The following is a 72089-nucleotide window of genomic DNA, read 5'->3' on the forward strand; positions in this document are numbered from 1 at the left end:
TGTTTATAATTTATGAATATAGGTTTAGTGAAACTTTATATGTAAAAATGGACCACACATTTCTCCTAAAATGAGAAGTTTTTATTTAATTATGTTTTAAATACAATATCACATCTGCAATGTACTGTCACGACCATTTGACATGGATACTGCAAACATCTCACTCAAAACTTCAATCTTTTTAAGGTAGAATAGTAAATATGACCAAACCCAAAAATAAACATTGTAAAAGAAAACTTTGAGTATATGAAAGAAGGAAACTATTTTTTTAAAAAAAACTGAGTTAAAACAGTTAAATTGGAAATGTCAGAGGATGAATGTTTGACACCCATGAATTTAGTTCTCTTTTTTTATCTTTTTTATCAAATAGAAAAGAGAATACTCATGAATAAGTTCTTAACAGATATTTAAACCAGTAGTATTTATGGAGAACTTTATAAAAAGAAACTGATTTCATTTTTAAATTTAGTTTTAATTTATTCAGAATTATATACCATTCAAGGACTGAAATGAAGTAAATAATTTAAAAAATCCACTTGAAATAAAAAACAATAAATTTTAAAAGGTTATTGCTCATTTCCAATATTTAGTGGTTTGATACTTTTGAGTTTTGGATGACTAGTCAACTTGATGAAGTGTCATTACTTTCTTTCACGCTTTCTGGACAAATATCTAAACTGTAGCATTTTCTATGTTCTGCCATGATATCACTTTAATAGAATGGGGATAATTCAGAGGTATTGTAGAAGGATAATTGAAGATGATATATTTTATTTTCTGTATATATGAAGAGCAAGTGCATTAGTAAATGGAAAGACACTTATACTTGCAACTAAAATTTATTTAGATATTTTAACTTCTAAATAGAAATTGATTAACTTCTGAGTGTAAAGTAGTCCCTAGATTGTGATAGTAATTACTTATCTTAATTATTCTTTCCATGAATTTTTCAACAAATATTTGCTTATTATCCATAATATTTTGGTCAATACTTTACACTCTAAATGTAAAAAGTTGTGTTAGAGATGGTCTTTAACTTGAAGAAATGCCTTTCTTGGTGAAGGTGGAATCATTCTTTATGTGTACTGTGTTTGCCATCTTCTACTCATGGTCTGTTTCTTTCTTACTCTTAGTTGTCCCAATTTGGTAACAGAATATAAAACTAACTGGCAAAGAGAAATGAAGGCAAATTTTGCAGTGAAAAGTATAGTTAAATGCCTTTGAAGCCATTTACATTGATGAAATTACACTGGTCTTTCATTAATCAATCAATCACTCTTTTTTGGAATCTTGTATATCTCCTGAGGATAAAATATTTGCAACATTACTGAGTTAAAAGATAAAGAGTTGAAATTTGGGCATTTTGCCTACAGTGTACAAAGTAACAGTGGTCATGACCATGATTATTTTCCACATTCAAGGAAAGTTAATGCAAAACAAATGTTTACATTTTTACTGGGAAATTCTTGGCAGCTGATAAGAATGTATAAATGAGAAATGAGATACAAAATTGAATGCTTCAAAACATCAGGTCACTATAGTCAAAATAAAATTAAAAAAAGAAAAACAATTTTTTAACTCCCTTTGAGAAAATAGTCACCTTCTGTTACAGTGTTCCTGGTTCTAAACATGTATATTAATTATACCAGCTCAGTGAGTTTTATCACTCAGTGAATGTCTATTTTTCAAGACTGTGGCAAAAATAGGTAACATGCATACAGCTATATCTGTATACTATTCATGTGAGGGTATCAATGATGTCTTTATATATATTTGAACTCATTGTACTTGAATGAGTTAGATTATTTTCCACCAGTGAATTGCAAATAAGCCTTCCTGGTACACAATGAGTTTGTCAGTTGGCTGTTGTGCCACCATATTTGTAAAAAAAAATATGTATTAGGGCTCTCCAGAGAAACAGAATCAACAGGATATGTGTGTATATTGACTGTATGTATATATTTGTTGACACATATATATGTAAATATATAAAATTGGCTCACATGTTTGTAGAAGCTGGCAAGTCCAAAAGTTTCAGGGAAGATTAGCAGGCTAGAGATCCCAGGAAAAGCTTATCCTATGCCTTGGCCCCAAAGATAGAATTCCTACTTTTCTGGAAAGGTTAGTCTTGGTTTCATTAAGGTCTCCAGTTGATTGGATGAAGTCCTTCCATTTCATGGAGGATAATCTGCTTTACTTAAAGTTTACTGATGTAAATGTAAATCTCATCCAGAAAATATTTTCACAGTGGCCTTTAGACTGTATATCCGGGTGTGGTGGCCTACCTAGTAGGCATACAAAAGCGACCATCACAGTGCCTGGCTAATCTCCAAGCTCTTGGGTTTCTAGTGCAAAAAGAGGAAAGAAAACCATTTTGGTAAAGTAATTATATTTATTCAAGAAATTTTATTTTATTTTATTTTATTTTATTTTATTTTATTTTATTTTATTTACTCTTTTGAGAGAGAGAGTGCAAGCAAGGGAGGGGAAGAGAGAGGGGGACAGAGGATCTGAAACATGCTCTGTGGTGACAGCAGAGAGCCTGATGCAAGGGCTTGAACTCTGCCACCGTGAGATCATGACCTGAGCTGAAGTCGGATGCTTAGCCAACTGAGCCAATAAATTTTCTTCAGCATTGCCTTGTATACTTTTGCTAGGATAAAGGATGTTTGAGATACAGTTTTTATAGCTACAATATTTGTGGAGAAAAGAATTCGAGCAGTGAAAAGCAAAACACAGATATAAACAGTTTGTTTTTTCTTGATGGATTTATTACTAACCATTCAGCCTGTACTCATAATCCAGAAAGATGTTAGTTGAATTTCACATTTACAGAATTTGTTTCCCACACTACACTGAAAGATGTTGTGTAACCAGACTTAATGTACATGGTTTTGCTTGTTTATTCACACTGGAATTTGTAATGGGCCTAGCATGGTGTGACAAACAGTAAATAATTTTAATTTGTTTTAAGAACAAAGGTAGAAAGTAAAGCATAAGCAAATAGATGCAGCATCATTGAAGCCTGCATTCTTGTATTAGAACATCTACAATGTTGCAACACTATGCAAATTAGGGGCTGCTCTCTATCACTTTTGTTCTCACATTTTCAGGTTTTGCGTTCATTGCTGTAATATTTCTGTATAGAGTATGTCCTCTGATTAATTTTCTCCAAATGCTTGTCCTTCTATTCCATTTTTCCCAGATTAAAAAAAAAATAACCTTTTTCCTGATGCTTTTTAAAAAAAAAAAAAAAACCTACTACCTCAATTGATTCTAAAATGCACTTTATACAAATGGAAACAAATGGAGTAGTTAAGCAAAAATATGGGACCTTTCTTTAAGTATACGGTAGATATTTTAAGAGCTTTCAAATACTCAATTACTGCGTTGTTAACTGTGAATTGTGGGGAGAGAAAAAAGAAATGTGAACAAACATCTAGTCTGATGAAAGCTATTTCTATTCATTAAGAAATCCCCTGAAATGTTTTTCCCTACGACCAGTGTACTACTGACAGTACGGCTAACAAATTGTATATTCCTCACCATTTATTTCCATGAACTTAATTGACCATTTTAGGAAAGAAATGGCCCTTTATGATAACAACAAGATAAAAGCTGGTAATTGACTGAAATGCTTGAGTACAGCTAGCTAAAACCACTTTCGACTAATGGAAACCTGAATGAAAGGCATGAAAGTTTCAGCCAATTGCAGAGAAGGTCAGAAGATTTTTTTACCTTCTTTTTTTGAAACACATAAGAAAACGAAATGTTTTGATGATGCATCAACTTTAAAAAGGTATGAAAGAAAAGAGATCACATCAAAAATTGTTTTGTGGAGTGACTTATTATCCTACACCATGCATGATGTATTATGGAAAATTGATATTATTTTAAAAGCTTTTTTTCGGTATTATGCTGTCAGCACAAGGTTATTTCATCTGAATATGACCAAGAAGATTCATTAATATTTTCAGGAGTTGGCAACAAAAAAAAAAGGAAACAAATGTTTAATAATCTAAAAATATTACGGAAATTTTTAAAACAAATGGTTCATAAATTATTAAAGATGTTATATTTATTGACCAAAAGTAGTAGCCAAAATAATTATGTTTTAGAATTATTTATATAAATTAATTTTAAAATAACAAAATTACCATGCATATCATTCTATGTTTTAAATTTTTTTACATTCACCTATTTCTAAATTAAAACTAATAAAATCCCTCATTAAGTTTAATAGTTTACATCTTTTCTATCTAGTCATTTAACAAGGACCCTGTTTATTTGCATAAACTGAGAGAGTATGCAAATTATTAGTCCTGCCACAAAAATCACTAAAAGGTACACATTAATTTACACTGATGCTAATTATTTTAAATGGACATTCTTAATGAATCATAGGAAATTATATTGTGTTTTTTCCATTTTTTTATTTTATAAAAAAATTAAAGATATGTTGTGTTTTTCCCTCTCTCAAGAGAGTGAGAGAGAGCATGAGAGAGAGTGAGCAGGGCAAGAGGGCTAGAGAAGGGTAGAGAGAGAGAATCTTAAGCAGGCTCCATGCAGAGCCTGACACAGAGCTCGATCTTATGACCCCAGGATCATGACCTGAGCCAAAATCAAGAAGAGTGGGACACTAAACCTAACGAGCCACCCAGTTGCCCTAAGGGGATATGTTGCTTTATAAACAAAAAGGGGCTGAAAATGTACCTGCTTGTGAAGAAAATTCTAGAAAAAGGTAGTAATAAAAATGAAATATTAAATGCCTGTTGATTTTCCACAACCTTAGAATTGTAGATAAGACATTGCTTTTTGTAACTAATCAGATATCCTTTTCTAGACCCCAAGGATTTAGTCCATATCCCAAGAAATGCAGACAACTTTGAGTACTTTTTTTTTTTTTATCATCTTCTATGAACTTGTTGGCAAGTTAACACTGAGGAGTCTACATGCAGTAAAAACATGTGTTCCCCATTCTTTCCTAAAACAAGTAACTTGTCAGGAAACAGATTTTCGATTTTCGTGAACTTGTCCATTTTCATTTTCATTTTCATTTTAAGGTCTATGGGATCCCCTCATACCCCTAGTTAGAGATCACTTCACAGGATTTTATACTACCAATCGTACAGTTCTCCATAGTTTATCCTATTGTGGCTCTTGGACATAAGCCTGTTCTACAACTTAAATGACCTTTACTTTTTTGTGTTTCCACAGTAGGTGCAGGCTGTGCTTTCACTCTTCCTTCTTACTAACTAATGCACATGTACCCATAAATCCAGATGATCTGTTCTGGATTTTTGTTTGTTTGTTGTTTTTTTTTGTTTGTTTGTGTTTTTTTTGTTGTTTTTTTTTTTTTTTTTTTTTTTTTTACTGAATCTGTTTCATTTATTACACTAAAGTGAATGATTCTCCTTTTATACCACCAGGCCTCCTGAGTTCCATTTCAACTATCTACAGGAAAAACCCACAAATATGTATTTTCATTCACACAGGTAGTCTACAAAAAGAACATTTTTTTTTCCCTTCTAAGACAAGTCAATGATTGTTTTAATCATCCATGAAGTCAGATTTATCTTCAGTTCTTGAGCCCCAGTATGTTTTAGTCACCTAAAATAAATTCCATCAGTAAAATGACACCGCACTCCTTTCAGGTATTAATGTTATTTGACAAGTAGGAGTTTTACCTCGCACCTGCTACTTTTGTTTCCATGTCTTATGATGTGAGTAAACAACTTGAAAAAGATAAAACTTCTTTCAAATTACTATATGGAATTCTTAATACATTACTGATAATAAGTGTGAAATTGATAGGGCAAGTACTATGATGCCTTTAAATACATGGCTGTAAATACTAGAAAATTGATAAGGCAAGGAAAATAGTAAAATAATGAGATAGGAACAAGGGCTAGCTAGGTGGATGACAATACAAGAAAAAAGAAATTAATTTAAATAGCACTAAGAAGACTGAATTAGTAAAATTATTTAACTGAAATTCTCCTAGTACTTCAAAGGAAGTTAAATATCTATAATTTTTTTCCTTTAATTTTGACTAGAGTGACCTGATCTTCTGACATATTCAACTTTGTATCTGATTTCTCATTTACACACTCCCTATCAGCTGCCAAAATAATTTTAAAGTTTGATGAGATATGTAAAATCCCTGTGGCAAATTCCACAGGAAGATAATTTTGAGTATTCACTAGAAGAATTATGTATAGAGCTTGCCCAATTATGGTGACTCATAGGGTGAGGGAAGAGGAAGCTAAAGAAAAAGTTAAGCTAAATAATCTCAGAAATTTGGTGCTGTGTAAATCGATGGTTAACGCATTCTTGTTCTTTTGTAAAATTTGTAAAGTGATGTTTTATTGGACACCATCATTGTCCTCAGCAGTGCCTGTCTCAGAGATTAGGGATGTACAGAAAATATGCCAATCTTCCCATAGTAATCATTTATAATCCTCCACATTGAATGCTAGTACTTAAGGTAATGGCTTTATTTATATTTTGGTCAATTGCATAAATTGATACTTTACTTCATTACTTCAAGTTTCTAGAGAGAAAGGGTAGCTAACCTTAGAACTTCCTGATTTAAGTATGTACTCATGTTCAAAAGCTTTGGTTGGAAGAATTTTAATATGATCAAGTCTACATTTAAATTGAAGTCTCTCTCTGATGGAGTGTAGGTCCTGAAACCAAGGAATTCTTGGAAGTTTCTAAGTTAATGTTGACCATTGTCCAATTTTACAATGATTGTAGTAGTTTCCTAGGGCTGTCATAACAAAATACCACAGATTGGATGAGTTAACAGAAGTTAATTTGTTGACAGTTCTGGTGGTTGGAAAGCCAAGATCAAGGTGTTGGCAGATTGGGTTTCTTATGAAGTTTTCCTTTTGGATTGCAGATGCTGTCTCCATGTAGTGTTCTCACATGGTCTTTTCTATATGTGCATCCCTGCTGTCTCTGTGTGTGCCAAAATTTCCTCTTAGGACAGCAGTCAGATTAGATGAGAGCCCATCTTAAAAGCTTCATTTTTAAACAAAATCACTTCCTTAAAGGCCGTCTCTCCCAAGCAGTTATATTCTGAGGTACTGGTGGTGAGGGCTTTAACTGAATTTGAGAGATAGGGATAAAATTGAGTGAATAACACTTGACCCTCTGAACCCCCCAAATTCATGTCCTTCTCCCATGCAAATTTGATTCCATTCCAACAAGACAAAAGTCTTGACCAATTCCAGCATGGATTTTAAGGCCTAAACTTCATCTACATTAAAATATAGTTGAGACACAGAAGGTATGATTCCTCATCATTCCTCTCCAACTGTGAACCTGGAAAAACCAGATAAGTTATTTGCTTCAAGAATACAGTGGTAGTGCTGGCATAAGATAGACATTTCCATTCCAAAAGGAAAAAAAAAATTGTAAAGAAATAAAGAGTCACAGGAACCAAGCAAATCCAACACCTAGTGGGGTGAAATCATAGATGTGAAGGATGAAGAATAATCTTTTTTGTCCGAAGGCTGTCCTCTGAGCCACCAGAAGCCACCACTTCCAAACCCACAGGGCAGTAGCCTAGTCCTCTGAAAGAAAAGAGGCAGAACTAAAGAGGAGAAAGTCCAACAGCCTTCTTTCATTTGGTGTCATCTCTGTCTCCATTAACCCAAACTAGCACGGTTTCTACTGGTGCTGCTAAAACTCTATTTCTGTTTTCTGATAAGATGGCTGATTAAATCATGAATTCTCTATCAACTGAGTGTATAAGCACAACCTTGATGTTCTCTTCAGGACATGCTCCCTTATTTTTTGCACTATGCATTAGCTGAGAATTTTCCAAATCTTGAAGTTTAGTTTCTTTTTGCTTAACAATTCCTTAACTTCATAAGTCTCTTCTCAGTTTTTACTACAGGCAGTGAAGAGAAACCAGGCTTCAACACATTCTACATTCTTAGCTAAACATCCAACTGTATCTTTTACAAATTCTACTTTCAGTGAAACACTGGAACACAATTCAGTTCTTTGCCACTTTTTAACAGAGATCACCTTTCATCCAATGTCCAGAAACATAATCCTTCTTTCCATCTGAGACCTCTGCAGAAGCACCTTTCACAACAATGTTCTCTACTAACAGTCTTTGCAAACAATCTAGGTTTTTTTCTGAAATGTATCTTAAAACTCTCCCATCATCTACCCATTACCCAGTTCCAAAGCCTCTTCACATATTTTGGTATTTGTTTCAGCAGCACCCATGTTCCTGGTATGAAAATCTGTATTAAGGTTTTCCAGATAAATAGAACCAACAGGTTATGTACATGTGTATAAACATATGTTTATATACCCACACATATAAACATAAGTTTGTGTATGTATGTGTATATATATGCATATGTATATATACACATTTATATATGGAGGGAGAGACATTGAGGTTTATTTGACTTAGGTCATGAAAATGTGTAGGTTAAGTAAATCCAAAATCTGTAGGATAGGCTGGCAAGCTGGGGACTAGGGAAGAGTTGGAATTTGAGCCCAAAGACTGATGGCAGGCTTTCTTTTATTTCCACAGAAGGTCAGTCTTTGTTTTATTAAGGCCTTCAATTGTATGAGGCACCCACATTCATGTCATGAAGGGTAATCTGCCTTACCCATTTAAATGTTAATCTCCTCAAAAAAAAACGCCTTTATAGACCTCTATAATGATCTTTGAAGAAATATTTGTGCAACATGGCAGAGCCATATTAACATACAAAACTAATAATCACTATTAAACTTTTTTTTAGTTTGTAATACTTACTTGATAATACTTAGAATTTATTTGACCTTTAGCTTTAGATGTATATTGAATTGATGTCTTTGAACTTCCTTAATTATTACAAGCCTATATATAGAGCTATTAGAATTAGCTTCCAATACATGAGCAGAGCCATAGTCATAAACAGCACATCATGGAAATCATCTGAACTTGTCCCAACTTGATTAGTTAATAGTGTCTGCTTTCATTTCATTTTATTCCAGCCCAGGCTGTATCAAACCCAGCACAGAGAAATCATTAAGTAATTTTTATCACTTCATATTTTTATGATCTTTCTGAAATTTTGACTTAGGTAATTTGGTTGTGGTCCATCTGAATTATTAGGTGAACTGACCACACAATTCTGACCAATTCTGCTTTGTTCTCTTTTTATTCAATTTTACATTGATATATTTTGCATCTATAAGAAATTATGTAATTTAGGGTTTTTTTTCAGTCAATTGTTTACTAAATTGAAGTATATAATAGCACACAAGCAATAAGAGAGACCTCATTTTTTCCAGGTAATACTATATACCATTTACTGATTGGTATGCCAACAAGAAATTGTAGTATTTAGTTGTGTAAGACACTGACAAAAAAGCAATTCAAGTAGAACTGGCCTCACAAAGAACTATAAAATTATGCATGGACTGTATAGATAATGATATTTCACTTAATTTGATTTCATATATAATTCTTATTTACAAGGAAATAGGGTAACAGCACAATATCTTGGTGATTAGATTCTTAAAGTACTATACCAACAAGATCTGTATATGTCTGTGCTGCATATAAATAATAGGCCTGTACTTTATATTGTCTCATGATTTTATACTGTCAAAGGATGCTGATGTACCTCTAGATAAAACCTGTCAGAATAAGTGAGAATATGTAATCTAATCATTCTAGGTAAAAGTGAGGCCAGTGTCATCTAAACCTTTTTTTCTCTTGGCTTTTTTTTTTGTTTTTTTACCTCTAACAGACCTCACTTTTGCTTGACTTAGAAAATCATACATAAATGGAGGACTATTATAGGATTTTAAGTATAATGTTTGCAAACAGACAGTTGTGTCTAACATGATTGGAGAATGTTGCAAGATGTATCTACATCTATGGAAGTTCAACTAATCTGTTGAATTATCATTTATTATCTCTGAAACATAGTGTCTTCTGTTGCCTGAGATCGTTTGTGAACATATATTAACAAAGGAAAGCAAGCTAAAACCTTGAGAAATAATATTTGGCATGTTTTCTCTGATTTTCTGCATTGATAATAGCCCTACATCAGATACAATGAACATCAAAACATGCTATAGGTATATCCATGTAAGTTTCAATAGAAGAGACGTGTAATTTATTTTCCTGTTATACATATTAAATACTCCCATACAGTATTATAGAAAACAAGTCCTTAGGGGAGAAGATTTGAAATAAAATTTATGTTCATTGAAAAGCCACTTGTTTCAATGATTGTATATTATTTTCATGGCAGGATTATAGGAGATTGTTAACATGGAGTACATTTAATAGGTTTAAGAGGAAAAGGAAATAGCAAGGCATTTAGAGACCAAAGTTTCAAAGGGGAGAATGCTGCAGTATGTTATTTTTGTTTAGCAAAATGATACAGAAATTGTATGGCCCTATCTATACTTGGCTGTCATACTGTCCAGAGGTATAAAATAAGGCTAAAATATTTCTAAGTCTTATAGCCATTGTAGACATTTTAACAAAGAGAATATTGATACCTGTCAAAGTTCACAATTATGATCCTCCTGATTTGCCTGTTACATAATCAGAAAATTTACATTTTAAGATAAACAATTCATAAGTTTCTTGAGGACAGGAATTCGCTTATATGTATATGTATTAATTGCTCACAACATTTGGTAAGCTGCTAGACATGTGAAAATTAATCAATATATATCTGATTATGGATTAACATTTGAATAGATAATTCTAAATCAGCAGAGTTTCTGTTTTAAACAGAAATACACAAAGGAAAATCACAAGTTATATAAAAAGAAATCCAAGGATGATATTTAACATTTGAAAGGATTCCATTAAATAGGACATTCAATAGTACATTACTATGGGAAATTACTTAGCATATTTATTTATGTATAGTTTTATGTCCAATTTGCAATAATTATATCATCATGTCTAATGAGATGATGATTTTGGATTTTTCCCCCAAAAGTAAAAATCTATGTTTTGTTTCTGATGAGAACAGTAAAACAAAATTCTAGGGTAAAATGGCACTGTCAGCACTGGTCTTAAATTCTGCTTCCACCGCAACTGCACAGATAAAATATGAGAGAAGCACATTTTATAATAATTAAAAATGCATAACCACAATGATAAACAAAATAAAGATGGGATGAGCAGGAACACAGAGACCATCTGGGACTGAAACAAAGGAACTTTTGGGTTCCAAGATCTAAGAAGACTTAGGCCTTAGGGAGTTTGACTCCTATAGGCTAAAGAAGACTTAAGTTGACCCAAATGATAGATGACCATAGTATATGTCAGTCACTGTAACTAAGAGCTAGAGAATACCTGGAGGAAAAAAAACACCAGAAAAAGTGCACCCATTTATAAACTTCAGTACCTAAGGTAGTTGGAAATCAACAGAGAAGATTTACAGTAGGAGTAACCAAAGCTGATGACTGAATTTCCAATATACTAAATATCATCTTGTATAAGAAACTCCTGTCATCTACTAAGAACCAAAAAAATCTTTTTACATGGAAATAAAAAGAAACAAAAGAAAAAACTAATTCTGCATTTGGCTTTTGGACCCAGTATTATATTCATAGAAACTTGGTAGGAGAAGGAGAAAAACAACAAAAATGGAATGATAACAAAATCTGCCACCACAGAGTAGCATGTATTATCACTGACTGCCCTTTGCTCCACATAACCTTTTCTAGGAAGTCTATAATTAACAACCTTGAAAGATATAGACAGTATATATAGAGCAAAGGGAAAGAATGTGGAGTCTGATTCCCTAATCAGCTCAGGATGCTTTCCTGTATGGCTGCTCACCATTGCAAGAGGAGGCATCCATCTGGGCCCATCCATCATCGCCCCTCTACTCTTGGGATGCAAGAAGAACTGATGGAATTATGCTGGTAACTATGAAAATGGTGTGGCTTTGATTCGCAAGTCTCATGGACACTGACTGGACACATAAAATTATAGCAGGCTAATTTGTTAGATTGCAAATATAGACTTAAGCAACAAGATGGTGGTAAATTTCCTGGGGTTTTTTGCCTTACATATCCCAGACAGAGTGCTGGAGAAGCCTACAACCTAGAATTGTCAAAGTGTGCAGACAAAAAAAAAAAATGCCTCAACAAAAACATATTCTTTCCAAACAAAAACCATGAAAGGAGCAGCCTAGCAGGACAAAATATTTAGGCAATAACTACTCTAACCAAAAACCACAGAAAATACTGCGGTTCCGTTCCCATCCATGACAGCAAAGACTGAGTGGGAAGCCACAGACTTTCATGAAACGTACAACAAGGCACTCAGACTTCCTGCCAGGGTATTGCAGCATAATACTAAATCTGTCCGTATTTCAGTTAAAAATCACTCTCCAACTCAGAACCAGGGAGATGTCAAATGGAATGTAAAGACAATAAATAGACGCGAACATGGAAATGACAGAGGTTAAAATTATCTGACAAATATTTTAAAGCAGCCATCATAAAAATAAACTTAATATGTGGTTATAAACAAGCATTAAAAATGAAAAATAGCCTGAGCAGAGAAATGTCAGAAAAAAATTGTAAACAATAGCCAAACATAAATTTTGTAAATAAAATATAATAACCAAAACAAACAAACAAAAATAATAGATGGTCTCAACATGAAAGTGGAGAGGACTGAAGAAAGAATTGGTGAATTTGAAAATACAACAATGGAGCAACAGATAAAATAGTCAAAAATAAAAAAACCCAGACCCATTTCTACAGGAATATGTGCAAATAAAGCTAAAATAATAATTGTGTCACTGGAGTTATAGGAAGAACAGGACGGGGCTAAAAAAACTACTGAAATAAATAATGGCTGGAAACTTACCAAATTTTGCAGAAGATGCAAACCTATAAATTCAAGAACCTGAGCAAACCCAAATAGGAAAACTCAAATACTTATCAAGGCATATGTCATAAACTTCTAAAAATAAAGAAAAACAAATCTTGACAGTAGTAAGGGAGAAGAAGGTGTATTACCTACAGGTGAAAAAACAAAAAATAACAGATTTTTATCAGAAATCCTGCAGGCCAGAAGAAACAATCATGGCATTTTTTAAGGGGTGGAAGAAAGGAAATGTCAGCCTATATATAGTAAAAATATCTTTGGGAATTAAGGAAAAATTGAGACATTCTCAGATGAGAGAAAACTAAGATTATTTGTTGCCAGCAGACCTCTTCTAAAAGAAATGCTGAGGAGAGTGTTGTAAAGAACAAAGAAAACAGTAACAAAGTAACCATGGAACATGATGAAGGAAAAATAATGCAATAAGCAAAAATATGGGTAATAAAATTGGTTGTCTTTCTCCTCTCGATGCTCCTAATATATATGTGACAGTTAAAGTAAAAATTATAAAACACTTTGCGAAGGGGTTCTCAATTTATATAGCAGACATATATCTAAGATCATTTAAGTGGGGGAGGGTGAAGGGACACAAAGGGTGTAATATGTGTACACCTAAACTGCTATAATGATACCAGTAGATTGTGAATAAATTATGTATCTGATACCTAAAACAACTACTCAGTTACACACTCAGAAAACACTATGGAGATAAAAGTCACAGCATAGGAAATGTAGTCGTTGGTACTGCAATAGCTTGTGGGGTGACAGATGGTGGCTACACTTGTGAGCATAGCATAATGTATCAACATGTCAAATCAGTATGTTGTACACTTGAAACTAATGTAATGTGTGTCAACTGTACTTCAATTAAAAAATAACCCACTCTGGATGAACCCAAATGGAAGTCCAAAAAAATCATTTAACCCGTAGGAAGGCAGCAAAAATAAAGCAGAAAGAAACATAGAAAAAACAAAACAAAAATAAAACAGACTTAAACTCAAACCTATCCCTGTTACATTAAATGTACGTGGTCTCAATATACCAATTAAAAGACTGATAAAGGCAGAATAAATTTTTAAAAATCTCCCAAATATACGCTGTCTATAGGAAAATCACCTCAAATGTAATAATATAAACAGGATGAAAAAATAGATCATGAAAATATTAAATCAGAAGTGACTTTATCAGATAAAGTAGGCTTCAGAATAAATAATTGAATTAGAGAAGGACATTATTCAATGATAAAAAATTAAAGAAGGGCATCCTGTCTACTGGGGTGGGGCAGGACTGGGTTCTCCTGAGAGATGTGGACAGTACCACATCCCTGACCATCTCAGTGTCACCAAGAAGTGGTCCTAATCCACAGCCATCACCTTTCAGGTGGATGGACCACACGGCTTCCATCTCTTGACCCAATTCTGGAACTGAAAAATTATAATCTCTGGGGAAAAAAATGAGTCTTTGGGCCAAGGTCTTATTAATGAGCAGCAAACATGAGCCTAGTGGTTTTCATACAGAATATCTGGGGCTCCAAACTCTTTAATATTTCATAGTCTAATCTCTGTCCTGTTGTTTCCTTTTCCATTACCCTGATAGGAACATGCAAGAGATTTCATGTGTCACAGAGGATATAAAATACTTTTTGGATGAAAGCATCAAAAACTACAAATTATGGTTTGGAATCTGTGCTTCAGTATGAGATACTTGATGGGGGCTTTATCATGCAACATTAGTTTGCTTACCTTCTGTCAAGAGAATGATTGCCTAAATGTAAATGAAAAATGAGCTTTTTCATCTAAACAAACTCTTAAAATAGCATTTTCTTCTGGGATTGCTGCTGAAAATAGACATTAAAATGAAGTAAAAGGTATTCATCAACTGCTACATGAAGTTGTATTTTAAAAACCTCTTTCTGGGATGTAACACCTTACAGTCCACCAGTTAAAGATTTTTTTTTCAAATTACCTTTTTCAGAATATAATAGTCAAGCACTTTACATGTATTGCCAAATACAGCATTACTATATATGCATGTATAACCAAATACATGTAAATATCCTATCTATTTGATATGTGAGGAAACATTTAAGAAACGTGCCCAAAACCATACTCCCAGTAATGAGTGTAACTTGTATTTCAATTTCTGTATAATCTAGAAATCATAACTGCTATGCATATATTTAATAGAATATTTTCAAAACACATGGAAGAAAAAATTGAATCCCATTACCCAGAGATGAAATAACCATCTTAAATATTTTTTCTTTTCATCTTTTTGTATGTATATGCTTTTTGAACATACATTGAGACTGTATGAATACATAGTTTAGAGCTAAAAATTCTAACATTTAAAGATTGTGATGCATATTGCCAATGGCTTTCCAGAAAGATTGCAAAAACAGTAAGACCAATGTATGAGAGTGCCAATCTCATTTGCCAGCATTGAATGTTCTCTTCATTAATAAATGATTCATGATTCATATTTTAAAAAGAATAAACGAATAATAATTCGAATTCTAAATTATCTCTTCAGAAAACTCAGTAAGAAGAACACTACACAATTCATTTTGTTAAGAAAGCCTTACCTTAATGCCAAAACAGACATAAAAAAAAAATAAAGAGAACCACTGTTTTATTGTTCATGAATATAGATCAATATCTCTTATGCAAAGATCTTTAAGAACAAATAGCAGCCAACAATTATACATCATGATTGAGTGGGATTTGTTTCAGTGATGCAAGGCTGGGTACTTCTTCAAAAATGAATTAATGTATCCCACCATATTAAGAGGATAAAGAAAACTATCAATGCAGACAAAAGAATGAGAAAAAATAAAATTCACCACTTTGGTAAAACCATTCAGAAAAATAGGAACATGGGGCATCTCAATGTGGTAGATGGCAACTATAAAATATCTACAGCTTACCTTAAAAGATAAAATCCTTTCCTGCTAAGGTCAGTCCCACGAGTAGCTATTATTATCACTGTCATTCAATATAGTGATAGAAATTCTAGCAAGTGCAATAAAGCAAGAATCAGAAATAAAACACAGATTGTAAAGAAAGAAATAATAGTGTCCTTACTTGAGGATGGTAGATTAGTCCAATCAGAAATATCTCACAGAATTTATAAAAACAAACTATTACTAATGACAACTATTCTGAGTTGTAACTAATAAGTCCAATTTTATTATTGATAAACAAGTGGGCACAGGAATGAGAAATTAACTATCATTTACAATCCTAAAAAGTGAAATAATTAGATGCATACATACCAATACTTATACAGGACTTGTATACTGAAAACTCATAATGACAGTGTACACAAAAAATACAACGTATAGGACTTGTTATACTGAAAACACATAATGACAAAATAAGTCAAAATAGATCTAAATAAAGGGAGAGAGATACTGTCTATAGGTGAGAATACTCAACATAGTAATGATGTCATCTGTACCCAAATTCTTGTATATATTTAACAGAATTCTCATCAATACTTTAGCAAACTTTTTTGACCCATGGACAAAATTATTCTAAAATGTATATGGAAAGTCAAACTTGAACACTTGAGTAAGTTTTGAAAACGAATCGAGTTGGAGAAATCAGTCTACCCAGTGTAAAGGATTTTTATAAAGCCATGTTAATCAAGAATATATAGTGTTGGTGGAGTGATAGAAACATAAATCAGGGGTACAGAATACACAAATATCCACACAAATACTTTCAACTGATTTTTTGACAAAATTTAAAAGGCAATTTAGTGGAGACGAGAGACTTTTCAGTAAATGAGGTGGGAGTAATTGGACATCCATAGGCAAAAAAAAAAAAAAAAAAAAAAAAAAGCCTCAATCTAAGTCTCACATGTTATACAACAGTCAAATCAAAATAATTGTGTACTTCAATATAAAATATTGAACTCTAAATTTTTAGGAAAAAAAACTTTGGGGGATCTAGACCTAAGCAAAGAGTACTTAAAATTCACATGAGAAGCACAATCCATAGAAAGAAAAAAAATTAATAATTGGACTGCATCAAAATTAAGAACTTTTTTTTCTGTTAAAGAACATATTAAGTAGATGAAAATATAGTTTACAGACTTGGAGAAGATACATGCAAACTATATATCCAACAGAAGACCACTATCTTGAAGATGTGAAAAAAAAACAACCAGAAAACATTAAAAAAAACATGGAATCCAGTTAGAAACAGGCAGAAGACATGAATAAACATTGCACTGAAGGGGAGACACAGATGGGTAATAAGCACATGAAAGATTTTGAAATCTTTAGCCATTAGTAAATAGAAATTAAAACCACAACGAGATACACATCAGAAAAGCTATCTAAGATGTAGTAATAACACCAAATTCTGATGAACATTTGTAGGAACTGGTACTTAGGAATGAATGTAAGATGGTGAGCCACTTAGAAAGCACTTTGGAAGTTTCTGTAACTAAGGTACAACCAGAAATTTCACCCAGAGAAATGAAAATATATGTTCACATAACACACATAAAATTTATAGCTACTTTATTCATAATAGTTAAAAACAGGAAACAACTCAGATACCCTTCAATAGGTGAATAGTGAAAGGAACTGTGGTACATCCCTATCCTGGAATATCATTCAGCAATATAAAGGAACAAACTATTGGCACATGCCGTAACTTGCATACATTTTTAGAAAATTATACTGAGTGAAATCCCAATAGTTTATATACTGTATGATTCCATTTATACAACATTTTTGAAATGACCGCATTATGGAAATAGGTTGTAGATTAGTGGTTGCTTGGGGTTAATGAGGCATGGGAGTTAGAATGAAGTGGTTGTGGTTATAAAAGTGCAAACTAATTGACCTTGTGGGGATGGAAATCTTTATCTTCACTGTCTACAGCTGTATCTTGATCACAATATTGTACTATAGTTTTGCAAGGTGTTACTACTGGGCAAAGAAAAAAAAATGGGGAAGCATACTTATCTCTCTGTATTATTTCTTTTTTTTTTAATTTTTTTTCAACGTTTATTTATTTTTGGGACAGAGAGAGACAGAGCATGAACGGGGGAGGGGCAGAGAGAGAGGGAGACACAGAATCGGAAACAGGCTCCAGGCTCTGAGCCATCAGCCCAGAGCCTGACGCGGGGCTCGAACTCACGGACCGCGAGATCATGACCTGGCTGAAGTCGGACGCTTAACCGACTGTGCCACCCAGGTGCCCCTCTGTATTATTTCTTATATTTGCATTTTAATCTAGAAATACGTCAAAATTAAAAATAATTTCAGAAAACTGAGTGAATTTTTGTATAACTGAGGAAGTTTGGGGAGTCAAATTGATAATTCAAAGTCTTCAGGATAATTTCATTGAATTATCACACTTTTAGATTTACCTTGAGCAGACTTATTAGAACGTTTAATTATTTATGAAGTTGTATTGCCTATTTAGTTGCCTGAACAAGATTCTGTACTATATTTAACCTACTAGGGAAAATGCATAATCATCATCATCATATTGCATACCAGTTTTTTTAACCATCTTTGCGTAGTACGGAATCCATTCAAAGACTTGTTTTGATTAAGAAGGGTAACCTCAAGATAAAATTCTTTCATGGCTGTTTATTGATTGTATTGCTAGTTTTAGTCACACATGTGGGAAGGGGCATGGTTTTCAGCTTCATCTCAAAACAAACGTTCCAAATTAAAATATAAATGTGTGACATACCATATTTTTCGGAAGTGCCAGTGTCTCACTATAGCTAAAAATAACTTTATGAAACTATTACAACATACCTGCCTTAATTTGGGTATTGAATTCAAAATTTGTTATTACTATTACTTCTTTTATGCTATATTTGTGCACATTGCTATATGAAATACTGGAAATGTACTAAATTTGATAAATACCAGTGTACAAGTTCACCCTCCCAAATATTGAAAAATAAAATGAAGAAAAGAATACATTGCCTATCTCACAATGTAATTGTTAGAAATCAGTTGGAAAATCAATGAGAAGACAGTTTTTAAAAATATAATTTGCTCCATTCATGTTTTACTTACCACAAATACTTTCCCACTATTTAAGTTGCTCACTGAGGTGTCTGACACTTTAATTGGACTGTGACAAGAAGTGTGTTTTATTTCATCTGTATTTCAAATCCCTTGCAGATTGTGTTCCCCAACTAGTTCACTAATTGTTGAGTGAATAAATAACTGGATGCATAGATAAGTTAATTTGATTATAAAAAGTTCCAAATTGTCTACTTATAACCAACTTAATTTTGAAGCACATAAAAAGTACTATACTTTTTAAGTTAGATCTTGAGCCAAAGCCCAGTTGATATTTTTCTTTTTCTTAGCAAAAGGAGTTTAATTCACAAGGTTTATATGTGAGATCAATTTTTGAGCAGTATCTCTTTCCTGTGAACAGTGCAGTATATCATGTGAAGGGCATTTTCAATCATTTCACCCTCCCCTTAACCCTCACTGCCACCCCTAACCTGAGTCACTACGAACTTGGAAAGCCTGGCTTTTTTTTTTCCCGTAAGAGGATTGACCTGTAAGAATCACATATTTTTCTCAAGGTTGGAGGTGAACACTTTATTCATCAGCCAGTTTAACAGATTCTTTTTCAAGTTACTTCCAAGTGCCTACCTTCAACAAATGGTCTTAGAAATGATGTTCAAAATAAACTTCAATAGTTCACTTTTGACTCATTTCCAGTCCTATTCCTAGGAAAGGATTTATTGACTTAATGTGTTAGTTCAGGTACTCTGCAATCTGTTCACCAGAATGGAATAGGACAATAGATCTCCTTGAAGAGTAAAGGGCAGGGGAGCAGGGATAGGCAAGGAGAGCCCATTGACTGCCAAAAGGTCTGACACCTGTGAGAAAAGACCAGAAGGAGAGGTGGGTGGCACAGGCAGCCATCAACCAGGTTGATGGAAAGTCAACAAACCAAAGGCTCCAAGAAGAGTAGAAATAGCCCCACAATACATAGAAATTTGCAGGTGGAATGTGGCGTCAGCACAGATGTCGTTGGAGGTTCTGATGGGTGGCAGCTGGAGCTGGGAGTCCATTCTCTCTGCAACAGGCTACCTGAGAAGTGTCTATTCATAGCTGTGACATGTGGTTCTGAGGAGAGAATACAGAATTGTGCCTTTTAGGATAATTAATTTTGACTATTATTACATTTTTATCCTCAAGGAAAATAAACCTACTTCTAATCATTTAGAGATTTAAATGCTATTTGGTCATCAAGTATAATGGGGAAGAGCATTACACTAACAAAATATTTCTTACTTAGGATATTCCTGTATATATCTTAGAGGACTTGGAATAATCTGTCATCATAACTCAGATGTCATTTGCTTATATTTACATTTAATGCCCTCAATTTATTTATTCATTTTTAATGCCCTCAATTAAAAAAAAACTAGTAATCATTCATTAAATGGCCCCAAATCCCTAATTTAATTAGGGTTTCTCATAGATAACAGACCTTGGCAGTATTCTGATATAAATAAATCCCGTGAAATACTTTTTATATAAATTGAAGCAGTGTACTCTGCGGGGAAACATTGTACTAGTAATCAGAGCTTAGATTTTAGAGTCAGAATTGGATGGATCTGTGGTGCTTCTGGTAAGTAATTGCGTATTTCGCTCTTCTTTCAATGTCTATTAAATAGAAAAAAATACCTACTTTTTAAGGTTTTGAGGATTGTTTAAGATACATTTTGTAAAGAATGTAGTGCAGTGTTGAGCAAATAGTACTCAAAAAATAAACACTTGGGAGTCCAAGCATTGTTATCAGTTTTATCAAGATACCTTATTAAATTATAAGTTGGTATTTGTAGAAATTAGTATATCTGAAAAATTATTCAACATTTTAATAAGCATCTCTAACTTCTTAGTTGACAAGTGGGGACATTAGTAATTCATATTGTTTTGTATATTATATGTGTTATATACTGTATTATGAAAAATAGGCTACAGAAAAGAATATGTGAGAAAATCATAAGGAAGATTTGCCATATATTTACCTTACTGTACTGTGTTAATTGATACTGTGAGTTTCATATTGTGATTTTGCCATGTATTTACAGGATACATTGCCATTACCTATATCTATATTATCCTATATGATTAAAAACACTGTAGATTTTATATATAATGCTAACAATATAACTCAAAAATAGAAGATAATCATAAAAAGAAAATTATACTTATTTACAAGTATAATATCTCATTCATTAATGATAAAGTAGCAATATGAATGTGTTATGGTAGCCTAATATAATCAATACAATTGCTTCATGGTAGTCTAGCCTATATACTAATAAATACATTGATATAAACTTTTATGGATACTGTATTACAGTCACATTGATGATACAATATTGAAAATGTTACATTTTTTTTTTAAAAACACTTACCTGTGACGACAGACTGATACACACTTTCTTGAATTATGAGAGAGAGAGACTCCTGGATGGTAATTTAATTCTCTAAAAGCAAAATTACAAAACATTAAGAAAACTAACACATTATATTGAATATTTTTCACCTCACACCTATGTAAAGATAGGCTATCCATTTTTATACAAGCCTTGAACATAAGGTCCTACACACTGAATACATGATAATTATGATGATGATGACGACTCAAAAATGTCTCTTCCAGTTCTTGCTGTACAGTTACTTGATTTTCACATGAAGACAATCCCATACACAAGAGATGTTTATTAACTGTAAGGCATGATGCTTACTTACTATTCATTAAGTGGCAGTGGAACATGTTAATGGTCTTCATCCATGTCATTGTCACCCTGAGTAGCTGAGGAGGAAGAGAGGTGGTTGGTCTTGCTGTCTCAGGGGTGGCAGAAGCAAAAAACAAAGAGGCGGGGAGTAAATAGAAGGGAAGGCAGGAAATGCAGGCACACTTGGTATAACTTTACAGATGTACACTGTAATTTCTATGTGGCTTTTTGCTTTTTAATTTCTCTAAAAATGTTTCTGTACAGAACCAAGCTTTTTTCCACCTTTTGCTTTAGTTTCAGCACTTGTAACATAGATGGGTCCATGTTGTTAAAGAAGTCAAAGTAGTCTGGACAGAAAGAACCCTTCTTCCGTATTGTCTAATGTCAATTTGCTTCTGGTCACTGCTTCTGTGTTTTTTTTTTTTCTCCTCATCTGGCACTGGTCCAAAAGTACTCTTCTCCATCAAGTCACTCTTCTGTTAATTATGCTGGTGTGGTGTCTATTAGCTCTTGTATTTCTCAAAGATCATGTCTTGAAACCCATCACTCCCAATCATATTTGCCATATTGACAATCCCTAATGATTGCCTCGATTGGCTCTGTTGTAATTCATGTGAATTCATACACAACATCTGGACACACTTTTTTCCGGGAAAAAAAATGTATTTCAGTCTTTCTAGCTTTCATGGATTTTTCTCTAAATACTATGGTATCTTCATTGGTGTAACCCCTCGATACTTAAAGATGTTGTGTTTGGGGGCATGCAGACTATTTTGGTGCCCATGGAGTTGAACTTGTGGGGTTCTGGGTGGCCAGGGGCATTGTCCAATATCAAAAGAACTTTAAAAAGTGTTCCCTTAATGGAAAGGTACTTCCTGTCTTGAGAGACAAAACATCACTGAAACTGATCCAGAAAAATGGTTCTCATTGTCCAGGTCGTCTTGTACAACCAAAAGACTAGTAGATGATGTTTATCTTTTCCTTCAAGTCTGAAGGGTTAGTAGCTTTACATAAAGGCAGTCCTGATCATAACCCAGACTGAATTTGCTCAAAACAGTAGAGTTAGCCCATCCCCACCATAAACCTTGTGTTTGCTTCTCTTCCTTACTAGTAAGTGTCCTTTGTGGAATTTTTCCCCCAGAATACGATGCTTTCATCTGCATTAAAAACCTGTTCAGGACAATATCCTTTCTCTTCAGTCATTATCTTAATGGTGTCTTGTCTTAATGGAACTCATCTACTGCCTCTTGGTTGGCAGAAGCTGTTTCTCCTGTTAGCTTGACATTTTTAAGCCAAACCTCTTTTTAACATTATCAAACTATCTTTTGCTGGCATTACATTTTCCAGCTTTAGATCTTTTACTTCCATTTTGCTTTATGTTATCATGTAATGATTTTGCTTTTTCTCAAATCATATTAAAGTCTATAGGTATGTCATTCTTAAAGCAATCTGGCATCCACATAAAATCTGCTTTTTTAATATAAGATAAATTATATAATCCAGGATAATGTCCTTATTTTAAAATCCATAACTTAAATTATATCAGCAAAGTTCACTTTGCAATATTATACAACATATTCATAGATTCCAGGGATTTGGGAGTAGAAATCTTTGTGCAGACATTATTCTGTTTATCACACCCCAGAAACAAAATCACTTAAAATAGTTTATTTATTACATATTCATACATTTGCACTTAAGACTATTAAATAGAGCCCAGCTTGCATCAACTTGTTCTGTATTTTTTGTTTTTATTGTTTCTTTTTATTTTTGACTGCATCTTCGGCAACAAAGATTATGTTGCATTTTACTTTATTCTGTCCAGTATTTTGAAGAGCAGAAACCTCTTTTTAGTCATAGTGGTACAGTGTTTCTCAAATGAATGTCTCTTCCTCTCAAAATTGGATTAAGACAAAGGAATCTTAAGTTTCAGTTTTGTTGAGAAGTCATGTTTTTTCTTTGGTGATAACAGTGTTCCAATCCCATTTACTTCCTTCTTCTATTAGGTGACGAGAAAGAAAAAAGTTTTTGCCTCATGCCACCCTACCCCCCAGTTTTTTGTAAAAAAGAATTTTTTGGTACTTATTCAAGTACTGTGTTTGGCACTTAAAATGCATTTCTTGTTGTTGTTGTTGTTGTTATTTTTAATGACTGAAACAGAACATATCTAAAACCACAGCTTTTGGAAGGACCATTTGTTCTTGCTGATCTTGTACCTCTCCTTGAACTTGATCTTGGCCTCTTGTTGGGCCTTGGATTTAAGAGCAAGGACTCTGAAGACATCCTTCTTGACCACAGTCTTGTACCAGAGGGTATCCACAGAGTGCCTTATGGGCATGAAGTGACTGTAGTTATAAACTTTCACAAAAGACTTGATCTTTGACCTTTTGGTGATTTTCTTCTTGCACATGGCAGCGGTCACTTTGCAGGGATAGTCAATTCCAGCCACCAGGGCATGGCTGTAGGGATGGTCTGAGGTGCCATCATCAATGTTTTTCACAATGGCCGCTTTGTGTCCAGAATAGCGTCTGGTCCAGACTGGCACCACCTTCCTGACACCAGCCCATCTCGACACCAGCCACTCGAGCCCACAGCAGAAAGCAAGATGCTTATTTCAAAGAATATGCAACTGCCATATTTAAGTTTCTTTATCTAAAAAGTGAGAATTTAAAATTGTTACCACTATTCTTATCACTTTAAGGACAACAAATTCCTTTGAATATATCAGAAATGGGTGTGTGAAAATTTACTTCCACTGCTACCTTCTTGCACAGTTTCCTCATGCTTCTCAGATTATAACTTTGCTTGCATCTAATCATAAAACAAATTTTGAGAGATGGAGAGAAAATATAAATTCTGTAACTCTTCTAGCATTCATGGATGAAATCTTTTGTAGATTAAATACTGCATCATACTCCGTGAATATTTAATTAAAATAGTTATTGTCAGTTTGACTTGGAAAAACATTTTAATTCATTGGAATATGGGGTTTTGATAAATGTGAGGATGTTGGTACAATTATACAATGGAATTCTTACTCAATTCCAAATTTTGAATTAAAAGCACTTTTAGAGGTACCATTAAGTACAGTTATATTGCATTATAACTGTATTGAGCATAGTTTGTTTTACATTTATCAACTCATTTGTTCCCCCACATCAACCACGGAGTGAGAAGGCAGTAAATTGCAAGGTATTGCTTTTCCAACTCAGAAGATCTGTTTAAAATGCAGATTCTGAGTCACTAGTTCTGGGATCTAGACAGCTTTTCTGCATGTCTAACAAGCTCACCAGTCACACTGATATTGTTCCTTCAGGGACCATACTTTGAATAGCAAAGTCCTGAAAAAACCCATTAAACTCAACGTCTGGAAATGTAAACTTTAGCCTCAGCTGTAATTTTTCAGTTGACAACATAAAGCAAATTACTTTATCTCTGAGCTGAGTCTTTTCACTTCTAAAGTAAAGGTATTTGAGTTATTATTCTGTGATTTCTTTTTATTAATTAAGAAACTGCTGATCACAGAGGTAAAGAAATTTCTCAAATTCACACATTAGTGACAACTCCTGTTATCTGACAACTGCAGGTTTTCTGATGGTGGTTAAAGCTTTTCACTTTACCATACCAGTAACAGAACCTGAACCCATTTATATAGAGCATCATGCCTGAAAATAAGAGAAATCATGCAGAGCTATTTTACAAGATACCTTGAGAAATTTTTGTAGATTGAACTGTTATTACTTTAATGGATTTTATATTTTTCATGCTATATCAATAGTTTTCCCTTTTATTTATTTCCACTATTTATTATTTTTATTCCATAGACCTTTTTCCTACTTTTAAACAACCCTTGACCAAGTGATAGCGGCACCTTTAAGCAAAGCTATTCTTCACAGCAGTCTTATATGAATGCCAGCTGTGATTTCATTTATATTGAATCACTGTAATTCCTGAAACAATTTATAAAGTTTTGCAACCCTGATTTAAACTTAAATTTTCATGAAATAAAGGTACATGTAGACCATATTCATCTGTATGTTTCTATTTTTCATTTTTGTGACTAAAGTTGGGCTTGCGGATATAAACTTCCTGGCATTCCTTCACTGAGTAGTAGAACCTTCATTCTAAAGCAAATGTGGATAAAAATCTGAACATGCTTGCTTGCAGGTGTATTGAGTATCTCATTAGCATTGCACTTATTACCTCTTGCAATCTACATGACACTGTTTGGGCATGGATAAACAGGTGCACATGGGCATAGGACCAAATCTAAGATGAAACACAAGTGACCAGTGTGCTTCTACATTTTTAGGCCAACTGGTAGTTTTTTATTGACTACAGATGGTTACTGACTACACAATAATAAGCTTCCAGTTGACTGATTATATTTTTAAGTTACCCCAATTTTTTTTTCTCACAGCTAGGAACTCCAATTTATACTCTGGATAAATTTTAGCCCATATGACGTCCTTATAGCCCAGATGTACCCTTGAAGTCAGTGGAGATTTCAATCCTCATTTACAGCTGAAGACTCATTTTCATATTTTAAGATCATGAAGAAATGAGCCAGTTCAACTCTCCTCATCTTTCCCAGAGTTCTTCCCCGATTTTTAAATGTGTGCTTTCTGGGGCTCAAATGAATGCACTGCAGGAGACACAGAGTCAAAATATATATGTAAATTATTTTATTTTTGGAACATTTCTTACAGTAGTCTTGGCTGAGAAAGTGCCTTTCTCATTAAATGCATCAAATGTGTTTTAGGTGTCAACTCTTTATTCTATACTAAACTACTTGATGTAGTGGCCACACACATAAACACAAACACACACATATGCACACACACATTAATACATCCTTTATTCTCCAGTGTTAAATAGTCATGAAAGTCCAAATGAATAAATGTAGAGTAAGAAATAATGTGATAGAAAGTGTAAGAAATATCTGAAAAAATACTATTAAAAAAACTTAAAGAATGGGCAATACTCCTTTTAATATGGTGATAGAGGAGTACAGGATAAAAGGTTCTGGCCTTTACTTCAGGTATAATATTCAGGAGCAAAGTTGGAACATTCTGTAACAAGTTAGTAATGTAAGTAGGCACTGCATTTGAAAATACATGATTTGGCTTCTAAGTTAAATTAGACAATATATAGATCTAATAAGATCTTGGCTGATTTATTCTGCTCCCAACTTTGGGCAGCAATATCTTCATCTGTAAAATAAAGAACTTTTATTTAATGATCTCTTAATTCTCCTATATAACCTAAAATTCAGTAATGATTTTAAAAGCTATTGAAAGCACTTGTAAACATTGTTACTCCTTCTCTCAGATCTCTACTTTCTGTGCATTTGCTCTATCTTTGTGGTATTTTATAATTATTTGACAGATTTGTATTTATATACTTCTTAGACAGTAGATTGTAAGCTCCATAACAGCAAGGCTTTACTTAATTTGTTTTATCCTCAGTATCTGTCAAGTAGTACACATTCAGTAAATATCCTGTTAATAAATGATTACATAAATCAGTAAACATCTTCCAATGAAATGAATCAATATACATACACATATATATATGAAAACTAACAGCCTCATTCTGTTTTATCCTGAAACACTTTTCCAAAATGAGAAAAAAAATACCTAACACGTAATTTGAATTGTATCTAGTTAAAAAAGAATAAGTATCTTATAGTCCAAAAAGTCAAATAAATAATTCAGTGTGCATCAGACAACGCACTGGTCTTTTTTAATGCTGCAACTTCTTTTTTCTGATATGTTGACAAAAAGGTTAACAGGAAGTAAATTGATCATATTAAAGTAAACCCTTGCTTATAAATAATACAATGGAGTAGATACTTTTTCTCAGCTTTCCTGAAGTGGGCTGTGTGGTTAAAGCAACATATATCTTTGAAATTATAAAAATACAATTTTACAAGATAAAATGTTTAATAGTGAAAAAATAAAATGCTTTGAAACATTAAGCAATTTTTAATTGGAGGAAAGTGTGTTATAATCCACAGTCTTTCTACTGAATAGATCCTCAATTAAGGAGCAATAGTCAAGAATCATTAAAGACTTAGAAGTATCTATATGTAAAAGCTGAGTAAGTTGCAAAGAATGTTAAAATAAATATCTGACACAGAAAGACTGATGTTAACATTAAATGTAGAGAGACGAGTTAAGATGGCAGAGTGGCATGGAGACCCTGAGCTGGTCTTGTCCCTGAAATGCAGCTAGATCAGCACCAAACTATTTTGAACATCTAGGAAACTGATCTGGGGTTAACACAACAATCGGCATAACTTGAGCCACAGACTCATCAGGTACACGGTGTGGAGAAGTGAACTGGGGGAGAGCAAAGCATGGAGAGTAGAGAGTTGTTTTTGCAAAGAGAGGACAGAGAAAGAGAAGGGGGGAGAGTGTGGCACATTGGGGTCATGAAAGAAAAGCACTCCCTGAAAGTAGCTGGAGAGAAAGAGTGAAAACACTTGCAGGGGACTGAACAAGAAATCTGTTACCCAAACCATTGATGGGAAGAAATGAGAGGGCTTCAATACCACCAGGAGTCTATAAACAGTGGAGCTCAGAGTCTGAAGTTTTAGAGCTCAGTGCCTGGCAGTGCTCTGGTGAGGAAGTAGGGCAAATCCCTAGGAACAGGCAGCAGGGTCTGAGGTACTCATGTGCCACATGGAGAGAAGCGGTTCCCCTGCTTGGAGTGAATTTGATAAAGGCCATATGGCCTCCCCACAGTCAAAGGTGCTGGTGGACCCCCTGGAGAGCATCCACATGTCTGGTATTGGGACAAAGATGTAAGAGTACAGTGAAACCTGGCACTGGCTGTGTTGTGATTTGCCATAATCTCTGAACTTCTGCAGCTGATGATTGCCTGAATGTTTTCTGGGACAAGCTACTGCTCAGTGAGACCCTCCCCAAGAGAATTGGCAGGTCCAAGCCACAGGGGTCTCAAGTGTGTGGTTTTGAAACACAACCCCATTGGAGATAAAACTCTGAAGGGAGGTGCCACCTGGCAGGCAGGCAGCTTGGACACAGGGTAGAGGCAGGGAGTGGACAGAGTCCTGAAACAATGAAGGGGTGCTTGATAATGGGTTGGTGAGAATGAAAAGTTCCCATGGATGAAGCCATTTCCACCTCTCCTGCACATGCGCATGTGCACTCATGTTCATGCACACCACACTGATTCACTCCAGTATGCTAAACTGAGTAATGCTACCTAGTGGAAAATGGAACCATTACACCAAACCCTGCCCAACTGCACCCTCCAAGCACATCCCCTAGAAGAACAGCACAAGTCACTCCATCTGCTCAGAGTATAGTCTATAGAGGGCTTCATAGTTTCAGTTCTAGGGGAAACTAGATGTAACTTCATTTGGGTTCCATTCACTTTGCTGGTTCATTTATTTGTTTTCTTTACTTCTGTTTTCGCTTAAATTGTTCTTTTTTCCATTCGTTCTTTATGCATACAGAAAGAGAAAAATTTATTTTTCTTTTTTTCTTTTTTATTTTTTTAATATTCATTCTATTTCATTTTATTCTATTTTATCATATAATTTTTTATTTTTAATTTTTATATTACCCCCCCTTTTTTCTCTGTTCTATCAAGCTTTTTTCAATAAGCAGACCAAAACACACTTAGGATATATCTTCCTTTATTTGATTTTTTTGTTTTGTTTTTACTTTCTAATTTTATTTTTTTTTAATTTTATTAATTTTTTTCTTCTTCCAAAATAGCAAAACAAGGAAATTCACTCTAAATAAAGAATAGGAAGAAATGATAGCCAGGGGCTTAATCAACATAGATATAAGCATAATGTCTGAACTAGAATTTAGAATCACAATAACCTGGGGTTGAAAAAAACATAGAATCCTTTTCTGTGGAGAAAAAAGAAATAAAATCTAATCAGGATGAAATTAAAAATGCTATAACCAAGATGCTATCTCTAAGGGTGCCACGATGGCAAGGATGGAGGAAGCAGAGCAGCTAATCAGTGATAGAGAAGATAAAATTAAGGACAAGATTGAGGCAGAAAAAAGGAGGGAAACAAAGGCAAAAGATCATAGTACAAAACTTAAAGAACTAAGTGACTTAGTAAAAAGGAATAACATCTGGGTTGCCTGGGTGGTTAAATCAGTTAAGCGTCCAACTTAAGCTCAGGTCATGATCTCATGGTTCATGAGTTCAAGCCCCACCTCAGGCTCTGTGCTGACAGCCCGGAACCTGGAGCCAGCTTCAGATTCTGTGTCTCCCTCTGCCTCTCTTTCTCCCTTGCTCATGTTTTGTTTTTTTTTTTTTTGGTTTTCCTCTCTCTCCCTCCCTCTCTCTCTCTCTCTCCCCCTCTCTTTCTTTCTCTCTCTCTCTCAAATAAACATTAAGAAAAATAAAAGGAATCACATGAAAGTATAGGAGTCCCAGAATGTGAAGAGAAAGAAAAAGGGTCAGAAGGCTCCTGTGAGCAAATGATAGCAGAAAACTTTTCTAATCTGAGGAAGGATACAGACATCAAAATCCAAGAAACACAGAAAACTCACATTAGATTCAACAACAACTGATGATCACCAAGGCATATCATAGTCAAATTCACAGAATAAACAGACAAGGAAAGAATTATGAAAGCAGTAAAGGAAAAAGTCTTTGTAAGGGAAGACAGATCAGGTTTGCTTCATACCATCCACAGAAACTTGGCAGGCCAGAAAGGATTGGCAGGTTGTATTCAACATGCTGAATTGGAAAAACTGTGCAGCCAACAAGTCTTTATCTAGCAAGGCTGTCATTCAAAATAGAAGGAGGTATAAAGAGTTTCCCAGAAAAATAAAAACCAAAGGAGTTCATGACCACTAAACCAGCCCTGCAATAAATTTAAGGGGGACCCTTTGAGTGGAAAAAAGACAAAACAAAAAAGACCAAAAGCAATAAAGACTAGAAAGGACCAGAGAACATCACCAGAAACACCAACTCTCATGGCCATGCCCCAACTTGGTCGGTCGGTCTCTCTCTCAAAAAATTAATAAACATAAAAATTTAAGGATCTTAAAATGGGGAGATTATCCTGGATTATCTGAGTGGGCCCTATGTAATCATAAGGGAAGGAGGATCAGAGTTAGAAACAGGAAATGTTTTCAAGAACAGAAGCAAAAATTGCAGTGATGCAAGAAAGGAGTCTTCAGTCCAAGAATGCACATGATCTGTAGAAGCTGAAAAGGCAAGAAAATGGATTCTACCCTAAAATATTCTGGAGGGAACAAGCCCGGGAGACACCTTGCTTTTAGCCAATGAGATTGATGTACTTCTGATCTCCATAAATGTGAGATAACAAATGTGTGTTGTTTTAAGCCACTAGGTGTGTGCTACCTTTTTATGGCACCAAATAAGAAATGAATATACACAGCTTGTTCATGATATTTCCAGGATCTTAACATGTTACTCTTCTCCCAGCAACCTTTGCTATGAGCTTCCCTTTCATACAGGAAACAATTGCCAGCAATGACATCCCCAATGTTTTTTTCAGTCTTAAAAAATTTTTTTAATGTTCATTTATTTTTGAGAGAGAGAGAGAGAGAGAGAGAGAGAGAGAGAGAGAGTAGGGGAGGTGCAGAGCGACAGGGAGACCAAGAATCCTAAGCAGGCTCCAGTTTCTGAGGTGTCAGCACAAAGCCTGACTTGGGGCTTCAAATCATGAGCCATGAGATCATGACCTGGACTGAAGTTGGACACTTAATCAACTGAGCTACCCAGGTTCCCCTATAACACAAGTTTTAAAGTAGAAATTAAATATATTCTCTTAAATAAGTATTTTAAAGAAATTATTACATTTTTATAATGTATCTCTTTAAAAAAATAAATCAAAATAAAATATCAAAAACTACTAAATATTAATTTTTAAAAAGTTACCTTAAGTCCTTTGAGTATATGGTGTAACACTTTTTGACTGAATTTGAATTAGTGTTTTAGAGTGGGCTTAAGTTGTTTTCACACATATTGGTATTAGCTAATGAATTTAGTGAAATTCTTGACAACTGCTTAACTAGATACTAATTAAAATCAGATGCTAAATCACTAACCACAAACCAGCATATAAATATAATGACAGATACTATTGTCTTCAAAGATAAAACTTCTAAGATACAAAATTTAGATACTATAAAACATAATAATAAAGGAAATTAAGACCAATTGAACATATGGTATGCCTGAGTCAGGACAGAACTATGTTAAATATTCTGAAACATAAATAGGAATACATTTGTGGAAAGAAAATTAGTATCATAATGACTATAATGGAATGCATAGTAAACATTTGATTTTCTAGTATTTATTTGTGACTATAATATGTAACAAAAATATGTAATATATGAAATAGTTTTAATTAAATTTTTATCTAATATGCCACTTATCTTCATGTACTTAGGCCCTGAATTTCTAAATATTATGTTTACACACAAATTAATTGCATTTCTATTAATTTGGTGCAGTGGGTAGTTTCTAACATAGGCTCCCACTGGCATCTACCTGCTGTTACTAACACCCTTGGAGTGTAGCACCTGTGACTTGATACTAGGTATACAATAAATACCACAAAGGTAACAGAATATCATTCTGTGATTACTTTTCATAAGCAAGTCACCACAGTGTAGGTGCTCACATGGTGAGGAACACAGGGCTGCCTCCAGCCAATAGCCAGCATGGACCTAAAATCTTCCATCTAACAGTCCATGAGAAATTGAATCTTGACAGTACACACTTGGAAGTAGATCATGTTGTAGTCAGGCCTTCACCTGGGGAATCCTTAACTGCATTCTTGTGAGACACGCTGGAGCAGAAGACCCAGGTGAGCTGTGCCAGCTTAGAAATTGGACCATAGAAAATGTGAAATAACAAATATGTGTCATTTTAAAATGATAAATTTGTAGTAATTTGTTATGCAGCAATAGATAAATTATACATATAGATTTATTTTTTAATGTTTATTTTGAGAGACAGAGTGTGTATGTGCACATGTGCACACAAGTGGGGGAGGGGCAGAAAGAAGGGGAAGGGAGAGATTCAGAAGTTGACTCCGTGCAGTCATTGCATGGGATGGAGGACTCATGTCATGAACCATGAGATCATGACCTGAGCTGTAATCGAGAGATGCTTCACCAACTGAGCCACCCAGGTGCCCTGATATACATATAGACTTTAATGACACAATGATTTGCTTATGAGATATCAATAATGAATTTATTAATTTCACAAGTTCTAGAATAGGGGCATTAGAAATGCTAAATATGTCATAACATTTTTATTATTTTCTTTCATTTACTTAATTCAGTAATATTGTAATGGTAATTTACAATAAAATTTGCCCTTTTTAGATGTGCAGATCAATGAATTTTGACAATGGTGGATAGTTGTGTAACCACAAGATATTGGAGATATAAAATATTGTCATCTTACTCAATTAAAAGAATTTTTTTAATGATTATTTATTCATTTTTGATGGGGGGGTGGTGCAAAAAGAGAGGGAAAGAGAGAATCCCAAGCAGGCTCCGCACTGTCAGTGCAGAGCCCGACATGGGGCTCAGACTCACAAATCATGATGTCATGACCTGAGCTGAAACCAAGAGTCAGATGCTTAACTAGAATGAGCCACCCAGGCCCCTCCAACTTAAAACATTTTTTGGAATACCTGGCTATTTTCATTGTTTAGCACAAGAGCAATGTTATTTGAAGCTTTCTAAATACTAAGTGAAATCTGCATCTGTTTTAATTCCATCTCTGTATTATAGCATTAGAAAAAATATAAAAATGAGTAAAGCAGTGTAAAACTTTAGCTTAATAAAGGATATTGAAAAACTTTCCTAAATTTAATTGATCTTCTTATAATTAGCATGGGGTCTTTGTCCTTTGGGACAAATACTTTTCAAATTATATCCAAGAAAATAAAACATCAGTCAGGGTTGGGAAGTGGTAAAAGGTGAAATTTTGCTTTCTAAAACCATTTATGTAGAAAAACTGTCCCTTGCCATAAAACACAAATATGCAAAACCACACACATTTTTATGAAATAATGAAAGTAGAATTTCTAGAATCTGTCATTACTGCATGAGCCATAAAGATGATTGCACTGAGGAGGCAAAGTGTTTTAGATCCACTGAAACAAATATATCTGTTGTGTGGTAATAAAAACAAAAGGATCTGTTAGAAATTGGTTGCAATTACTATCTAGAGTTCCTGAACAAATTTGTACCATTTTAAGGAAATATATTTTTTTTCTCGAGGTAAAAAAGAAATATCAGAGTATAGATGGATGGATGTATGAATTTTTCCCTTCAGATGATGGAACATGATTTTATCGAGTTAGATATCTAAACATAAATTTGGTTTTATATAGAATAACTTTCTATCTTAGGAAAATTTTCCAATATTATTCACTATTGAGGGATTCAAATAATAGTATAATTGGTCAGTCAAGCAAGTAGGTTTATGGTTATGTAAACAATTTCCAATCATGAAATATAATGTATCACTAATAAAAGAATTTATAATAAATTGAGAAAAATATTCTTTAAAAATAAGGGAAAATATTTGAAGAATTATGGAGAGAACCAATATAGAAATGGCTTAGAAATAATTTTGCTATATAAGACAACTGCAGAAATGCATCTTTTTGCTTAATTCAGTCAACTGCACAGCTCTCAAACTGTAGAAAATGCATACTACAGACTCCTGGATGGCTCAGTCAGTTAAGTCTCCAACTTTTGGCTCAGGTCATGGTCTTGAGTTTGTGGCTTCCAGCCCCACATTGGGATCTGTGCTGACAGCTCAGAGCCTGGAGCCTGCTTCGGATTCTGTGTCTCCCTCTCTCTCTTCACCTTACCCACTCAAGCTCTCTGTCTCTCTTTCTCAAAAATAAATAAAAATAGAAAAGACAACACATACTAAATGAAACTCAGTCCTTTTGGTCTTGAAAGAATGTGACCTTGTGTCACCTCCTCTGTGATTTTATTCTCCTGCTTCTGAGAGTACAGGAGATGCCAAACTTACTTAGTGGGGCTCCAGAACTTGCAACTTTATCAGTAGGAAGCAAGTAGAGTTTACTGGAGAGTATACAGAATCAAGAATAAGGGAAGTGATGTTACTGCAAAATTTAGGGAAGAATTTCATAGTTACAGTGCTGTTTTGGCTTCAGTTTATTCTTGCAATATTCATGTCATCAGCTTCTACAACTAGTTTATGTTAGGTATGGAAATCTTGAAAAGGTTTTATAAGCATCAGATTATGTGGAAAATATTTTTTTTCTAAGTATGGCTCTTATTTAGCCATCAGTGCTTATTGAACTCCATCATTGAAAATGAAGAGGTACTTACATGTGCTGTCTTGGAAATAGTGTATTAGAAGAGAGAAAACCTTCTGTAAACTGAATATCACTATTTAAATAAAATACTCAATTTTATATGTTTTTTTTTTTAATTTTTTCTTCCCTTTGAAGAAAGGGAATTGTGGCAATGAACAATTTACTCTTTAAGTACTCTTTAAGAGGTTTAAAAGCTACTCTAAAACAATCTGCAACGGCAAATATTTTATAATCATAGTTTCCTTTTATTTTCTTGAATAAGAAATAATAATAATAATAATAATAATAATAATAGAGAATAATGGTAACATACGTTGTTCTAGTTGTGTGAGGTAACTTATTTAATCCTTATAAGGTGTATTTTTATTCTCATTTTGTGGATGAGGAATCTGAAGCACATAGAGGTTATAAATACTGTCAGTGGCTTTGTGGGCAGTAATGGCAGTAATTGTGACCAGTGGGATTCAAGAGCAAAGACTAGTTCTGGAGCCAATACCCTTAATCTTTACATAATGTAGAGGAGGACACAAATAATTACCCCCAATGTCACACTAGGGCTATTCATTTCTATTAAAAGTATTTTTTTAAACAGAAAAACATATGACCTAGTAAACTTTTTACACCCTATGCTTCAATATTCACACTAGTGAACTAAATGCATTAAAATGTTAGTGTTGACTAAATAGCTACACTCCTCTAAATTTAACCTCTAACTTCATCAAAGAACATTCATATTTTCTTAATAAGGCATATCCCTTTCTAATAATTGTTCTACGTTGAGGTTATAAAATTATTATGGCTTTTATCACCTTATTAAAACCTGTGATGAGGAAAGCCAAAGTATTTTGAAACATCCCATTTTTATTATTAGCAAAACTGACGAAAATACAAGATAGTATTTATCTGGTGAACAAGTTGTAGATGAAACTATAAAATATTGACCAGCCCCTCTTCTTCAGACTCCTTATAATGCTCCTGCTGGGCAGCACTGTTGATGAATCTGAAGTTGCTGTGATGACAGAGTACAAAAATGTTAAACTAGACTATTGGCAATTTAAAGTCATATGCCGATTCCTTTTGTGAATATTTGCAGCTTCAATTTCCAATTTTAATTTACTCTACCAGGCAATTCTCCTATTAAAAAACTCAATGACTGTGAGACAACTGTAGTAAAACCTTTAAACATTTTGACTCCAAATACACTATTTGTTTCAAATAAACTTTTGGTACAGAAGCCATATGAATTCATCTGCTTTAAAATGTTAGGCAGGTAATTAGAGTCACTGTTTAACTCCCTGTACCACCAATAGCAAAAACAAAGTAAGGAAAAACAATCTCTGATTAATTAAATAGATGTGGGAAAAGGTTGCTATGTATTTCATATTTTTCATATATGCATACATACATATATATAATTTGCCAAAGAAAAGGCAACTTGTTGACATTAACTTGTGTGCATCTGCATATATGAATATATATGTATACATATGTATATAATCCATTATAGTCATACATGCAGTATATATTCATACATGTAGTATATATGTATATACACAACTTGTGTGTGTCTGCATGTATAAATATGTATACAATTTGTAGACATAACTTGTATGCTATATTTATACATACAGTGTATGCATACATGCAGTATACATGTACATACACAACTTATGTGCATCTGCATGTATGAATATGCTTATATATGTATATATATGTATATACGTGTATATATATATACATACACATACGTTTAACATAGTGCAGTGTGTGACAAAAAATAATCAAAAGACATATATTCTGGATACAACAATTCTGCCATGTCATGTTATTTCAGTTTGCTCACAAAAAAGTTACAGCAATGCATCTCACTCCATTAAGGGAGAATAGTAACACAGCCCATTTCTTTCTTTTGTTTTTGTAAATTGAAGCATAGTTGACATACAATAAGTTTATATACATATATTATTTATATTGTTATATATTAGATATAATATATATTATGTGTAAAACATATATACATATATTAGAAAATGCTCACAACTGTAGCTACCATCTGTCACCATGCAAAGTTATTATAATATTAGTGATTACTGTACTTTATCTCTGTGATTTATTTTATAATTAAAAGTTTGTACCTCTTAATCCCCTTCACCTATTTTGTTCATCCCCTCACTCCCACTAGCAACCACCAGTTTGTTCTCTGCACTTATGAATCTGTTTCACTTGTTTTGTTGTTCATTCATTTTGTTTTCAAGATTCTGTATACAATTGAAATTGTATGGCATTTGTCTTACTCTGACTTACTTCATTTAGTATAATATCCTCTAGGTCCATCCATGTTGTTGCAAATGGAAAGATTCTTTTGTATGGCTAAGTAATATTTCACTGTGTATATACACTACATCTTCTTTTTTCCATTCATCTCTTGAAGACAGTTATGCTGCTTCTATATCTTGGCTTCTTATAAGTAATGCTGCAATAAACAGACAGGTACATATATCTTTTTGAATTAGGGTTTTCATTTTCTTCAATAAATTTAGTAGAATTACTGGACTGTATGGTATTTCAATATTTAATTTTTTGAGGGCTCCCTTTTCTCCACATTCTCACCATATGATTTCTTTTTTTGTGTGTCTTTTTGAATCTAGCCATTCTGACAGGTGTGAGGTGATATCTCATTGTGGTTTTGATGTTCATTTCCCTGATGGTTAGTGATATTGAGAGCATCTTTTTATGCATCTGTTTGGCTATCTGTTTACTTTCTTGGGAAAAATGTCTATTCACATCCTTTCAGATTTTAGAATTTGTTTTTGTTATTGGCACATATGAGTTCTTCATATATTTTACATTTCAACCCTTTATCAAATATATCATTTGCAAGTGTATTCTCCCTTCAGAGGTTGTTTTTTTGTTGTTGTTGTTGATGGTTTCCTTCACTTTGCAAGAGGGGTTTAGTTTTATGTAGTCCCACTTTTCTTTAATTTTTGCTTTTGTTTGTTTTTCTTTGTGTGAATGATTTTATTATTATTTTTTTAATATATGAAATTTATTGTCATTTAATTTTTGCTTTTGTATCCCTTGTCTGAGGAGACAAATCCAACAAATATTGCTAAGCCTGATAACCAAGAGTTTACTGCCTATGTCTAGGAGTTTTATGGTTTTAGGTCTTACATGTAGATCTTTAATACATTTTGCATTTATTTGTATATATGGTGTAAAGAAAGTGGTCCAGTTTTATTCTTTTGGATGTAGCTGTCCAATTTTCTCAGCACCATTACTGAAGAAATTATCTTTTGCCCATTGTATATTCTTGTAGTAGTGGATTAATGGACCATATAAGCATTTGTTTATTTCTAGGCTCTCTATTCTGTTCTAGTAACTTATGTACATGTTTTTGTTTTAGGATCATATTGTTTTGATTACCATAGCTTTGTAGTATAGTTTGAAATCTGGGATTGCAAAACCTCCAGATTTGTTTTCTTTCTCAGGATTGTTTTAGCTATTCAGAGTTTTTTGTGGTTGCATGCAAATTTTAGGATTATTTGCTGTAGTTGTTTAAAAAATATTAGTATCTTGATAAAGAATGAATTGATGGGGTGCCTGGGTGGCTCAGTCAGTTAAGCATCCAACATCAGCTCAGGTCATGATCTTGCAGTTTATGAGTTCAACACCCACATCGGGCTCCGTGCTGACAGCTCAGACTTGGAGCCTGCTTTGGAATCTGTGTCTCCCTCTCTTTCTGCCCCTCCCCACTTGTGCTCTGTCCCTCTTGCTCTCTCAAAAATAAATAAATGTTACAAAAATTTAAAAAAAGAATGAATTGAAACTATAGATTGCTTCAGGTAGTGTGGATATTTTTAAGAGCATTAATTCTCCAACCCATGAGCATGGATATCTTTACATTAATTTGTATTGTATTCAATTATTTTTTATCAGTGTCATATTTTTCAGAGTATAGATCCTTCATATCCCTGGTTAATTTATTCCTAGGTATTTATTCTTTTTGATATAATTGTAGTGGAATTGTTTTCTAACTTCTTTCTGATAGCTTGTTATTAGTGTACAGAAAAACAAAACATTTCTGTTCATTAATTTTATATCCTGCAACTTTACTCAATTCACTTATTCGAAGAATTTTTTGGTGGGGTATTTAGGGTTTTCTAAATGTAATATCATGTCATCTGCAAACAGGGACATTTTACTAATTCTTTAATAATTTGATGGTTTTTATTCTTTTCTGCTGTGGCTAGAATTTTCAGTACTATGTTGAATAAGAGGCAAGAGTAGACATCCTTGTCTTGTTCCTGATGTTAGAAAAAAAAACGTGCATGTTTTTTATCATTAAGTAGGATGTTAATTATGTCATTTGTGGACCATATTAAAGTATGTTCCCTCTATATCCCCTTTGTTTCAAGTTTTTCCATGAATGAATGCTAAATTTTGTCTAACATTGTTTATGCATCTATTGAGATATTCATCATTTTTATCCTTCAGTTTCTTAATGTGGTGTATCATATCAACCTAACTTCATATATTAAACCATCCTTGAATCCCTGAAATAGATCACACTATTTTTGTGCTGAGTTATTCTTGTAATGGATTGTTGATTTCATTTTGCTGGTATTTTGTTGAGGATTTTTACATCTCTGTTCATCAGAAATATTGATATGTCATTTTCTTTTTTTATATTGTCGTTGGTGTTGGTGTCAGGGTAATGCTGTCCTGATATAATACATTGGGAAGTATTCCTTATTCTACAACTTTTTGGAATAGTTTGAGAATCATAGGTATTATCTCCCATTTAAATGTTTGGTAGAATTCACCTGTGAAGTCATATGATTCTGAAGTTTTATTTGTTGGAAGTTTTTGACAATTGATTCAATTTAATTAATTGTAATCAGTCTGTTAAAATTTTCTATTTCTTCCTGATTCAGTCTTGGAAGATTTATCCATTTTTTCCTAAGTTGTCCTATTTGTTGGAGTATAATTTTGTTGGTAGAGCAGAATTATACTCTGTATATGTATGGTGTTGGTATAACTTCGGCTCTTTTATTTCTAATTTTATTTATTTGAATCCTGTCTCCTTTTTCTTGATGAGTCTGGCAACAGTTTTTTTTGGTTTTGTTTATCTTTTCAAAGAACAAACTTAGTTTCGTCCACATTTTCTATTGTTTTGTTTTTATTGTTGTTGTTTTAGTCTCTGTTTCATTTATTTCTCCTCTGATCTTTATTATTTCCTTCTAGTTATTAACTTTGGGCTTTGTTTTAATCCTTTTGAAGTTCCTCTAAGTGTAAGGTTAGGTTGCTTATTTGATATTTTTCTTGTTTCCTGAGGTTAGTTGAATACTGGATGGCAATAAACTTCCCCGTTTGAACTGCTTTAACTACATCCCACCTATTTGAACTATTGTGTTTTCATTTTCATTTGTCTTACGGTAGTTTTTTTGATTTTCTTTTTTATTTCTTGGTTGACCCATTGCTTGTTCAGTAGTAGTACATTATTTAACCTTCATGTGTTTATGAGGTTATTTTTTAGGTGTGTGTGTGTGTGTGTGTGTGTGTGTGTGTGTGTGTGTGATTGGTTTCTAATTTTGTACCATTTTGGTCTAAAAAGATGCATAATATCATTTTTCTTAAATTACTGAACTTTGTGGCCTAACATGTGGTCTATCCTGGAGAATGTTCCATGTGCACTTGTAAAGAATGTATATTCTGCTGTGTTTAGATGTACTGTTTTTTATATACCTGTAAAGTCCATCATATCTAATGAATCAAAGCCACTGTTTCCTTACTGATTTTATATCTGGGTGATGTATACATTGATGTGAATGAGGTGTTCAGGTACCCTACTGTTATTGTGGTACTGCTGAAGTCTTATATAAGTTGATATTTGCTTTATATATTTAGGTGCTTCTATATTGAGTGCATGAGTTTTTACAATTGTTGTATCTTCTTTTGATTGATCCCTTTTTCATTATGTAATGCCTTTCTTTGTCTCTTTTTACAGTCTTTGTTTTTGTTTTTAAATTTTTTTGATGTTTATTTATTTTTGAGAGAGAAAGACACAGATTGCAAGTGGGTGAGGGTCAGAGAGAGAGGGATATACAGCATCTGAAGTAGGCTCCAGGTTCTGAGCTGTCAGCATAGAGCCCGATGTGTGGCCTAAACTCACAAACAGTGAGATCAGACCTGAGCCACCCAGACTCCCCTACCGTCTTTGTTTTAAACTCTATTTTGTCTAAATTAAGTGTTGCTATCCTATTTTTCCCCCTTTGCTTCCATTTGCATGGGTTATCTTTTCCATCCCTTCATTCTAGGTCTGTATGTTTTTTTTAAAGTCTGAATCTGAAATGAATCTCTTACAGGCAACATGTAGATGGGTGCTGCTTTCTTTATTGATTCAGTCATTATATAGCCTTTCATTGGAGCATTTGGTCCATTTAAATTTAAAGTAATTATTGACAAGTATGTATTGCCATTTTGTTGTTTTTGTAGTTCTGTTTCTTTCTTGTGTTTTTTTTCCCCCCCCTTAGGATTTGATGACCTTCTGTAGTGTTACACTTGGATTCCATTCTTTTTTATTTTTTGTGTATCTATTTTAGGTGTTTGGTTAGTTGTTACCATAAGGTTCCTATACAACACTATATATATATATATATATATATATATATATATATATATACACACACACACACACACACACTATGCAACACTATATATAGTATATATTTTTACTCCCGCCACATTTCATGTATTTGAACTCATATTGTATATCTCTTAGTTTTATATATCCTTAACTAATCTTTGTGGCATAATTGATTTTACTACCTTAATGTTTTGACCTTCATCTTAGCTTTCTCAGTGATAGATTTACCACTTTTATCATGGTGTGCTTTCACTGGTAAAAATATTTTTTCCATAATTTTCTTAGTTATATTTGTAGCTTTTCCTTTATCAGTTAAAAGACGTCCCTTTGACATATATATATATTTAAGGCTAGTTTAGTGGTGATGAACTGCTTTAACTTTTGTTTGGGAAATTCTTTATCTATCCTTCAATTTTGAATAACTTTCCAGGTAAAGTATTCTTGATTATAGGTTTTTTTTTCCTTTCAGCACTTTGAATATATTATACAACTCCCTTCTGGACTGCAACGTTTCCATGGAATAGTCATCTGATAGCCTTATGGGCTTTACTTTATATTCAAATAGTTGCTTTTCTCTTGGTACTTTAAAGATACTATTTATAATTTTTTTACATTTTAATTATTCTGTGTCTTATTATAGACCTTTTTTGGTTCACCTTTGGGGCTCTTTGGGATCCCTGGATTTGGATGTCTGTTTCCTTCCCCAGGTTAGGAGTTTTCAGCCATTATTTTTCTTTTCTTTTTTTTTTTTAATTTTTTAATGTGTATTTATTTTTGAGACAGAGAGAGCATGAGCAGAGGAGGGGAAGAGAGAGAGAGAGACCCAGAATCTGAAGCAGGCTCCAGGCTCTGAGCTGTTAGCATAGAGCGCGACATGGGACTTGAACTCAGGAACTGCAAGATCATGACCTGAGTTGAAGTCAGATGCTTAAATGACTGAGCCACCCAGGTGCCCCAAACCATTATCTTTTTCAAGTAAGTTTTCTACCTTTTTCTCTTTTCTTCTGAAACCCTTATAATATGAATGTTATACCTAATGGTGCAGAGGTTTCTCAATATATCCTCATTTTTATTTATTTATTTATTTATTTATTTATTTATTTATTTATTTATTTATTTATTTATTTATGTTGCTGAGCTTGATTTCCTCTAGTTTTCCTAATTTTCTATCCATTCTTCTATATCCTGTAATCTGCTGTTAATTCCCTTTTGTATTTTTCATTTAAGTTATTCTTCAGTTCTGAATGTTTCTTTTTTATATTTTCTCTTTTTTGAAGCTCTTACTGACCTTATCTACTCTGCTCTAAACTCTCATAAAAAGGGTCACTTGGATGGTTCAGTTGATGAAGCATCTGACCTTGATTTCAGCTCCGGTCATGATCTCATGGTTCCTGGGTTCAAGCCCTGCATTGGGCTCTGTGCTGACAGTGCGGAGCCTGCTTGGGATTTTCTCTCTCTCCCTCTCTCTCTGCACCGCCCCCCCCCCCCCCCCCGCTCATACTCATTCTCTCTCACTCTCTCTCAAAAATAAATAAATAAACTTAAAAAAAATTTTTTTAAGTCTGGTGAAATATTTATGCCATTACTTTCACTCTTTTTTTAGGTAGATTGCATCTCTCTATTTTGTTTCTTTTTCTGAGATTTTGTCTTGTTCATTCATTTGGAACATATTTTTCTGTTTGCTAATTTTGTCTGGCTCTGTTTCTTTGTATTAGGTAGATCAGTTATATCCCCTGTTTTGAAAGTAATGGCCTTACATAGAAGGCGTCTTGTCACGCCTAGTAGAACAGTGCTTACTGGTCACCAGAACCAGGCACCCCAGGGGTGTCTCCTTCCATGGCTGCATATGCTTTCTTACTGTGACTGGGCCACATCTGCTGTGAGTACACTGGTGGGAAAGAGTGACCCCCAGTCTGGCTGGCTGCAATCACCAGCCACAACTAAGGTGAGCACACTAGTGAAAGGGGCTACTCTTTGGCATGGCTGACTATGAGGTCTGGCTGCAGCTGCTGCTGACTTGTTCATGGGCGGTGCTAGCTCCTGGTGCAACTGTGACTATTGTGGGTGTGCTGTTGGTCAGGGCCTGCCCCGTTCCCTGGGCCTGGAGCTGATTTAGTGAAAATACGTGTCTTGACAAAGGCTGCCCACTTGGTGTAAGGTGGTAAAAGCTGCTTTGTGAGGGTGCCTGCTAGGGTTGGCAGAGTGGTGGGGAAATTCTGTAGGGGAACATTTGGGCAGAGTAAGCAGTATTAGCAAGTAGATGAGAACATCAAAACTGGCCTCCTTCAGTGTCCAGACAGCTGGTTTGAAGGAGGGCAACCAAAAGTGGTGCTTACCAGCTCTAACATTTTCAGAAAAATTTCCTACAGATCTCCATGCCTCCAGCACATGGCCTAAAATCAGTGAATAGATATAGCCCAGGCACTTTTTGAATGGCTGCTTTTGTACTGGATCTCAGGGTGAGTGATTTTGTTCATGGGCTTGTTCAGAGCAGATTTTGTTTACTGCAACCCTCTGGCGCTCCTGGAGTTAAGCCCCACTGGTTTTTAAAACTTCTGGAATTAATTCCACTAATTTTCAAAGCCTGATATCCTGAGGACTCACTCCTCATGCAGATCCCCATGGTGAGGGGTGCCCAATGCAGGGCTTGAACCTCTCACTCCTCAAGGAGGACCTCAGTGCCTGTGATATCCCTCCTGCTGTGGTTTCCTGCACAGAGGGTTTGCTCCCCAACTGCAATCTCAGGACCTCCTACCTTTCTCAGTGTGGCCTTTTCTTTCCATCTTTAGCTGTGGAAGACTGCTCTGCTAATTTTGAGGTTGTTCTCTGAGTGTGTTGCACTATGTGTAGTTGCAGCCTTGGTGCGTGTGTAGGATAAGGTGAGCTCGGGATCTTCCCTCTTAGCAGTCTTCCAAAAAAACCTTTACACCGTTTTTCCTTATCCCATTTTCAGCCAACCCTTACGTAGAAAGAGGCGACTGTTCTTAAATATAACAAATTTTTCATTTTTTTCTAAATATTTTTATTGGCCTTCTTGGAGATTTTTAAAAAGCATTTTTGGTGAATGAGTTACTAAATGGTATATTTACATAAGCAGTGTTAATCAGATATTGAATTGGAACATGATACAGGATTGAGATGATGAAAAAAAGTCACCTGATTTTGGTGTTTCTCAGATTCTCAACTGTGTATTCCATCACTTCTTGATTTTAGAAATTTTTCTACATGCCACTTTCTTTATGTTTCCATTTTCCCCATACATGATTACATTGAATTATTTTTTATTCTGTTCATTTTGTACTCTCCTTTTTTCCATTTTTTTTTAAATATAAGTGATGGAACTATTTCACAAAATTCTCTGATTTGTTCTTTTGGTTAAAGATATCAGTAACTATTGAAAAATATCAGAAAATAAGTCAAATAACTGATATACTTAATAATTTACCATTTTTAGGACTAAAGTGTACTAGTTGTTTCTACAGCCTTTCCCATTGTGTCCTTCATACTCCTTGGGAATTTTCTTAACCCTGATGTTTGTTTCTTTGTTTGTTGGTTGGTTTGGTTTGGTTTCCTTTTCGGTGGAAGAAAACAGCAGCCAGTAGATTCAACACAAGCACATATTGTTGATGTGAATGTTTTCTCCATTATACCCATGCATGGTGCTTTCTTTAAATCCATTATAATACATTTCCAAAATTCTTACCTGTCATTTATTGTCTATGATTGTGTTATAAAATAAACTTAAACATTATTTGAGATGATTCATGAAGGTTGGCTTTTGTTAGAAAGTTTTACACATCAGCCTAAGAGTAACATATCATAGTCTTAGAACGTCTTTGCTATCAGTGGCAAATAGATTTTGGAGTTTTTTCAAGTGTTTTGACCTCTTCAATCAAAGATTTATTATGTCAATAGTCAGTCACCTCCATATGGCAGGAGTTCATGACATCAAGGATAAGATCTACTTTACGATATACATTTTTACCATTTCCTTGTCATGTTTGCTAAAGGAATCTTTTTTCTGCCCTTTATTGATTCCACTGCATGTACCACCATTGAAATCCCACCACCAAAGAATTCGTATAAAATGTCACTATTATATATCAATATAAATAAGTTTCTTTTTCCTTGAGAGATCAAATATGAGGCTTTCATGTATTTGAAAAAAAAAGTAAACACCATTGAATTAAATGAAGCAGTTATGAAGCATAGGGACATATAAAGTGAAGTTCATGATGTAGAAGGAAAATAAAAGTCATCTATTAACGTCTGCAAAATCAGTGTAATTTTTGGAAGTGAAAACACTTGTGTGCCTCATACATGCTATACTGTGCTCCCATGCATCATGAATTATTTAAAATCTTTAGAATATGCCTCATGAATTCTGCATGCCAAAGTTCAGATAAATCTACTGTGATATGAACAGAAACAAGCAGCTATATTTAACAAATAAATTTTTAAGTCTGCAGTGAAGACAAAATACACAAATGTATATACATAAGGAGAATGATTTACATGTTTTAATCCACTAAAGTAGAATACTTCTAGTCCATATCTATACTCTTATTATTGCCTCCAAATTAAGAAAGCATCAACTGATCTTGTTGTTTTTTTTTCCTATTGTCTTTACTTTTTATTATATACCAGCTGATGTGGATCATCTGATGATCTAGTCTGTAAATAGAACTACTTCTGATATATAGATAGAGCATAGGGTAATGTTTTAGTTGGAGGTAATCCACAAACAAAACCTCCCTCCATTCAAACTATTAGACTCAACTTCATCACCTAAAGATAAACTCCACCCTACTAGCCCCATAGTGGGAATTAGTCCGGGTGAATTAAAAGCTCCACGTAGACAAATGTCCCTATATTCTAACCTTTTGAGTTCTTGATCCTCAGATTATTCACATTCTGTGGCCATATATTAATATCTTAATCACTGTCAACCCTTCTAGTCTGATATCTTAAATTCAAACCTCTTATTACCTAAATTCAACTATGCATGTAGTTCTCACTCTTCATTTCCATTGTACTCTACTTACTAACCTCATTAAGAATCATTCATTCTCTGGGCCCTTAAACTTCTCCTAATATATCAATAAGCACCATATTTAAAAATCTAATCTGTGACTTTATTAACAGGTAAGTTCAAGTTTCTTAAATGTATTGTTATTTCTTACACAGTTAGACTTTTTATTTTGTGTTTCCTTTGTGTACCATTTTGGTTTGTATTTCTTCCAGGTCTTACCTTCCTCTGGATGCATGAAGTTTTCTTTATTTCTCTTTATTTCTCTTCCTTTAAAAAAATTAGCTATTTCAGTTTTTATTTGTTCTTTATAAATTACTAATGTCCATACTTGACGGCAATAAAATTAGTTGATCAATACACTTATTACCTTTAAACAATGCAAGAACCATTAAATATCTTATCTCAGATCTTCTCCTTTGGTATTTAGTATTATCTTTTGTGTGGTATATTATTTCTGACCTAATTTTTAACTCCTCTTTATTAATTTTTCAGCAAATGGGTAATACATTAGTGAATATATTTACTAATTTCTTAACTTGTTATTTTTCTTGAGTGTGGTTTTTTTCTCCTTTTGTTTTCTTGAAATTTTTGCCTTAAGTTTTTTTAATGAAATTCTGAGTGTAATATAGAAGCTCTTTTTTTATTTTTAAAAAATCTTTTTAATGTTTATTTTTGAGAGAGAGAGAGAGTGTGAGTGGGTGATGAGCAGTGAAAGAGGGAGACACAGAATCTGAAGCAGGCTCCAGGTTCCGAGGTGTCAACACAGAGACGGATTAGGGGCTTAAACTCACAAACCAAACCGTGAGATCATGTCCTGGACTGAGTGGGCTGCTTAACTGACTGAGCCATCCAGACATCCCTCTTTATTTATTTATTTTTTCTTATTCTTTGACAATCTAGATGAACACAGAAATCTAATGACAGCTAGCTAGATTTTCCCTCAGCTGTTCAAACATGTTATTGTTTCTTGTTACTTGTCTTCAGGTATTTATTTATATTAATGAAAAGTCACTTGTCACCCTTTCGGCATTATTTTTATTTTCTCTCAATTTAATGTTCATTCTTACTATGGTGTGTATGGGTAAGGACTGGATTTTTATAACATTTGAAAACTGGGTGCACAGTCAATGTAAGGATTTAGCATTCTCCCTAAACCTAGAAAACAGTCATGTTATTTCTTACAATATTGCTACACTTCTTTCTCTCTTTTTCCTCTGGATTTTCTTACTATGTCCTTAGCATTTTCAATATATCATACATATTTTCCTCCTTTTAAAATCCCAGTATGGCATTATAGGGTATATTACCTCAAATCTGTTGTATAAAAAACTATATAATTTTAAAGCTACTTTTAAATTTTAAAAATTACCATATATTTTTCATCTTAGAAGTTATATTGAGTTATTTCTCCAAATTTTTTATATTATCTACAAACAAATAGTATTTATGATTTTATGTCTTTTTATATTTTTGGTTACGTTTAAATATTTCTTTCATGATCTCCTTTAGGTTTGCTGTTATATTTATTTTCTGAAAGTGCTAACTCTCCTGTTTATAACAAGTGCTCTCCTTTATGGTAGCTTATTTCCTTATCAGGTGGCCTTTTTACTTTTGAGCTCATCTTTGAGGGACAGCGTCTTTGTTGTTTTGGTGTTTCCTCCTGTAGAGAGTTTCATAGGCCTTATATCTGGAAACATTCCTTTAGAATCAGTTTTGCATCTCCGGCTTACATTATTCTAAGTTATCAACTGAGTTTTTATGTTGTTTTGTCTTGACGTTTCTTCATTTTTGAGAGACAGAGAGAGGCAGAGCACAAGCAGGGGTAGGGGAGAGAGAGACAGACAGACAGACAGACAGACAGACAGTCATAGAATCTGAAGCAGACTCCAGGCTCTGAGCTGTCAGCACAGAGACTGACACAGGGCTCAAACTCACAAACCGTGAGATCATTACCTGAGCCGAAGTCAGATGCTTGACTGACTGAGCCACCCAGACGCCCCATATCAACTGAGTTTGGACATGTTAGAAGTTTTATTTTATATTGGTGTTGGATGCCTATGCCCAAGTAGAAATATAATTCCAGATCTACTATCCATGGGTGATAAAGGTTCTAATTTTCTGTTTCTCATGACTGACTTTCCTCCCATGACTTCAAGTGTAGATCAAATAGCCTGGTTTCTAATCTTTGAGCAAAGCAGGACTTTGTTCTAGCTTCCTGTTTCTGTGGGACCTAATGCTAAATCTTCCCTTCTAGATAGCATTTAAAACCCTAGTATATGTTTCTAATTATATCTCTGTAGGCCACAAAGGTTTAATTACATGTATATGTGTGTGTGTATATAAATATAAATATAAATATAAATATAAATATAAATTTTATAAATATATATATTATATATATATATTTCTGTCTTTTTCTTCCCTTTGGCTTCTAGCATTACAGAGTTTCTTTTATTTCTTTAAAAAAGTGATTTTATATTGATTCTATGTTTCATGTCATATTGAGTTAGATTTTCCTTATTATGTCAAAATTGACTGCTAGAATTTATAACTGAGGAGAAATAGGCAATAATTATCTTGTATTATGAAAGAGAACTATGACTGGCCTGTCTTTCCCTGAGTGGATGTTTGTTTATACACCCCATTGACTGATATATCTTCTGGGCTTATTATTTGAACTTGGAAAAAAATGATCATTGGAATGGAGAATGTGGATATGGAAAAGCTATGGAATAGCCAGCATTATGCTTGCTTAGAATGCTGAAGGTGAGGAATTCTCATCTTCAACCCCATTGAAAGAGTAACCTTTGAAATCTCTTATGATCCACCACACAAGAGGCCAGCTGCTGAGTAAAGAGGCTGTGGTATAGACAGTTGTGGAATTGAAGAGATCATGCCGGATTGGATTTCTTATACCAGGAAATTGTTCAGAGGGTCCTTTGCCTGCAGGGTCCCCTGAAATATTCACATGTGTTCTCCATTTGATAAACTACTTCCTGTTCCCTGACTCACAGAAAACACAGATACCAAGCCTGTCTTAACAAAAGGACAAACAATAGCACTGTCTATGGCAGTGGACAAACACATATGAAAAAGGTACTTGCCTCTCAGATCTATTCCTCTTTCGCACATAAACATGCTTGAGGAGTGGAAACCCAGAAAACAGAGAAGGAAAAGGAAGAAAGGAGAACTTAGGGGAGGAGTCATCTCAGAAAAAAGTCCACTCTTCCTTTCCTCTCAAGTCCGTCTTGCTAAAGCCTGGCAGATGCAAATGGAAGGGGGAAAGCAAATGTTAATTAAACATGGAGTTGATTTTTAAACTTATGACTAATCTTCTTACATATTTGAACATGAACACAAAGTAATGAAAACTGCAAAATGTAGTTAAGGGATAGGAAAAGGAGATTCAATGAAGCATGATAAAAGGCAGTGATGGGAGAAAAAAAATTAAAATCAATTCATTTTGATGAATTGTGCGATAAAGCAGTTACATATGTTTTTGTACTGGGACTGAAGCCTGTCTTTGCCAACTCAGCCTTCCTTATTGATGGCATGTCATTTATATTATAAATGAAATAATCTTTAGTGTGGTGATAAAAGCATTTTGAAGATTTTTCCAGTCAAAACGTTGATTTATATTAAGGAGTACATCTCTGAAACTCATTGAAAGTTAAAAATATTGAACTTTAAGAGGAATGTAAATGTCTGATAAAGCTTTTATTACTAGGAAGATGTGTTTTTAAGCTATAACAACCATCTACAGAAACATACGGTGTCTTGCCAGTTAGACCAATAGGCCCACATTTTTATAATGAGCTGGTTCCTAACTATCATTTTCTAATAGACAAATATAAACACATGAATTTTTTAAAAAAATTTAATGTGGAATGTAACAGTAGCACATATATAGAATGACAGGTATTAACAGAAGTGACCATATGAAAATTACTCTGCTGGACATATTAAAAAGAATAGCCCATTTACCTGAAAATAATATTATAGTAGATTACAAGCATGTGATTTGTATCCTAATTTCCCTATTACTAATGTGCTGTGGAAGAACCTGAATTCAAATCTTAGGTCCATATTTACTTGTTAGGTAACTTTAGACAAATTACCATACTTTTGAATCATGTACGGTTATGTGTGAAAAGTGTGTGTGTGTGTGTGTGTGTGTATGCACACATGTGTGTGTGTACACAGGCATGTGTGAAAGAAGAGGATGTGTATTTAGATATACAGATAAGTATTTAGATAGTGCTTAGTGCAGAACATGATAGACATACAGTAAGGATACTTTGTTTTCTACCAACACTTCTCTACTCCTCTGAGTCAAAAAGTAAGAAATTCAGATAAGAGGGCACACAAACTAGGGCAGGCTCTTGGAAACAAGATGAGCTCTTTTGGAACCACATCCTCTAATAGGCAAAATAAACAACAGAGAAGCAAAAAAAAAAAGAACCCCAAAACTTATTTTCTTGGAATAATAGATGATGAATTGTGTTCCCCTTTATGCAAAAGATAGACTAGCACTGATAATCCCAAATGATATAGTCTAGCCAGATATGAAAATAGGCTTTCTCAATATACTACCCTTGGTTTTCTCATAATGGGACCACAAGGATCATCATTTGACTGTTAGAAGTACTCATGAAATTTCTCAACACATTAAACTGATTTTTATTAAGTTCTTACTGTGTACAGTGATTTTAATTGTTCTTGGACTGTCTAGCATTCATATCTTGAGCATTCACTCTATATTTATATATTTTTTCCTTTGAATATTTTTTACCTAAATGTATTTTTCAACCTGATTCTATACCTGTTCCTTACTTACATAACTTGGAGATCTGTCATTGTAGGTCTTAATGGGGCCTATTATCAATAGTTACCATATTACCATGTTCTATGAATATCTTTATTCTAGATATGATATAACTTCAAATTTCACTTTTCAACCTCACTGGTATTTTTCCTGTTGCTTTTTCTTCCCCATAAATTTTTGGCCTTCACATAATTTTTTTCTTACCAGTTTGACTAATATGTGTAGAATTTCTTCAGAGTAGAAATTACTTGCAGAGTAGAACTGATAGCGCATAATCCAAAATTGAATTAAGCTTTTGTATCCTAATCAACAGTCCCTTTCCTTCTTCCAAATCCTATTTTGCCATCCTTTATTCAGCAGTTACCACTGACCCCAGGATGTTCTTCCAAGATTTTCACTTCAGATTAACTATTTGGCCAAAGAGCATGAAAAATTTTTGCAGAAAGAGAATTACTCCTTCCTGATGCAAAATCATCTGAGGGCAGAGACCATCAAGGCTAGATAGACATAGATATTAAGAACAGAAAGATGATTTCAAGGATGACAGGACATTCTAATCTGCATAGAAATTAACTATATATTTACAAGAGAACTTCCCTAAAGGCCATCTCATTTTGCCAATGTGGATTTCAAGACCGTGGTAGCTGAGGTATATTTGCTTTTATCAAATACTTTATAATTTAGAATACATACCTAGGATGCTGTACTCCTAGGTTATTTCCATTTTGAATATACCACTCTACCCCCTCAGACTTCTGTTCAATTCACATCCAGGGCCTGAGATTTTCATCATCCATGGTTTAGGTCTTTAGAAAATCATTGCTGAAATATAATCATGTTAATTGGGAGGGAGTTGAATTTATTGATAGCATGTTAAACACTAGCATATTTTAAAGATAATTTTACTTATAGGTCAAATTACAGAAATATGTCCTTAAATTTGGCAATAAGTTAAAAAGTTGCGATATTGACACACATTGGGGTAAATAACTTGATTTGGGAAAGTAGGAAAATAATGAGAATGTGATTTACCGAGGTTACACTTTGGAATGGGACCTCATTAAGAAGCAAGTCCTGGATTACTGGAGGTAGAAGAGAGTTATAGGAATGCAGTCTGGTCTTGAGGAGATGTGTACCACAACAAAGAAATAGAGACAGGAATAAAAAAATGAAATATCACCTAATTCACCTATTTTTTTCTAGGTCCTATACCTGTCCAATGCCTCTTTTTTTGTTGTTACTATTTTAAACTAGCTCAGGAGCCACTGGTTTTGATCAGATTTTCTTCCTTTCTTGGCCTATCTTGTTTATGCTCTTATCTCTATTATCTGAGGTCATGAAACTTAGAGCTTTGATTCTGAAAACTCTACATGTACCTTTGTCTCTGTTTCTATTTCTTCTTGTATTTCTTTGTCTCTCTTTTTCTCTTTATCTCCATAGACACACAAACACACAGACTGAAAAATATGGACAGTGCACTGCCATAGGGTTACTAAGAATTGTAAGCTTTGATATATTAAACCTGAACAGGGCTGGAGGACAGCAATAGTTATTTGCACCTAGAGAGAGGGAGCTAAGTCAAGGCCATCCTTTAAACAAAAGCAGCCAGTTTTAGCAACCCTTCACAGAAGTCAAGGGATTACTTTGAATTTACTTTCCTATGTCTAATTTTTTCCCCTGTGCTTCCCACTGGCTACCTCTATCTCCCAGAAGCCATAGAGCAACAGACTCCAAGGTCATTGTCCATATACTCACAAAATAGGTACTGCATTTAGAGCGAAGTCTGGAAGAGTTAATGGAAGGTATCTAGTATAGTGCAAAATTATTCAGATGAATGAATATTTTCTACAGTGACTTCTTCATAATATTCAGGCAACTTATTCATCAAATTAAAAATAAAATTATAACAGATCTACTTTTTATTGTAGTGATCCAACATATGTGTTCATTATAATTGTTCACAAATATGTATTACCAGACAGGAATATCTAGAGTGTATATATTCAGTGATAAACTGATAAACTTCACACAGTGGAGGAAAACAGTTTCATACAAAATTGCTTCCAAGACATTAATAGTTCTCACTTTGGGGAATTTATCTGGAGAAATTCTCCAAATATCTCATCCAAAAGATGTGATCAAAAGAGCAGACCACCTAAATTAGCTGCTTGTTCAGACTATGTTAAATATTTTAACAGGAAGTTAAATTAAAATAAATAAATAAATAAATAAATAAATAGGGGAATATATTTTTTATTTTCACAGAAAGAGAAATTTTTATTTTCCATATCCTGTGTCCTATAAGGTGCTGTGTGATAAATAAATTAGTCATAAACTAAAGATCAAAAGAAAAACACAACCAAGTAACAACTTGATTTAAACTTTATTATTTCTCTGGTATTATTTGTGATAAAGTTCCAAGATTGTGTACTTAAAGGTTAGATTAACTATGTATTACTCTAGCACCAAGAGAAGCAAGTTTCTAGATTTTGATGGTTATTCTAGGGTTTTATAAGTTTTTAACATTTGAAGATGGTGAAACCATACTATAGGAAAACTGTATAATTTTTGCAACATTTCTTTCAACTTAACAATTATCTAAAAATAGAAATCTTAAAAACAACTTGGAAACAACTATCAAAACAAACTGTCTTAATATGTATTATCATTGATAATATGGCAGTTAAAAGTACTATTTGCAAGAGTACCAATCTTCTGAGTAAAATACCTTCACTCTAGGAAAGGGCAAACAGAAAAGTAGCATTTGTGAATTCATTTTAAAAAATCCCCTTGATGGAATATTTACTCTAGAAGTTTATGAAAATGAGGACATAAAAATATTAAACTTATAAATCTCACTTTACAAAACCACTTACAGATTTCAAAAACATTGCTGCATATTTGGTCTGAGGTCTTGGGGTTTAATTTTCTGGTCTTTTGAGAAGAGAAATATGTTTGTGTCAGAATGTGAGATGGAATTTTTCTTGCATGAGACAAAACATGGAATTATATTCGAAACCCTATTTTAGTGAACAATTTTAATAACGACTGACCATGAAATATAATAAAGCAAAAACACCAACTTGGTTGTCAGTGACTTAAATGACTGCCATCAAAAGAGTCATTTTTTTGACAGAGTGAAAATATAAATTGTGTATTTACACCCCTATATTTCTTTTTTGTGAATAAAAAATCTTTCAATTCACCCCCTTAATACAGAAAAATGAAACACTGAGTTACAGTAAAAAGAGCAAGGTTACTGTAATTCCTCTACCATTTACTTTCTTAATCTGAAGCAGGTAGTTTAACAAAAGACTCTGTATCATCCTTTCAAATTGAGGTTAAACTTCATTACAGGATTATCAAGTGACTTAAAGGAAAAATATATAGAGTTAATTATAAACTAAAAGATCAATACCAGGGTAATACTACTACTTATATTTCTACAATGATTTATGAGAATAACAAGCAATAACATTTATGCCAACTAATGATGTAGAGTGGGGGGAAAAGTTTGTTACTGGTACTTTGGCCAGACTTCAGGTCTAGCTTAGAGATGTGTAACCATGTAAATATTCATGTGAAAAGTCCAGGTAAACTGACCTGAATTCCATGATCTAAAGAAGTCCAAAGCACTCTCCTCAGTATCTGCAAAATCCTAAGGGCATGTTTTCAAACTACTCTGTGCTTCTGACATTTGTGTTCTCACAAGCCTACTAACTTTTGCCTGAATTAGTGTGAAAGCAAAATTTACTCCTGCTATTCTTTGGCGTGTGCACAGGTTTAGTGGGTTCGCTCTTGTACTTGCTCTCTCTCTCTCTCTCACTCTCTCTCTCTCACCACCCCCCCCCCACACACACAGACAGAGTCCAATCACATAAATATTCTGGGATAGAACAAAATGAATCTTTATGGATCACACAGATGATTCATTCTACACACAGCTGGTACCTTTCTGTCTTCTCCCATTCTCTCATCTCCTTACTCTTCTCTAGAATCCTCTCTCTAAAGAGACATTTTGTTGGTATGGCCAGACTCTGGAAACACAGGGTACCATATTCAATATTACATTATATATATGTATATATATATATATATATATGTATATATATAACATTATATATATATTACATTATATATATTAATTATATATATATAACATTTATATATATTACATTATTACATTACATTACATAATATTCAATATTACATTACATTACATCATATTCAATATTACATAATATATATATTACATTTATAAAATATACACATGTATATTTCATATAGATATATGTATTAGATATTATGTATGTACACACACAAGTTTTAGATGAATTATGATATCAGTGATTAGAGTAAAATATCCTCTTTATAGACCCTCCAAATTTTGGTAGTGCCCTGGCCACCTGTTGGGTATTTAGCCCTATGGGAGAAGCCTGGGTACATTTTTAAACTTAATTCAGGTAAGAGTTTTTTTTAATATGTAATACATTTATCATTGGCTACAATAAAATGTATTTTCTACTTGCATTTTAAGTATCTATTTTTTAATTACCATAAAATAGTAAGTAGCTAGAAATATCAACAAAAAATCCCTTTGGTGGGTAATGGAGAATGGTTTTTAGAGTCTTATTTGAATTTAAATTACATTTATGTCATTCCAGTTTCAGATATCTCCAACCCATTCTAGTATTTTAAATCTATATATTTTGTTGGAGTGCACAGCATTGTACTTTGTGGATTTCAAGCAGGATTCACTTAGGAAAACAGAAGCAATTGCAGGCATTTCAAAGAGGAAGGTTTTTCATATCAAGAAATACAGACTTAAAACTTATTGGCAAGGTCAGAAAAGTAACTGTCAGACAGTCCACTATTGAATGTTCAAGAAATCAGGAAAGCACTTTAGAAGTTCTTAAATTAAAAATATAACTACTTTATGATCCACCCACTTCTGAGATATATACCACTTCTGAGTATATAACCAGAGGAACCTAAACTATTATCTTGAAGAGACATCTGAATTCTCATGTTCACTGTGGCATTATTCACAATCACTTAGTTATGCCATCAACGTAAGTATTTGTCAGTTGATGAATGGATCAAGATAATATGGTATGGTATAACATATAGGCAATGGAATAATCTTCCTTGAAAAAGAAGGAAACCCTGTCATTTGTAACAACATGAATGAATCTGCAGGGCATTATGCTAAGGGAAAGAGAGCAGACGGAGAATGACAAATACTGCATAATATTTATATGTGTAGTGAAAAGAAAAGTCAGACTCATGGAAACAGAGTAGAACAGTGGTTGCTACAGGATGGTTGGTGGTACAAATAGGAAGAGGTTGGTAAAAAGTTTCAAACTCCAATTATGAATATGCTTTGAGAATTTAATGCATAACATGATGACTACTGTTGATAATACTGTATTGCATAATGGAAATTTGCTGAGAGTAGAACCTAAATATTTTTCCCAAGAAGGAAAAAAAAGAGCAGATAGGTGAGGTGATGGATGTGTTAATTAACTCAATGGAGTGATCTTTCATAATATATACGTATATCAAATCTTCCCATTTCACACTTTAAACATCTTACATTTTTCAATTATACCTCAGTAAGGCTGGGAAGGGGGAAGAAATTTTGTACAGCTAATAAGTAGTGGAGCTGGGTTTCAAACCCAGCCACCCTGGATCCAGAATCCCTGGTTATACCCATGCTTTTAACCACTATTCTTACTGACACAAACTCTTCTCTCAAATTCCATCTTAATGACTTTATAACATATTCTTATATGATATATATAAAATAATACATAATATATAATGTATAATATATAATATATATAATATGTATATAATTGTGTGTGTATGTGTGTGTGTGTGTATATATATATATACATATACATATAATATGTATATAAATTCCAGGCTATCTTAGAAACATGTTGCTTAGAGACATCCCGTCTTCTGTGGGTTCTAAAGCAATGAAATAATTTTTTGAGCTACAACTGTTGTTGAAAATTGTGTCATTAGAACTTAGTTCCCAATACACTACCATACAGTAAGCTGCTATAAATGAGCAATTTCATGGAGCCCTTCAATGGTGCAAACTTCACGAACACTGCAGAGATAACAAGCTCTTCATAAGATCAAAAAGAAAAGAGAATTCTCAGAATCCCTGATGACTTTGAGGCACATTTGAGCCATTGTGACACAGGATGTTCCCCAAAGTGATGTGGATATACTCCTTTTTTAATGCATGAATCATTTAAAATGAGTATCACTGATAATTTTGAGCATTTAAAGTTAAGCAATACATATTAGGGAAAAGCATTGAATATTGGAATTGTCCAACAGATAAGGTGTAACAAAGGCAAAGATACCATGCATGTATCTCAAGGAGACAAAAACAGTAGGGAAGCCCACTGCACAATGAAGCTGGAGATGTTTCATAATCTGATCCTTAATTGTGTATCACTCATTGATTGCTAGTTGCTATGGAATTCCAACTTATTAGACTCTGAGGAATATACTCATGAAAAGGTTTTGATTTACAGACTAAATTTCATAGTCATGTTTTTTTTTCTTTTCTTACCTCTATTTTATTTTGATCATGTTGCCAATTAACAGGAGGTATTTCTTTCCAGTAGTAAAATGGAGACTTTGGTGGAGACATGCCAATTTTGTGTTTTAGAATGCTTACAGCAAGTAAAAAAATAACACTATAATTCTTAGTTTCATTGTTCTTCGCCTTTTTTATTCATATATTTTTCAAGTTCAAAGAACTGCCTTTTTATAGTTTCTCTAGTTTAAATTTCCAGACATTAATGGAAATAGTAAAACAAAATATGATGATAAAAATAGTTCTTAAATAATGCCCAAGAGAGCTCCTAAGACCGACTTTATCTATTCCTTGCAGGCTCAGCCTGAACATATCATAAGATGTGAATTCTATTTAGCTGACACTTTGGTGGTGTGAGTGTTTTTTACAACTAATCAGCACCTGAATAATCAAAGGTGTGTACCATCCATCAGCTTTAATGAAGCATTAAAATACTTTAATGGAACTTAGGGTAATTAGAAAGTCTCTTATGTAGTTCATCTACTAACAAGAACATTTTCAGGATTAATAATAATGGAGTGAATTTTCCAACGAAGAATGGGCCCTTCCTTAACTTCAGCAATCCCATTTGTAAAACTGGAGGTGTTTTATGTATTTCAAGGGGAAGTTGGGTATAATTAATGATTAAACTGTTATGAAGTATTCATAGTGTCTTGGTTGAAATGGCAAGTCTGCTTTTCTTCCTTAAGGATCAGTCATAAATGAGAAAAGAAAATGCAGTTTTCCAAATATTTAAAATTACATTTGAAAGAGTCTAGTGCTTCAGAGGAAATATTTTCCTCTGTCACTTGATATTTATCTAATAATGCCCTGAAGACTATTAGAATGGAATAAAATTTACTATGTATTAACAGATAGGTTGTGCATTATAATTCAACAAAATTAAGTTGGTATGACTGGTATTCACAATTATTTTCACAATTACTGGAAAATCAATCATGTTCCGAACAGTGAGTATCTCCAGCTGAAAAGCAGGAAAATTATTAAAGGATCGTGTTGTTAGCCAGATGTATCTGACTGTATCTCAGCAATTGATTTTCTACTGAATATCTATTCTCCCTTTATTTCCTATTTAAAGAGCCTTTATTGTATTTTGGGTAGCAACATACTTACATAAAAAAAAACTAAAGTTTCCCAGACTGTTTTGTGGCCAAGCAGATGATAGAACTACATCAAAAATTATTCTGTTAGTACTATACCCTTTTGCCCTTGTGCCCTCTTTGCTACTGGATGTTTAGAACTGGTGCTCAGGTAGTTCTCTTCCACACTGAGTTGACTTCTGTGCCTTAACATGATGGACCAGAAAGAGGAAAGGAATCTAGGTCTCTGAATAAGAACCTTGTCACAAGCCCAGGACTTCTCACTGCACCTTAGTTTATTGGGGAGAGAAATAAATACCTGTCTTGTTTAAACAGTTTCACTATATTTACTGAATATAAATTATAAGATCATATGACATAAGGAAGTTCAATATGTGGTATACAATTTTAAAAAGGAAAGATATATAATTAAATGATAAATTAAGTAAATGTAAAAATACGTTAAGAAATATTTCAAAATAACAAAAAATATAATCTTAAAATCAATGTAATATAATACATTGAAAAAAATTAAAGTGTGCATCCTGGCTCCAAGATACTGGGATTTTTTTTAAGTTTATTTATTTACTTTTGAGAGAGAGCACACACAAGCAGGGGAGGGGCAGAGAGAAAGGGAGACATAGAATCCAAAGCAGGCTCCAGGCTCTGAGCTGTAAGCACAGATCCTGATGCGGGGCTGGAACTCAACACCTGTGAGATCATGACCTGAGCCTAAGTCAGGTGTTTAATGACTGAGCCACCCAGGCACCCCCAAGATCTTGGGATTTAAACCCAAGTCCACAACCTAACAGCTATTCAAATTTGGGCAGTTTATTTTATCCTCTAATACAATGTCTTGGAAAATGATTATAGACATAGTGCCAATTTTATAAGCATTGTTGTAGAGATTAAATTAGACACACATAAAATACTCAGAAGACTACCTGGTCCTTAGTATCCAATGATAAATTTCATTTATAAAATACAGTTAAATTGCAAAATTGTGTCCTCATATTTTTAATTTCTAATTTTATCTGAAAATTAATTTTTAAATTGAGCTATAGTTGACATACATTTTATTAATTTCAAGTGTGCAACATAGTGATTTGACAATTATACATTATGAAATGCTCACCATAATAACTGTCACCATACAAGGTTATTATAATATTATTGACTATATTTTGTATGCTAAACTTTTCATTCCTGTGACTTTTTTATAGCTAGAGTTTTGTCTTTCTTAATACCCATCACTTATTTTGATCATCCCCTCATCCTCTCCCTTCTTGAAATTATCACTTTGTTTTCTGTATTTATGAGTATGTTTCCATTTTGTTTTGTTCGTTTGTTTTCAATATTCCACATACAAGTGAAATCACATGGTATTTGTCTTTCTCTGTGTGACTTATTTCACTTAACATAATATCCTTTAGGTTCACCCCTGTTGTTGCAAATGGCAAGATTTAATTCTTTTGTATGACTGAGAAATATTCCACTGTGGTGTGTGTATCTATCTGTAAAAAGACTTCTTTATCCATTCATCTACTGATGGAGACTAAGGGTGCTTCCATATCTTGGCTAATGTAAATAATTCCTCAGTAAACAAAAGGGTGCATATATCTTTTTTAATTAGTGTGTTCATTTTCTTCAGGTAAACACCCAGAAGTGTTATTACTTGATTGTATGGCACTTCTATTTTTAACTTCTTGAGGACCCTACTTGCTGTTTTCCACCATGGCTGCAATATTTTACACTGCCATCAACAATGCATGAGGGTTGTCTTTTCTCCACATCCTTGCCAGCACTTGTAATTTCTTGTCTTTTTGATACCAGCCATTCTGACAGGTGTACGGTGATATCCTTGTGGTTTTGACTTACATTTCTCTGAGAATTACTGATTTGCACATCTTTTCATGTGTTTCTTGGATATCTGAATGTCTTCTTTGGAAAATGTCTATTCAGATCCTCTCTCCATTTTTTAAGCAGATTTTTTTTTCATTTTAGTCCTGAGTTGCATGAGTTATTCATATATATTTTGGACATTAACCCTTTATCATATATGTAATTGGCAAATATCTTCTCACATTCAGTAGGATTTCTTTGCATTTTGATGGTTTCCTTCCCTATGCAAAAAAAAAAAATCAGTTGGATATAGTCCCAGTTGTTTATTTTTGCTTCTGTTTCTCTTGCCTGAGGGGACAATCTCAGAAAAATATTACTAAGAGTTTATGGCCTAGATTTTGTTTTAGGAACTTTACAGTTTATGGTCTTTTATTTAGGTATTTAACTCATTTTAATTTATTTTTGTATATATAGTACAAGAAAGTTTTCCATTTACATTCTGTTGTATGTAGCACCACTTAGTAAATAGATCCCTTTTTCCAGCACCACTTAGTAAATAGATCCCTTTTCCCAAGCATAATTTTGCCTCATGTGTCACAGATTAGTTGACCATGTAAGCATGGGTTTATTTCTGGGCTTTCTATATTGCTCTATTATCTTTGTGTCTATTTCTATGCCAGTACCATATTGTTTTGATTACTATAGATTTGTAGTATAGTTTGAAGCCTGGGCTTGTGATATTTCCAGTTTTATTCTTTCTCAACATTGCTTTGGTTATTTGAGGTATTTGTGGTTTCACACAAATTTTAGGATTATTTTTTCTAGTTCTTTGAAAAATATTATTGGTATTTTAATAGGGATTGCATTGAAACTGTACATTACTTTGGCAGGTATGGTTATTTTAACAATATTAATTTTTCCAATCCATGAACATACATATCTTTTTTTATTTATTGTATTACACTCACTTTCTTTCATTGATGTCTTAAAGTTTTCAGAGTACAGGTCTCTCACCTCCTTGCTTAAATTTTTTTCTTAAAGTTGTGTGTGTGTGTGTGTGTGTGTGTGTGTGTGTGGCATGATTGTAAATAGGATGATTTTCTTAATTTCTCTTTCTCCTATTTTGTTGTTAGTATATAGAAATGCAACAGTTTTCTGTAGATGAATTTTGTATCCTGCAACTTTACTGAATTTATTAGTACTAATAGTTTTCAGTGTAGTCTTTGGGATTGTCTATATATATAATCAAGTCATCTACAACTGGAAGTTTTATTTTTTCCTTACCAATTTGGATGACTTTTATTTCTTTATCTTATTGCTGTGGACAGAAAATCCAGTACTATGTTGAATAAAAGTGGCAAGAGTAGACATACATCTTGTTCCTAATCTTAGAGGAAAAGTAAAACTTTTTTCCATTAAATATGTTCAGTGTGGGTTTGTCATATATGGCCTTTATTATGTTGAGGTATGTTCCCTCTAAGCCCACTTTCTTGAGAGTTTTTATTATGAAGAGAGGTTGAATTTTGTCAAATGCGTTTTCTGCCTCTATCGAGACAGTATTGTAGTTTTTATCCTTCATATTTTTAATGTGGCATATCACATTCTCACATTGATTGTTTTACAGCTAATGAACCATCCTTGCATCTCTGGAATAAATTCCACTAGATATGGTGAATAATCTTTTTATGTATTGTTATATTCAGCTTGCTAATATTCTGATGAGGATTCTTGGATCTTATTTTCAGGGATATTGTCTGTAATTTTCTTTTTTTATATGTATCTGGTGTTGGTATCAGGGTAATGATAACTGTTGAATCAATCTGGAAGCATAACTGTCTTTTCTTTTTATTTTCTTTCCTTTTTTTGGAATAGTTTGAGAATTACAGGTATTAACTCTTAAGTGTTGGGTAGAATTCACGTGTGAAGCTGTCTGGTCCAGGAGTTTAGTTTTTTGGGAGTTTATTGATTACTTATTCAATTTTGTTAAGTTACTTATCTGTTCAGATTTTCTACTTCTTCCTGAATCATTCATGAAAGATTGTATATTTCTAGGAATTTGTCTGTTTCTTCTAGGTTGTCCAGTTTGTTGGTAGATAATTTTTTGTAGTAGTTTCTTATCCTTAAAATTTTATGAGTAGTATTTCTGAAGTATCAGTTGTAACATCTCTTTCACTTCTGATTTTATTTATTTGCATCCTCTTTTTTTCTTGAAGAGTCTCACTAAAGGTTTTTCAGTTTTATCTTTTCAAAAAACCAGTTCTTTTTATTGATATTTTCTATTGTTTTTGGTTGTTTGTTTTGTTTTTAGCATCTATTTATTTTATTTCTGCCCTGATCTTTATTATTTCCTTCCATCTACTAACTTTGGGCTTTTTTTTCTTTGTCTAATCCTTTAGCTATTAGATTGTTTGAGATTTTTCTAGTTTCTTGAAATAGACCAATGTTATATAAACTTCCCTGTTTGATCTGTTTTTAGTCTGTCCCAAAGATTTTGAACAATTGTTTTCCATTTTCATTTTTCAAGGTATTTTTTGATTTCTTCAGTTTCTTCATCCACTTACTGGTTGTTTGGTAATATGTTGTTGAGCCCCATGTGTTTATGTTTTTTCAAGTTTTTTTTTTCTTGAGATTGATTTTTAGTTTGATAACATTGTGGCCAGAAAAGATGCCTAGAATGATTTCATTCTTAAATTACTGAACTTGTTTTGTGACCTAACATGGGATCTAACTGGAGAATGGTCTATGTGCACTTGAAAAAATATGTGTATTTTCTTGCTTTCAGATGGATTGTTCTGTGTGTGTGTGTGTGTGTGTGTATAAAGTTCATTTGGTCTATTGTGTCACTCAAAGCCACTGTTTTCTCATTAATTTTCTGTCTGGATGATCTATTCATTGATATAAGTGAGGTGTTGAAGTCCCCTAGGGTTACTGTATTATTGCAGTTTCTCACTTTATGTCTGTTAATATTTGTTTTCTATATTTAGGTGGTCTTATGTTGGGTGCATAAGTATTTACAACTTTAAGATCCTTTTTTTTGATTATCTCTTTATCATTATGCAATGCCCTTCTTTGTTGTTTAAACCTCTTATTTTAACTCTCATACTAGCTTGATAAGCAATTGATCTACCTATATGTTTGCTTTTACAGTGAATTTTTTTCCTCTTATGATTTTTTTACTTCTACTTACTCCCTTTTATTTTCTGCTTAAAGAAGTCCCTATAACATTTCTTTTTTCTTAATTTTTTTAATGTTTATTATTTTTGACAGAGATAGAGAGAGACAGAGCATGAGCGGGGGAGGGGCAGAGAGAGAGGGAGACACAGAATCCAAAGCAGGCTCCAGGCTCTGAGTTGTCAGCACAGAGCCCGACGCGGGGCTTGAACTCACAGACCTTGAGATCATGACCTGAGCTGAAGTCGGACGCTCAGCCAACTGAGCCACCCAGGCACCCCCCCACCCCCATAACATTTCTTATAAGACTTGTTTAGTGGTGATGAACTCCTTCAAATTTCATTTGTCTGGGACTCTATCTTTCCTTCAATTCTGAATGATTATCTTATTAGGTAGAGTATTTGGGGTTGTAGTTTCTTTCCTTTAAGCCTTTTTTCCTTTTATAATTTATTTATTTTTAATGTACATCCAAGTTAGCATATAGTGCAACAATGATTTCGGAGTAGATTCCCAAATGCTCCTTACCCATTTAGCCCATCCCCCCTCAAACAACCCCTCCAGTAACCCTCTCTTTGTTCTCTATATTTAAGAGTCTCTTATGTTTTGAACCCTTCCCTGTTTTTACATTATTTTTGCTTCCCTTCCCTTATGTTCATCTGTTTTTTATCGTAAAGTCCTTATATGAGTGAAGTCATATGATACTTCTTTCTCTAAGTTCCCCTAGCACAATATCCTCTAGTTCCATCCACATAGTTGCAAATGGCAAGATTTCATTCTTTTTGATTGCCAAGTAAACAGCCCTTTGAATATATCATGTATTCTGACCTGAAGTTACTGCAAAAAAATCACCTGATAGCCTCCTAGGTTTTCCTTTGTATGTAACTGTTTGCTTTTCTCTTATTACTTTTAAGATTTTGTTTATCTTTAATTTTTGAAAATTTAATTGTTATATGTCTGGATGTACACCTCCTTTGGTACATCTTGTATAGGGCTCTCTGTGTTTCCTAGACCTGGATGTTTGTTTCTTTCCACATGTTAGGGAAGTTTTCAGCCATTATTTCTTTATTTAGGTTTTCTGCTCCTATCTCTCTCTTCTGGAACTTCTGTAATGCAAACATTAATGTGCTTGATGTTGTCCCAGTTGTCTCTTAATCTGTCTTCATTTTTTGGAAATTCTTTATTCTTTCTGCTGTTTAAGTTGGATACGTTCCACTTCTCTGTTTTCTGGACCACTGACCCATTCTTCTGAATCTGTTGTTGATTCCTCTAATGTAGTTTTTTCATTTCAGTTATTTTATTCCTCAGCTCTGATTCTATTTTTTTTTTAATTTTCTTTCTCTTTATTAAAATTCTGAGTTCATCTACTGTTCTTTCAAGTCTGGCAAGTATCTTTATGACCATTATTTTGTACTATTAGGTAGACTGATTATCTCGGTTTTATGTAGTTCCCCCCCCTCCCCACTGAGGTTTTGTCTTTTATTTGGAACATATTCCTGTGTCTTGTCTTTTTGTGTGACTCTGTATGTGTTCCTATGTATTAGGTTAGTCACTTACATCTCCTGGTCTTGAAAATAGTGGTCTTATTTAGAAGGCATCACATGGGACCCAATAGTGCAAACTCCACTAGCCATCAGTAACAGGTGTTCCAGTGTATCCCCCACTGTGGACTTCATGAGCCTTCCTGTTGTGACTGAACTATAACTGTTCTGGGTATATTATGATTTGGGCTGGCCTCCAGCCCAGCTGGCTGTAGTGAGTGGCTGCAACTAGTGTGAATGCACTTGTAAGCAGAGCTGGCCTCAGTGTGTTTAGCTAACAGGCCCAACTCTAGTTGGTATTGATGAGCTGGGGATGAAGAAGTTGCTTTGGATGGGACCTAGTCATGACTGAAGCTTCCTCCTGGGTAAGGCAGGGCAGGAGTTTTTTGCGGGGATACAGGTCTTGACCAAGGCTTCCTCTCTGTGTGATGAAGTGGGAAACACTTTGGAAGGATGCTTGTCAGGTGCAAGAATGCTGGATGGGGTGGATGGCGCTAGCAAGGTTGATCAGAGGATCTCAGAATGGCTCTTGCAAACATCTGGTCAGCTACGTTAAAGGAAGGTAAGAATAATTGCACCCACCAGGAACTGTTCCTAAAGAAAGCTCCTACAGATCCCTGCCTCTCCAATACACACTCCAAAATTAGTTAGTAAATCTACCCCATGTATAACCCAGACACTTTTAAAACTGTTGCCTTTGTTTTTGTTGTTTTGTATTCCTTTTTTAAAATTAACTTATTGTCAAGTTAGCTAATATAGAATGTATACAGCGTAGGCTTGGCTTTGGGAGTAGATTCCTGTGATTCATCACTTATATACAACACCAAGTGTTCATCCCCACAAGTTCCCTCCTCCATGCCCATCACCCATTTTCCTCACCCCTCCAACCCCCCATCCCCATCAACCCTCAGAATGCTCTCTGTATTTAGGAGTCTCTTATGGTTTGCCTCCCTCTCTGCTTATAATTTATTTTTTCTTCCCTTCCCCTCTGCTTCTGTGCTGAGTCTTGGACCAAATAATACAGCATGCTGACCCTTTAAGAACAGTCTCTGTTTCCTATAGCCCTTTGGCTGTCCCAGAGTTAATGTATACTGATTTTCAAAGCCAGATTTTATGGGAGAACATCTTTCTTGTGCAGGTCTCCAGGTTTGGGACTTGATCCTCTCTTTCCTCAAGGAAAATCTCTGCACCTGTGATATCCCTCCTGTTTATGAGTTGCCACACTAAGATTTTTGTTTCCAATTGTGTTTCCTCCTGCCCTTCTTGCTGTGGCTCTTCCCATATATCTTTAGCTGTGAAAGATCTATTCTTCTAGACTTCAGAGTGAATTTCATAAGATATAATACAGTATTGTTGTCTTGCCATGTTTGTGGTAGAAGATGAAATCCCCATTTTCCTACTCCACTGTTCCCTCGCTCTTCCGAATTATTTTTCAACCTTGTTTGTTTTACTAATTTATGTTGGGATACTGTAATTTTTTAAAAATTGTTTTTAGTCTTGGATTAAAACTAGTAGGTAAGAAACATGTTGAGATAAACACAATGTATTCCAAAACAAAGAACGATTTTTCTTTTACAGTTGATCACTAATATGATCAAATTATTGTATGTAATTTTTGTATGTAATTTTGTATGTAATTATTGAAAATATTGATTTAGATATTTTGTTCTGGTACATGTGCATCCTTGGATTGGCTTATGGAATTACCATATGTCAAGAATTCTTAAGAGATGGTAGGAGCAGGTCTGCAAAAGCTTGTAAAGAGAACTCACCAAAGAATTTTGAGGAAATAGTTGATAATTAAAAGTGAATGTGATATGACTTAACATATGGAGTGAGAATGGCAGATCTACAGCTGTATGAGAATATGCAGTCTGGCGGTAAAACTAAGAGCATCTGCCAAAGCTGTGAAAAATGGTACACCAAAGGAACATGTAACCAGTTAGATATGTTAGTCAATGATTCAGTAGAAAAGACACTTGGGATTAACTGGCCTTCAGCTGAGATTTAATACTACATGAATAGATGAAAGAAAATAGAAAAAAGAGATAAGAGTTAGGCTCCCTACTGGGTAGCACTGAGCCATTCCACTCACAAGGGTCAGGTTTATGGAATGCTGCCCAAAATAAACAATTATGGGAACCCTCTTGCACTGTTGGTGGGAATGCAAACTGGTGCAGCCATTCTGGAAAACAGTGTGGAGGTTCCTCAAAATTTTAAAATAGAATTACCCTACAACCCAGCAATAAGACAACTAGGAATTTATCCAAATAATACAGGAGTGCTGATTAATAGAGCACATGTACTCCAAAGTTTATAGCAGCACTTTCAACAATAGCCAAATTATAGAAAGAGCCTGAATGCCCATCAACTGATAAATGGATAAAGAAGTTGTGATTTATATATACAATGGCATACTACTTGGCAATGAGAAAGAATGAAATCTTGCCATTTGAAGCAATGTGGACGGAACTGGAGGGTATTATGCTAAGTGAAATCAGTCAGAGAAAGCCAGATATCATGTTTTCACTCATATGTGGAATTTGAGAAACTTAACAGAAGACCACAGAGGAAGAAGATGGGAAAAAAATTAGTTTCAAACAGAGAGAGGCAAATCATAAGAGATTCTTAAATACAGAGAACAAACTGAGCTTTGATGGGGGGGCACAGGAAGGGGGGGAAATGGGTTATGGGCATTGAGGAGGGCACTTATTGGAATGAGCACTGAGTGTGGTATGTAAGTGATGAATCATAGGAATCTACTCCTGAAGCCAAGAACACACTGTATACACTGTATGTTAGCTAACTTGACAATAAATTATATTTTTAAAAAAGGTTTATTGTAAAGGAAGCTCAGAAAAGAAAATTTTAAGAACAAAGTGGCCAACTCAGTCAAACTCTGTTTCTCTCTCACTGAAATGATAGGAGTGAATCCGGTGGATATGGTAACATGAGGTCTTTGTGATCTTGGCAAGAGTAATTTCAGTGAAATTCTGGAGAGGAAGCTAAGTTAATTGGTGGAGAAATGTTAGAAGAGAAAAAGGGAAGAGAAATGGTGGATCCAGAAAATGAAGACAATACTTTTGAACATGTTTACTAGGCAGAGTTTGGCAGAGGATCTTGGACAACAATGCAGTATAATTTAAAACTATTAATGATAATAGGACATATCAGCATGTTGATTTGAATGAAAGGAGAGAGGAACTTGAATAAACAACAGAGGATAAGAAGGATGAGGAATGGTGACTCAAAAATTTACCCACAATACACTTTGAGTAGAGAAAATGCAGATATTTTTTGTCTCCAACTGATAATGGTTTCTTCTTAAGGTCCTACCATCCTAAGTAGATGGTATTTGTGTTTGTAACCACCTTTGCTGTTATGAATAAACATGTAACAGAATACTAACCAAAGGTGTGGATGTAGAAACCTGGTGGATCCATCTACTTATAAAAAAAATACAATTGGTTCATGCTTCCACCTTCTTTCCCTCAGCCCTTTCCATGTTTGGAATGTGTGAAGAAAATGATCACCATGGGGAAAAGACTGCAAATCATGAGTACCTAAGTTCCGTACAATTTTTGAACATGTATGAAGAACCCATTCCATTTATTTCCTACCCACAAACTATGTAGTATCTGAAAAAAATAAGTTAACATTTATAATATTTTCAATATTTTAGTACTGTTACTCAACAGCAATTCTGACTGATAACCTCTTGCTTTTCCATCTATGTATAATGCTGTCTCCTCATTCTTTCTTATTGTTTCTAGTTTAATATCACTCCTCAGAGAAGACTTGGTATAAACTAGGTCCCAGCTTATATTTATTATAAACTCTAAACATTATTATAAAGATTATTAAAATTTCTCAACAAAAATTGTCATCTACTCTATGGCTATCCAATACAAGAGATTTACAATAAAGTAGATTCTCAGTAGTTAGAATATACCCTGAAATTTTGTAAACTTCAAAATGCAAATTTCTATTACTTAAAAACTTTTTTTTTAATAAGGAAGAAGGCGTTATTGGCATTATTGTTCCTCTTGTTGTTGTGTTGTTTTTAACCAAGTATTAGAAGTTACAGCAGTGGGTTAGGGATAGTGACCAAAGCTAAGAAGGAGCAGATACAAGTGCCAGATAAGTGGTTAGGCATGTTTAGTGGCTTGGTGATATGCTACCCTTCATTAGTCTTGCAGCACAAGAATAGCCAACTTATTTCTCAGTAGTATTTCATAATCACATATGCAATGGCTTTTGGTGATAATTCACACTTGAATGATAAATGGGTTCATGACATAGGTCTGCTTTATTAGTGGTTGAATTTTGTACTTTAATCATTTTAAACAAAATAGTATACAAAAAACATTTTGTCAACAAATAAATCAACTTTAAAACAATAGATACCTACCAGTGACTATTTATCTCCAATTTGTAGGACCAAAAACAGCAGTTGTGCAGAAGGGCCAAATCTTAACAAGCTGGATGTTGGGAAAGGTGATTCTGGCAGTCAGGTGTCAGTGTGATCTTTGGGAGGGAGAAGAGGATGACAGGCTCGGGAACACTGTTAAGTAATTTCATTCAGTCTTTCCATTAAATTGTCATGTTTAGTGCCAGTTTTAAGGGATTAATATCTCTATCACCAACATGTTAACATCACCTCATAGAGTGCTGCCAAACTAACTACCTGGCTATGTCGCAGTAACTCAGGGAGTTTATAAAAAATGTTTTATTTCTTATACCACTCATAGATAGTCTGATTCAGCAGATGTTAGAAAGAGATGTTAGAATATGTTCATATATTTAACCATCTCTCCATCTTTCCCCCACCCCACACTTTTTCTCTCTGTTCTGCTTGGTAGGTGGGTCTGTTAACTGTTTCCTAAATTATCTCCTAGATAAATTGTCTACCTGAGTGTCATTTCAATATACTGTCCAAAATGGGCTTATCTTAAAATTGTAATCCACACTGTCCTAAGTAAATTGTCCTACTGTTAACTTAAAATAAATCTAAGGAAATTAATATTAAGTAAAATTTAGAATTGTGAGGATATCTGCCACATAGTGACAGTCTCTAAGAACCATCAAGAATACATCTATTTCCCAGATTGGTAGATTATTATTTTCAGTACATCATTAGTTCAGTAAACTAAAATTTCTTAGGCAATGCTTTATTATAGGCAAAGCACTGTGAGCATTCTATACTTGGGCTTCTGGAAGTTCCTCTCCAGTAATGTTGAGAGTTCTGATTCTGAATTCAACTAATTTATACTTGGGACTTATTGTTCAAGAAATGCACCTTTAGGTTACTTTGAAAAGCAGTTCCAACACCAAGGGTCTATAAATAACACATCTGTGCTGCCTTTTTAAGACTGTGGCCCAACTCTGACCTCCATATTAAATCAAAACTATTAAATATGCAAGAAAGAGCTGCTCTCAATGGAAACCACTTCTGAAGCTTTGAGAGACTCAGCACTTAGAAGCTTGGGACATTGGATCCATATATATTCTTTTTTGTTTGTTTTTCTTTAATTTTATCCTTTTTTTCAGGAATGTTGCTTAGTTATGGGAAGAAAGTAAAAGCATAAAGAGAAATTCCCTAAATGTATTATGTATGTATTATGTTTACATAATGAATGCAGATGATAATGAAAAAACAAATATATCTCTACTTACTGAGATAATTAAAAGAAATAATATGAAATTATGTTACACAACAGTAGAAAGGGACATGCCAATTTCTGAAGTTCCTAAATATCTTGTTAATGTATTAAACATCTTTTTAATATATTACTATACACACATATATTATATATACACATAATTATGCTTCTGAGTGTATAAGCATATTCTCAAGCATGTATATGCTTATATATTTGTATATGTATACAAGCAGGCATACAATGAGGACCTATTTTCCTGTGTGTAATTTGGTCACTATTTATAACATCAATAGTTACCATGTAGACATGAACTTTATAGGAAGAATAGGTTAAACTTGTTCTTTCCTGCAATGGATGGTTGTGGTAGTTTTGACTTCCAAATTGTTGCTTATCAGTTTTGGTCATTGTTAGGTCACTTTTGTTAAGTAGCAAAACAGTTTTTAATATTCACATTACAGTGTCAGAATTTTAGAGATTTTTAACTTTGTGGATGACTATTTTACTATTACTCAAGAAATTTATCTCTTACAAGGATGATGCTAAGGGCTTTTGTTAGTTTCCTGAGGCTGCTATAACAAGCACAAACTTGGTGGCTTAAAACAACAGGAATTTATTTTCTCATGTTTCTGGAGACTAGAAGTTTGAAGTCAAAGCACTGACATAGTTGGTTC

At 33.8% G+C, this 72089-nt stretch overlaps 1 protein-coding gene across 1 annotated transcript; it reads right to left on the bottom strand.

Moving 5' to 3' along the window:
• Window positions 1-23788: 23788 nt before the first annotated feature.
• Window positions 23789-43671, bottom strand: LOC122479845 (60S ribosomal protein L27-like). Its single transcript, XM_043573624.1, has 3 exons — window positions 43505-43671; window positions 24400-24460; window positions 23789-24257 (listed from the first exon to the last, which is right to left on the bottom strand). The coding sequence occupies exons 1-3, from the start codon at window positions 43669-43671 to the stop codon at window positions 23817-23819; spliced, it is 669 nt and encodes a 222-aa protein (XP_043429559.1). The 3' UTR covers window positions 23789-23816.
• Window positions 43672-72089: the final 28418 nt, after the last annotated feature.

This window comes from Prionailurus bengalensis, chromosome A1 (genome assembly GCF_016509475.1).
Source record: "Prionailurus bengalensis isolate Pbe53 chromosome A1, Fcat_Pben_1.1_paternal_pri, whole genome shotgun sequence".
Taxonomy (NCBI): domain Eukaryota; kingdom Metazoa; phylum Chordata; class Mammalia; order Carnivora; family Felidae; genus Prionailurus; species Prionailurus bengalensis.

What these genes read in the sequence shown, in the direction of transcription:
- LOC122479845 (XM_043573624.1), bottom strand. Translation starts at nt 43,671, where the DNA reads ATGAACAAGTCAGCAGCAGCTGCAGCCAGACCTCATAGTCAGCCATGC. An exon ending in GCAGATGTGGCCCAGTCACA is followed by an intron (nt 24,461 to 43,504) that starts GTAAGAAAGCAT and finishes TTTTATGATTAG; the next exon opens with ATGCAAGCAAAGTTATAATC. An exon ending in GCAAGAAGGTAGCAGTGGAA is followed by an intron (nt 24,258 to 24,399) that starts GTAAATTTTCAC and finishes CTTTGAAATAAG; the next exon opens with CATCTTGCTTTCTGCTGTGG.